We start from the raw sequence: 72089 nt of genomic DNA, 5'->3' as shown, positions 1-72089 counted from the left end.
ATGAGAGATTTAAAGAGATTATTGACAAACAACCCCCTCCCTACCTTTTGGAGGAGAATAAAAGGAAAACAGTTTGGAATGTGAAAAAGTAGTTCTTTGTCTGTTCAAACTACACGATAAAGGTGACAACTGGTTGCACAAATGATACACCAATGGCTAAAAGATGTGGCTGCTTTGTGATGAATTCCTACCAAGAATAGAATACCCAGAAATCCCCAGCCAGCACAAACACTCCATGCTGGTTGGGGAATTCTAGGAGCAGTAGTCCAAAAAGTAAATAAATTCACCACAGCTTCTTGCTCTCCTGACTTGAATTTCTCTTTGAAGGAGGAGCACATGAATTCTGTTTCACAAGATGGACTGGAACCTCTGGAAAAGGCAGAGAAATACTACAGAATGAATAGTTGGCTTTTCTATAGTGTTTAACACAGAGAACAAAAATCACAATGGCTTGAGTAGTTCACTCGGTTACCATATCAAAATGTCTTCAGTTGTAATCCTATGCAGACCTACCTGGGAGGGAGCAATTTGGAAGAGAATGAAGCTCCTTCCACACAGCTGAATAAAATCCCACATTTTCTACTTTGAAATGGAATATATGACAGTGGATATTCTGGGTTATATGGTTGTGTGGAAGGGCCCTGAGACTTAGTTGACTTGCACTGCACATGATGTGTGTGGAGAATATTATCAGGTGAAAGTATGGCATAGGGATTTGAGCACTGGACTATGACTGTGGAGATTATGGTTCAAGTCCCTGCTCAGACAAGTAACACTCGCTCAGCAAGAGAGGAAAGCAAAAGCAAAGCTCCTCTGAACAAATCTTGTGAATAAAACCCTGTGATAGATTGTTCTTGTTGTTATTTACCTTCAAGTCATTTCCAACTTATGGTAACCCTAAGGTAAACCTATAACAGTGTTTTCTGAAGCTGAGAATGTGTGACTTGCCCAGTGGGTTTTCACAGCGGAGCAATTTTGAAACCCTGGAAAATTTTAAATTGCATTTTTAAATGTTGTGAGTCACTTTATCTCAATCAAAGAGATAAGAGCGGGATATAAATAATAAATAAATAGTTGATTTTCACACTAGCCAAAATCCAAAAGGCAAATAAAGACAGCTTTTCATGGCTGAGCGATTTCCAAACCCTGGTCTCCCAAAAATTGGAAATGACTTGAAGGCACACAGCAGCAGCAACAACAATAACAAAGTAATTATTTTCATAAGTGTTTTATGCAAAACAATAAGAAGCGGTGCCTTCTCCTTTTTTTAAAAAAAGTATCAAACAACATAAGCATTTATCTGTTTTTTTACATTTTGATTTTAATTTATTGGTTTTCCAGCAACTTTTTAGTAACTTTTTTGTTCCCTCTGAGGATTGGAAAGTTAAAATTGTCAGAGAAAATGTTACTAGAGGAAGCAGGCGTTGGCTACTTATTGTCATAATTCATGGTTTTCAAATTTCTTTATTATACATTCATGATATTCATGCATTTCATACATGAAACATCTATTTACTAGCCTTTTTTAAAAAGTACATCACAGTAATACAATGAAGAGTCACTTTATACAGGGCAGGAGCACAACAGATGATGTGCCTGCCTCTAAAACCTCTCTAGTCTGTCACCAACCTGGCTGCAATTTGGCAGATCTATTCTACTTTCAAGACAAAGTGAGTAAGAAAAATTATGGTCAGAGCAGCTAGAACTTGTCTCAGCCTTTAACAACTGCAGCAGAAACTAAAGAGCAGTGCTTAATAAGTCACTATATTTTCCCCCAGCAGACGCCCGTTGTACTTGTTCAGAGCTCCTGTTCTTAATACTGAATCCATTAACTATTATTTTATTCATTTCTTTGTCCTTATAAATCCATTAACAAAACAAAGCAATTAAAAACACACACACAATATTTAAAAGCAGCAACTACCATTACTCTCAACATTTAAAGCATTCAAATTAACATTCAAACTAACTAGCATCCCTGTCAGCTGCAGTGAGAGCAGAGACGGGAGTACCCCCAATCTCCACCACAATTCAGAAGAGGCAGATCAATTGGTGATACAAAATAAGACAAATGCAACCACACAGACTCCCAGCCCTATGCCTTCTAGAACAAGAAAACCACAAAGAGTGGCCATCTTTGATTTGGCCACACAGTTAGTAGGTTAGGTTTTGCCCCCCATGAGTTAACAAATTTTGGGGCAAATGTATGCTCAATTGTATACCAAAGAGCTCTCGACATTGCTGCACAAAATGATCTAATGAACATAGCGCAAGCTAGAGCCACTCCATACCTGGCCAAATTTAAATGTAATGTGGGCATGGAACCTTACCTCTCTTTTATACTTCCACTCTATATTAGATTTTTTTTTACCTGGGCTAGATTTGAGCAGCTCGACATTAAGTCCAAGTTGGGACGACATCAGAATATCCCCTACACGAGGAGAACCTGTGGGTGCCGTGAGGTAGATGCAGAAGTGGAGGACTCAGAACATTTTTTCTTAAAATGTCCCTACTACAACAGGATCCGGTCTTACTACTTAGAGCCCCTGCTGGAGAACCATACTTATTCAAAGAATAAGGAGAAATTGCACATCCTTTTTCAGGGTTCAGATAAAAACTCTATTTTAAAATTGACCCTTTTTACCCAAAAAGCGCTGGCCATCCGTGAGAAGATGGAAGCAGAGAGAGGCGACCCTGCTGCCATCAACAAAACTCAAACTTAAAAACCTAATATGGACACGCCACTAGTTTTACCTACCCATGCCCCCCACCCTAACCCTATTTTAAGGAATTAATCAATTTGTAATCTTTTAACCTCTTTATCTTGTAGTTGCTCAATTATTTAGGAGTGGGTCAACAGGCCAGTAGGCCACGATGCCTTGTATTCATATATGGTTTTACTGTATGTGTATGTTTTGTATGTTTTGATATGGTCAAAATTGACTAATCAATAAAGAATTGTTGTTGTACTCAAACAAAAAACTAACTAGGTAAACAATAAAAATTGAGAAGAAATGTGGCGATGTATTAAGTACTATTCCTTATCTTCTGCTGCATCATTATGCAGAAACAAATCAGAAAAGATCGAAAAAAAGTTGATGGCCCTAATCTATGGACAGCAACACTAAGGGCCCTTCCATACAGCCATATAACCCAGAATATCAATGCAGAAAATCCCGCATTATCTGCTTTGAACTGGAAATTTTTGGGGAGATAGTTGCATTGGTCTTTTGTAGAAAAGACAACAATGAGATCTTGGGGTACCTTAACCATTAACAGATTTACATGAGTTGACATGACCCAGAATTCACTTCATGAAATGGATTCATATAAGCCTAAATTGGCAGGTTTATACACACTGGTATGTAGTGAGAATGGTCAATGGAGAAGAATGAAGTGAAAGAGAAACAAAATGCAAAAAGGAATTGTGATAATTGCATAGTAAATAAACACCTATTGTGACAATTAACAAAAGTTAGTTGACACTGAGAAGTTTGACTTTATCAGTTATGTCTTTGGGCCCTTCCACACAGCCCTATTTCCCAGAATATCAAGGAGGAAATCCCACAATATCTGCTTTGAACAGGGTTATCTGAGTCCACACAGATAATGTGGGATTTTCTTCCTTGATATTTTGGGAGATAGGGCTGTATGGAAGAGCCCTTTGAGACATAAAAAGGCAACCTAGTGCTGTCAATATGATTTTGAATATTGTAACAATGTGAAAGAAGTTTTTTTTAGTTCTTTTGAGGCCCCTTCCACACAGCTGAATAAAATCCTGAAATATCTGCTTTGAATTGGAATGTTGGCAGTGTGGACTCAGATAACCCAGTTCAAAGCAGATATTGTGGGATTTTCTGTCTTGATTTTTTGGGATATAGGGCTGTGTTGAAGGGCACTGAGTCCACACTCAGGTAAAATGGGATTTTCTGCTCCTACTTTGCAATGGGGAGGAGAATCAGTTTGGAAATAATTTTTAAAAGCTAATAGAAACAAACATCACCACAAAGGAGCTGTCTTAAGAAGAAATGTTAGCATCATATCACTACTTTTGTGGAAGATACTTATATCAACCAACAACTCGTGGAGAAACAAAACTCACTCTTGCTATGGAAATTTAACTCAAGGATGTTAAGGCAAGGGCTTAAGGTAGGGACGACCTCCAGATTCCCTGCAGTGAATTGCATGACCATAATTTCCCCCTGAAAATCAACCTGTAGGTTTGGAGCCCCTCTAGTGTTATCATGAAAGTATCATCAATCATACCTCAAATTCTACTGACCTTTAGGTCTCCCCTATATTATGTATTTGTTCTAAAGAGCTTGATACTCTATGGCGATTGAGGTTCATGATAAAGATGATTCATTCTGGTGGGGAGAGCAGGGCAAAGGAGCTCAAAGGATTCTAGTCACTGGAGTGTCCTGTTGATGTGACTAGAAGTATGTCCAAAGCTTTATGGTGCATTCTGAAGTGCCTGCTCCTAGCACAGCTTGACCACTCTACTTTCCCTACTAAAATTATTCCCATAGGGTGATGGACAGTAGTAAGGCATTGATTTGGGCTAGGTACAACAGGTCTGTGGCCATCTAGCTCCAGTATATTTTCACCAGTCTAATTAGACAATTACTGCAAGCAGACAAGACCAATTCACAACCAATTCATTTTCCTAAATAAATTATAGCTCAGACTTGGCAAAGAATTTCAGGCATCTCTACTTACCTGAACACTTTAACGGCGGCAATGCAATGTTATCAATATATATATACACACATACAAAAACACATACATAACACACTCTTAAAGGAAAATACTGTTATGACATTATGTCCAACTGCATTGTGTTCCCCTGTCCTTGACTAACTACAAATTAGAAAGTTGCTCTAGTAGTTGCTTGAAGACTAGTATAATGTCATTGTTTGTAAGGCTGCCCTAAGGCATGGAAATGTTAGATCTAAGTACAGACCATACAGTGAGTTAGTTCACATATGCATGAGTATCACTTGATCTCTTGACACATGATGAGTCACAAAACACTGTGTGAAACAACAGAAGTGTTGACTTATCTGCAATTGTATTTCTTTTTTTTTCTTTTTCTGAAAATATGATTTATTCTGCTTTCAGTATTATAAAACACCTTTTGGCTCACTTACAACCTCATATCACTCATTTAAAAAGTGTCCTAGGACACTTTCACTCTGTCTTCTGAATAGAGCCCCACGCTGGCCATGATGTTGTGTGACTTCCGGCAGGTTGCCAGACTTCCTCTACAACACTGGAGCCAGCATGGGTGACGCTTCCCCCGTGTGATAGGGAAAGTGTGTATTTGAAAGGGAGCTGCGCACAAGGTGACAGATTTAACCCACTGCCCCTCTTTTTTCTCTCCAAAGCCAGGTGAAGCAAAATGCTTTGGCTGGCCTTTGTGATGAGGCCCTTAAAGTAATTGTATAAAAATCTTGAACAAATACATATTTGAAGTGATTGTGTCACTAACCTGAAATTATTCGATACAATTACATTTGAAGACACTGCCCATCAGCCACCACAAAGCATAACTAATTATTTCTTAGAACATATTTGGTATTTCCAAAGGAGACAGAAAAATTAAGTATATTTGGAAGCTTTAATGCTCATCCCTACCTTAAGCCCCTGCCCTAACATCCTTAAGTTAAATTTCCATAGCAAGAGTGAGTTTTGTTTCTCCACGAGTTGTTGGTTAATATAAGAATCTTCCACAAAAGTAGTGATATGATACTAACATTTCTTCTTAAGACAGTTCCTTTGTGGTGATGTTTGTTTCTATTAGCTTTTAAAAATTATTTCCAAATTGATTCTCCTCCGCATTGCAAAGTAGGAGCAGTCAAGTCTCAGTTTTATCAAAAGCTTTCCATCTCTCATCAAGAGGAAGATTATAATTTCTAGTATTCAGTTTATCCAGGATGTTTGTTACTGTTCTAATATCACATCACTAGATTGAATCTGAACTGATCAACACAAATAGCCTCTGAGTGTCTGTCTCTCTATGTGTGTGTCTATGGCATTGAATGTTTGCCATGTATATGTACATTGTAATCTGCCTTGAGCCCCCTGTGGAGTGGGAAGGGCAGAATATAAATACTGTAAATAATAAATAAATAAATGACCCTATATTATGAATGTTTTAAAAAAGAAATAACTATTGTTATATTCATTCTCATGTACATATAATTGGTATATATATGTTTATTACCCAACTTTATTCATGTAGACTGAATTAAGTCAAAAGTTGACTTAAGTGTTTAAAAACTATTAGTGATAATGCTCATCCTATCTTCCAATGGTGGTCCAACATGTGGCTGTAAACCTCTAGTGACAAAATGATGAGCTATTCAAAAACTTTTCTTTCTCCTCTTTATATATAAGTTTTACTGGTGCTGAATTGTATCAGTTCCCAGACCTCTTCCTATTCACTTTTATTCTTTTCACAATATACTGTATCAAAACGCCTGCTAGATTTGGCATTAATTGAATTTATCTTCCTTTTCCTACATTTTATATACAGTTTGGCTAAGGATCAGAGGCACCCAAATGGGGGGAAAGTTCCCCTTTAGCAGGTGGTTGCAATTATACACACTTTAGGAAGAATTCCAACCTCCTTCCCTTCCCCCAGTGCCACCCTGCCTCCCCTCCTTTGGTTCCTGGCCTGTACTCCCTTCAATCTTGTCAGCTGTAAAATGGGTCTCTTTTTAACCCATAATGGATCTGCGAGATTAAAGGTGAAGTCATGAATTAGTCAAAGTGACAGCCCAGCACGAAGGTCTGGCAGCAGGGGGTCTCCTTTTGTGTCCGTCCACTCTGACCTCCAGTGCCACTCCACGTCTGTGGGAACCGGACAAGAAGAATGTTGGGGCGGAGTTTAAGAGCACATAAGTGGCAGTTCCTGCGACCGGCCAGAGCGGAGTTGACATTCTTTCCCTGGAAATATTCTGACATCATCTCAGTCATACCTCCTCAACAATCCATTCGTTAGCTCTTTTATGCTTGGCAAGTGAAAAACAATTGATCCTCTGGCAAGGATGCAGAAGGGATGGAAGGCAAATCCTTCTCCCAGCTCACCGTTTTTAAGGACACTGCTTATACATTTACTATCATGCTATTTTAGTAGTGGAAAACTACTGGATTTAGGGAGTAACATCTTCACTTACATTACACAAACATTGGATGAGAGATGCAACCTTCAAAAATGATTTGGTTTTAATAAACTCACCAGTTATACCCTAATCAATAAACAGGAACAGCAGGTATAACAGATTGTTATCTTCAAACCACAACAAGAGAATATAGAAATGCAATCCGCACACTCTGGGCCCTTCCACACAGCCCTATATCCCAGAATATCAAGACAGAAAATCCCACAATATCTGCTTTGAATTGGGTTATCTGAGTCCACACTCAGATAATGTGGGATTTTCTGCCTTGATATTCTAGGATATAGGACTGTGTGTAAGGGCCCTCATTTACTGGGGTTTCCCAATATTATCAGCATTTCTACTACAATTTGAATAACATTTATCCAAAATGCTTGGGACTAGAAGTGATTGGAGTTTTTTTTTCTCCCTTCGGATTTTGGAATACCTATAGTTGCATATATTTACGTAATAAGAAATTTTGGAGATGGGAGCTAAGTCTAAACATTAAATTCATTGATGTTTCATAGACTGAAGATAATTTTAGACACATTGCACATGAAAGAAAGCTTGCATACACTGAACTATCAGAAAGAAAAGGCGCCAGAGTCTCAACCAAGCATGTGAATAATATTAGATATTAGAATATATCAGATTTTGAAATTCTGGATAAGGGATGCTTAACTTGTAGTGCCTTTCATTCTTAGGACCCCTAATTTTTCTGCCATTCCCCTTTTAATTGTAATTGAAAAATAAATGTAGAACACAATCCATAGAACTAACAAAATCTACAAATAAACTAATATTATTAATACAATGTACAGTACACAATTATGCCTGTATATCAAATGATGCATCTGGCTGAATTAAACCTTGACTCTGGAGACCAGGTTAAATACCATTAGACCTTTCTGAACATAGTTTAATGTTGAGTTCTGTTTTTGATGGGGAATAAGTAAAGAGTAGAGACATCAGACTGGCAACAAAGATCCACCTAGTCCAAGCCATGGTATTCCCTGTAGTAACCTACGGATGTGAGAGCTGGACCTTAGGGAAGGCTGAGCGAAGGAAGATCGATGCTTTTGAGCTGTGGTGCTGGAGGAAAGTGCTGAGAGTGCCTTGGACTGCGAGAAGATCCAACCAGTCCATCCTCCAGGAAATAAAGCCCGGCTGCTCACTGGAAGGAAGGATACTAGAGACAAAGTTGAAGTACTTTGGTCACATCATGAGGAGACAGCAAAGCCTAGAGAAAACAATTATGCTGGGGAAAGTGGAAGGCAAAAGGAAGAGGGGCCGACCTAGGGCAAGATGGATGGATGACATCCTTGAAGTGACTGGACTGACCTTGAAGGAGCTGGGGGTGGTGACGGCCGACAGGGAGCTCTGGTCCACGAGGTCACGAAGAGTCGGAGACGACTGAACGAATGAACAACAACAAAAGGCTGGAGTTAAAATTGCAGGACAAAACATTAACAACCTTCAATATGCAGATGATATCACTTTGATGGCTGAAAGTGAGGAGGAGCTGAGGAGCCTTCCAACCAAAAGCTGGGCTGCAGTTAAACATTAAAAAATACAAGATCTCGCAATCAGATTGATTGATAACTGGCAAATAGAGGGAGAAAATGTGAAGGCAGTGAGAGACTTTGTATTTCAAGGCGTGAAGATTACTACAGCCACAGACTGCAGCCAGGAAATCAGAAGACATTTACTTCTTGGGAGGGGAGTAATGACCAACCTCAATAAAATAGTGAAGAGTAGAGACATCACACTGGCAACTTAGATCTGTATAGTTAAAGCAAAGGAATTCCTCCTAGTAACCTATGGATGTGAATGCTGGACGATAAGGAAGGCTGAGCGAAAAAAGATTGACACTTTTGAACTGTGGTGTTGGAGGAAAATTCTGAGAGTGCCTTGGACCACAAGAAGATCAGACCAGCCCATACTCCAGGAAATAATACCCGGCTGCTCACTGAAGAGAAGGATATTAGAGGGCAAGATGAAGTACTTTGGCCACATAATGAGAAGACAGGAAAGCTTGGAGAAGATAATAATCCTGGGGAAAATGGAAGGAAAAGGGACAAGAGGCTGACCAAGGACAAGATGGATGGATGGTATCCTTGAAGTGACTGGCTTGACTCTGAAGGAGCTGGGGTGGTAACGGCCAATAGGGAGCTCTGGCATGGGCTGCTCAGTGAAGTCACAAAGAGTCAGAAGTGACTGAACAAATAAGCAACAACAACAAAGGTTCTATATCCAATGGATGTGACTCACTGAAAGACCTGTCTGTTTGCTTTAAAAACCTCTCTCAGGATGGGAAAGACTGTGTCACCATGCTATCTGGGTGATTTTTGGAATGGTAATTCAAAACATTTTCCAACTTTTCCAAGATCTGCAACCTTTTTCTAGTGGCAAAATGTAATATCTTGTAAAGAGAAGCATCTAGTGGATAAAAATTCTTTTAAGTAGCATTTTCTACTTCTTACTTACAAGATATGGAATTAGTTTTGAATTAGTAAGGCACTACAGGTTATGTGGGAAAGATGAGACCAAATATGCCATCTGTGTCGAGATCTACAGAGTAGATTTTACCTGGCGGTTTATGCACCTTACACAATTATGGTACTATGATTCTGCTTCATCGTGGCAATATTATATAGAATCCTGGGGTTTGAAATCAATTCAAATTCTCAGCCAGAGGGCTCCAGTGTCCTATCAAACTACAAACCTTAGGATTGTATAAGATAGAACCACTGCAGCTAAAGTGTAGTAACAGTAGTGTAATTGCATAGTATGCGTGATCTCCTGGTGTTGCGATATTCCATACTTTTTCATGTTACAGCTCTGGAAGGCCATGGTGCAGAGTGAAATAAGAGAGACACAGAACATCACAATACAGAGACAATTTTCTTTGGTAGCACATTAAAAGAGATAAATGCCCTGTTGCACATGTATAGTGCAGTGTTTCATATAGCCCCAGTAAAGAACTAATGCTAAAAAATAAAAATAAGCATTGTTTGTTACAGTATCAATCTTTTTTTTCTAAAGGCAGGAAACTTTTTTTAAAATGCTCTCTCTATTGCTTTCCCACCTACCAACTGCTTCTGAGACAAAAAAAAAGTCTTCCCCACCTTTTTGTTTAGGATGTCATGCATAGTTTAATAAAAGCATAACAATATATGCCCACATAAGTGTCGGGAATGGATCAGTAGAACATAGGCATAATCTATTTAATATGTTTTTATTAATATTTACATCCCACTTTTCCAATAACATGGCATATGTATGCTCTCTCTTCCTTTCCCTTTTTTCTCACCACATCTAGGCCCCTTCTACACTGCCATATAATCCAGATGATCAAATCAGATAATTCACATTATCAGCTTTCAATCTATATATATAAAAATGCTCAGTGCATAATGAGTACCTTAAAAACAAAAGAACCAATGAACGAAATCACACCAAATTTGGCAACAAAATGTCTCACAACACAAGGAGTGACCATCACTCAAAGAATTATGATTTTGTCATTTGGGAGTTGTAGTTGCTGGGATTTATAGTTCACCTACAATCAAAGAGCATTCTGAACTCCATCAATGATGGAATTGAACCAAACTTGGCACACAGGACTCCCATGACCAACAGAAAATATTGGAAGGGTTTGGTGGGCATTGACCTTGAGTTTGGGAGTTGTAGTTCACCTACATCCAGAGAGCACTGTGGACACAAACAATGATGGATCTGGACCAAACTTGGCACAAGCACTCAATACGCCCAAATATGAACACAGATGGGGTTTGGAGGAAATAGACCTTGACATTTGGGAGTTGTAGTCACTGGGATTCACAGTTCACTTACAATCAAAGAGCATTCTGAACCCCACCAATGACAGAATTGGGGCAAACTTCCCACACAGAACCCCCATGACCAACAGAAAATACTTAAGGCCATCCAATCCAACTCCCTTCACTAGGGTAAGAAAACGTAATCAAAGCCCTTCTGACAAAGAGTCATCCAGCCATAGATATAGATAGATATGATTCATACACACACAGATATAGCATCATCGATTTGAAAGGGACCGCTAAAGAAGGACAATTATATGTTGCATGTTCCAGGGTGGGCAAACCAGACACTCTCCACATCAACACTGACAAAGAAACAGCAAGAATTACTGTTTACCCACAAGCAGAAAGAAATTACATATATTACAAACCAACACTTTCCCATTACTTCATTTTCCAGATCAACAGACTGGGCCACAGCAACACGTGGCAGGGGACCGCTAGTTGGTTTCTATGGGTCTACAGTGCCATCTAATACTGTTTAAAGCAGATAAACTGGATTTTATATGGCAGTGTAGAGGGGGCTCTAGAAGCACCTTGTGATCAGAATGAGTGAGAGAAACCCATTCAGGTTTTCTCTCCTGGGGTGTCTACAGAGAACAAATAGTGTTGCCTGTGGCCAGAGGCGGCCCTAGGTAATTTTTAGTAGTAAGCAAACAGTATTTCCCCGGCCCAACCAATCACTGATATATATTTTCTGTTCGTCTTGGGAGTTCTGTGTGCCATATTTGATTCAATTCCATTGTTGGTGGAGTTCAGAATGCTCTTTGATTGTAGGTGAACTACACATCCCAGTAACTACAACTCGCATATGTTAAGGTCTATTTTCCCCCAAGAGCGCCTCAAGAGCGCCCTGGGCAAAATCAACTATACTGCAAATGCTTACTTTGCGTAATGGATTGAGCCGCCCCTGCTCATGGCCAGCCTGGCCTTCCAACTTTAGGATGACTGCAGAACTCCACTATGAAATGGGTCACATTTTCCAAAGCAGGTTAGGTGGCCTAGAATGACAATTCCTACTTCTCTGACAGTAGAGGGCTAACCTTCATTGGCTCCTATTGTTGTCCTTAACAGTAGCATGCCATGGGTGTACATAGGGCTTATCATCAGAGCTCTCTCCTCCATTATATCCCTAGTAGGGAAAGCTGAGAGTGTGGAAGGAGAGGGTATAGGATGGCAGCCTTCTGGAGTTACAAATCGTATGTTGCTATCTCAGTACTATTTGTGCCTTTAATATATTCTCTCCCTTCTAATAATACACAAGCAGCATAGTCATTATTCTAAATAAGGTACATTAAGAGACCTTGACATCTCACACAGCTATGCTGGAATACACATATAATATTGGTTGTAAAAGATTCCCTCCCTCCCTCTGTCTGCCTAAACACACAAACAGAAAGGAACAAGACATATATAGTGGTGCCATAAACGTGTTTTTGACCAGTGTCTGTCATTTATATTCTGCAGGGCTAATATACATTTCCCATGATTTGCCTCCAGCCAGGTCTGACACCTGTAAAGCTTCAAATGATAATGCCACATTGTGAAGACAAAAGAAAAGTGCATTGAAGATGTTCCTGAATGGCAGGAGGAAAAGGATTCATATTGCTAAGTGTCGCTTAGCAACATGATATGTGAGGAATATCTATGAGAACCTACCAAGAGTCTGGACACTTTTGACTTTTCATCTGAATGTTATACCACAATATACTCCACTTTAATTACAATTAATTTGTTTACAAAGAGGAATGTGGCTACCTATTTTCTCATTGTTTTACCTGTAGTAGGTAGCATGAGGAAAAATTATACTGAGGCAAGCGGAGGGAGACCGAAAAACGAAAAGATCTCATTTATTTGCTTGCAAATGTTTCCTGGGCCAGATCTGTGTAACTTAGAAACACCTGCCTCTTTGCCGTATTGTCCTCTACTCAGTTCTAGGAATAGTGAGGACATCAATTGGTTACTCTTTGCCTGAAGTCTAACCTCCACACTGAACTATAACTCCCAGTATAATAGAGGTGGGCATTTAGACTGCCTTAGATTTGTTGTACAGAGATTATGAGTATTTTTTAAATAATTATTACAAGTAAAACATCTAAAACCTTCAGGTGTTGAACAGACATGAAAATGAGGCCCTGCTGGGGCAAGTAAGGAGGACAACCTACCTTCTTGATCCCTGTCCATCTTGGCTGGTTGTACAGGGAGGAAATACAATTCAATCTCATATACAACAAATTACTAATGCATCTTTCAGGGATGGAAACTTTCCATCCTGTTTAAAAGAAGCAGTAGTTATACAGTTGCTGAAAAAGCCCTCCCTGGATCCCCTGGACCTTAACAACTGCAAATCAATCTCTTTTTTGGGCAAGGTGATTGAGAAGGCAGTTGCCCTCCAACTCCAGGCAGACTTGAATGACATATACTTTCCTGACCCATTTCAAAACAGCTTGATAGCATATGGAGTTGAGACTGCTATAGTTGCCCTAGTGGATGATCTCCATCTCAACACCAACAGGGAGAGTGTGCCTCTGTTGGTACTTCTAGACCTCTCATTGGCCTTCAATACCATTGACCATGGTATTATTCTGGAATGCCTGGGAATTGGAGGCACTGTGCTGCAGTGATTCCAGTCATACCTCTCAGGTAGGTTCCAGATGTTGGTGCTTGGGGATAGCTACTCCTCAAGAAAGGAGCCGTTATGTGGTGTCTCACAAGGTGCCTTTCTATCCCCAATGCTCTTTAACGTTTACATGAAGCCGCTGGAGAGATCATCCATAGGCATAGGGTGAGGCGTTATCAATATGCTGATGACACCCAAATATATTTCTCCATACCTTCAAAAACAGCCTCATCTAAGGATAGTGGATCTCCACTGAATGAATGCATGGAGGAAGTAATGGGCTAAATGAGGAAAAACAAACTGAAACGAAATCCAGACAATATAAAGGTGCTTGCCATCAAGGGTCCTAATCTGGGGATGAAGATGTGTAAACTAGTTCTGGACAGGGTTACACTCCCCCTGAAAGATTGTGGCCACAGCTTGGGAGTACTCCTGGATCCATCCCTCTAAATGTCAGCCCGGGTAGATGCAACAGTCAGGAGTGCTTATGATCAGCTTCAGCTGATCTGCCAGCTGTGCCCCTTCCTGGATTTGGAGGAGTTTAAGATGGTAGCACACACACTGGCAACCTCAAGTCTAGACTTCTACAATGCGCTTTACATTGGGCAACTCTTACACCAAGTTCACAAACTCCAGATGGTTCAAAATACAGCAGCCAGATTGGTTACAAGAACATCTAAGGAATGAGCATATCACTCAACAGGCTGCCAATTACCTTCCGGGCAAAGTACAAGCTGTTGATTTTGATTTTTAAAACCCTTCATGATTTGCGTCCAGGTTAACTAAAGGATTACCTTCTCCCGTACAATCCGCCCCCATACTGAGGTCCTCTGGGGGTGTCTGTTCCAACTAGCCAGAACCTGACTGGCAACTGTCACCCAGAGGATCTTTTCATCAGCTGCCTCAAGATTGTGGAATGACCTGCCAGTACAGCTTCGACAGCTAGATCAGCTGTCTGAATTTTAAAATCATGTAAAGACTTATGTCTTCTGAAAGACCCACACAAACAGTCTTTAAGCATGGATTTTAAACTCATGTCATGTGTTTTGGTCTCTGTCCTGTGTGATTAATTTGTATTTTAAAGAAATGCTTTGATCTGTATATTTTATGGAACTTAATTTTAATTTGTGTGTTTGTAGACTGTTTTTAGCATTTGTGTGTTTTTAACTGTGCTGTGACCTGCCTCAAGCTGTGGGGAAAGGCAGGTAAGAAATAAAATAATAATAATAATAATAATAATAATAATAATAATAATTATTATTATTATTATTATTATTATTATTATTATTTGAAACACAACAAGATGAGTCCACAGAAAACAAGATCACTCTGCTGGTTGTTGTACTGGATCACACGTCAGACACTTCCCAAGTGTCTAGGACTGTGTGATGTGTCGGCGAATAATGCGTGCAGATCCCAGTAGGGTGGCCTTTTGCAGCTGGCAGCTGGTAATTTTGTCAGCGCCAATTGTGTTTAAGTGGAGGCCAAGGTCTTTAGGCACTGCACTCAGTGTGCCGATCACCACCGGGACCACCTTGACTGGCTTGTGCCAGAGTCTTTGCAATTCGATCTTTAAATCCTCATATCATGTCAGCTTTTCCAGATGTTTCTCTTCAATCGGCTGTCACCTGGGATTGTGACATCGATGATCCATACCTTGTATTTTAGCACGATCGTGAGGTCAGGAGTATTATGCTCCAAAACTCTGTCTGTCTGAATTTGGAAGTCCCAGAGGAGTTTGACGTGCTCATTTTCTGTAACTTTTTTGGGCTCATGATCCCACCAGTTCTTTGTCGCAGGCAGATGGTATTTGTGGCACAGGTTCCAATGAATCATCTGAGCAACGGTGTTATGCCTCTGCTTGTAGTCTGTCTGCACGATCTTCTTGCAGCAGCTGAGGATGTGATCTATTATTTCTTCTGCTTCCTTGCAGAGTCTACATTTGGGATCTGTCGTCGACTTTTCAATTCTGGCTTTGATGGCATTTGTTCTAATGGCTTGTTCTTGGGCTGCCAGAATCAGGCCCTCCGTCTCCTTTTTCAAAGTTCCATTTGTGAGCCACAACCACGTTTTTTCCTTTATCAATTTGGCTCTCAATTTTTCCCAGGAACTGTCCATAGAGAGCCTTCTTTTGCCAGTTTTCTCTTCTGCTCTGCATTGTGTTTTTACAGTATTCCCTCTTTGTCTTTTGCACTTTAAGCAGTTTACTACTATTGACTTCCCTCAATGTTGGTTCTTGACTGCCTTTCACATAATCTGCCAGTGTATGTTTCTCTTCTTATATCGTTTGTTTCACTTGCAGAAACCCTCTGCCTCCTGATTTTCTGGGCAGGTAAAGTGTGTCGACATCACTACGCGGGTGTAATAAGTAGTGGATTGTCATCAGTTTTCTTTTTTTTCTGTCCAGATTATCCAGCTCTGCTTGTGTCCAGTTCACAATTCCAGCAGTGTATCTAATGGCGGGGATGGCCCAGGTGTTGATAGCCTTGGTTGTTTTTCACCATTTAATTTGCTCTTCAAAACCTTTCTGACTCTTTGGACATATCTTTGCTGACCACATTTTTCACATGCCCATGCTTGCGACTGTCCAACTGTAGTATGCCCAGATATTTATAGGCTTCAGGCTGATTGCACTTAATGGTTTGTCCGTTTGGCATCTCTATGCCCTCACTGTGTGTAAGTTTCCCTTTCTTTAACCCCCTTTCTTTAACCCCCTTTCTTTAACCCCCTTTCTCCCCCTTCTTTAATGCCACTGTGACACATTATTATTATTATTATTATTATTATTATTATTATTATTATTATTATTAACAAGCCCTTAAGAGAGAATTAATGAGGAGTGAAAATTCTGTTCTAGTCAGCTCTGACAGCAAAAATGAGTGGTTGGAGCTTCAGACCAACAGCTTTCAGCAGCCTGCACAGGAGAGTGTAGTAGCTGCAGAAGGAGAACTCTCAGTAATTGCCACCATGTCCCAGCAGAAGGAGCAAACAGAAGGAAGCTAGCACTTCAGGGAAGGCTGCTGAAGGGTTAACAACTCCTTCTCATGTGCAACTTTGCAAAGAGCAAGCTCAATTACATAGGTTTGCCAGGTTAGCTGAGTAGCACACAATTTACAAGCAATAGCCATGGCCTTAGCATAAAATACTTTTGGGTTCACAGTCTTGTTGCTGGATGGTGTTATCATGAACCTGTTGTGTAACTGGCCTTGTGAATCCTGGACCTGAACTGGACTTAAGTACTTTGGATTCTGTCTTACAATTAGTTATACTATTACTTACTGGCTTGTTTGACCTGGGAACAACGGACACTGACATACTGGTACTGGGAATGTGGATTTAAGCTTGATTCAAGGACTCTCTATGTATGACCTCTGGACTTGCATACTGCCTATCTGTGTTTGAACATGTACAAGGCACATCATGACAAACTCATTCAAACACTATGAAACTACTTGATTATAATATCACAGAGAGAAGAGCTGGTCCTTCAGTACAACTCTATGATATTCTTTAATGAGTCTTCCCATGTTGCAATGGGGGAGTCCATGGATTCGCCCCGAAGCAGGGGAAATCCATGGACCTTTTTGATGAGGCCCTCAAATAATTCAGTTCAAAGCAGATAATGTGGATTATCTGTCTTGATATTCTGGATGAAATAGCTGTGTAGAAGGACCCTAAAACAAAACCTTTTATTATTTCAAAATCAGCAAAAATACATGGTAAAGGCTACTCCTTTCCAAAAAAATTGCTTCCCATCAAAATGTTCCCCAGCTCCATCTTTGCAGAAACCAATTGTATAAACTGGGTTGTCGCGCATGAGTTTGAAGCCAGCCTGTGTCGGAGTGAGCTTCTGGCCATTTGTCTAGTTTGCTGTCGACCTTTGCAGCCCGAAATACAGTTGCATCTGTCAAGTAGGAAATTTAGGTACCGCTTATATGGGGAGGCTAATTTAACTAAGCTACGATGCCATAAAAAAACTCTCCAGCAGTGTGCAAAAGAATGATGAAGTACTCAATTGGTGTCACAAGTGGATAGTGAAGCAACAGCTCCCCCAGTGGCCAGAATCCAAAAAGCATGCCCTCATGAAGCTGGAAAGTTAAATAGCCTCTGTGTCTCTTTCTATATATGTTATGTGTCTATGGCATTGAATGTTTGCCATGTCTGTGTGCATTGTGATCCACCCTGAGTCCCCTGTGGAGTGAGAAGGGCAGAAAATACTGTAACTACTGTAAGTAAATAAATAAATAAATAAATAAACAAACAAACAAACAAAACCCAACTTCACAGCTTTCCACTTGTGGGTATATTAAGATATAACCTGATAGTACAGTCATTGATCTTTTCATCCACACTTTCAGATTTCTCTCAGAGCGATTTGGCAGAAGAATCAGATGTCTTAATTGACCATGTGAAATCATCCCAGTATCCAAACAAATTTCCACATGTTTGCAAGGACATAATGATCCGCCCCTATAAAAGAAAGAAAGGATATTTTATTCATTAATCATGTTTATGTTTAAAACTTCAGGGTGACTAACAAATTCAAATTTGTTGCTATGAATAGATATTGTAAAATCCCAACAGTATGAAAGGGGTCCTCCACATCCAAAAGGAAAGGGCAATCTTTCTTAACCTTGCAGCTTCTAGATTTAAATTGCCACCAGCCCAAGCAAGAATGTCCAATGTTTGGTAGTTCAAAGGACTGTAATGTAAAATAGCTTAAAGGAACACTTTTTAGGACTGAGAGAGGCATACCATAATGCTGTTTTCAACTTATCATGGAAGTCTTCTTTTGCATGAATGTCTTATTTGTATCTTCAGTTCAAGGAAAATATGAAGAAGTTGACTTATTTGGATTATGTTTTTATAACCAGGTCTAACATACAGCACCCATATTTCATTTACTCCCAAATTGTGTTTTTAAAATATGGTTCAGTAATTTGCTTTCTCAGCTCTGTGTGAGACATTTGTTGGGTTTGTACTTTCATAAAAAATGTCCAGGTCACTTTCCAAAATTGACAACAGAAGAAGGTACATCTTTGCAATGGAAACTCATACATTTCACATTCCTACAATTGATTTTATTTAATTAAAAATGTTCACAGATGAATCTCACACTTGAAAAGCATGTACATCCAAAATATGTAATCTAGTGGGATTCTGAAAAACACAATGAAAATGAAGTGAAAACATTTCACTTCCCCCAGAAAATAATGAAAAATACACAATTTGAGACAGTAACACGATTCAAAGTCCAAGCTTTAAGATATTTGCAAGAGGGCTTTCTCTTGGTCCAAACATCATCACAGTCCACTACCTCATCTACTGGTTGGGACACAGGAGACAACCTTCTTAATGGCTACTCCCATGCTGTGGAACTGCCTTCCAAGGGAGGTCCTGTCAACCCAGAACCTCCCTTGAAAGGTTCTTTTCCACTATACACACACATACATATATACATTTTTTTCATATCAGGAGTGACTTGAGAAGCTGCAAGTCACTTCTGGTGTGAGAGAATTGGTCGTCTGCAAGGACATTGGCCAGGGGACACTCTAATGGTTTTGAAGTTTTACCATTCTTGTGGGAGTCTTCTCTCATGTCCCCACATGGGGAGCTGGAGCTGACAGAGGGAGCTCATCCGTGCTCTCCCCAGATTCGAACCTCCAACCTTTCAGTCTTCAGTCCTGTCAGCACAAGGGTTTAACCCACTGTGCCACACACACAGAGACATACATACATACAAATATTTGACTTAATTATACGGTATCAAGTTGCTTATATTCTTTCAGTTAGAGGCAGCATGGTGTAGTGTTTGAGCACTGGATTATGACTCTGAGGTTCAAACTACACTTGACCATGAAAACCCAATGCATTACTTTGGGCAAATCACATGCTCTCATCCTGAGAGGAAAGTAAAGACAAACCCCTCTGAATAAATCTTGCCAAGAAAGCCTCATAATAGTTTCATCTTAGGGTCGCCATAAGTGCAAAACGAATTGAAATCACAAAAACAACAACAATCCTTTTAGTTATTTCAAAATCTCTTTTAAATTGTTTTAAGAATGTGCCTTTTTAAAGAAGAGTGTTTTTTCTTACTTTTGCAAAATATGTTTTTAACTAGATTTTTATTTTAAATGCTGCAAGCTGATTCAAACCCAGTCCATTGCCTGCAAATTAAGGATAAGAACTGAATTGAAGATGCAATAAATTGATATTTTATTGCACGCTAAGCTCAAGAACTAACTTGAAGATGCAATAAATTGATATTTATTTTGCAAACCAAACCACAGCTGCTCCTCTGGACCTCAAACAATACAGATATGAGATGGTTAGGTCACTCAGATCCATCCTACACAAGGTAGCCCAGCATGGACTGCTCATCCAGGCAGAATCCTACAGGCACTTTGTCCATCCTGGAATGCTGGCACAACTCTACAACCTAAGAATTGGTAGGATAAGATTGCAGCGCCTTTGAAACTAAAACAAAGCCCATGAAACCACATCTGTCCCCATTTTTAGCCTCTCACCAGGATACAGAGCAAAGCATTCTGTCCATTAGCATAATTTTGCATACCCATAGGAAGGGAAGCCACTGCCTACCTGATGCTGATACATATGCATGCATTTAAGCCAACTGCCTTATATTTATGGCTTATTTTAGGATGAAATTGTCTTGATTCCTCCTAGTTCACTTGATTAGATTGTGAACTGGGCTGTTAGTACAGGCTGTTGTTAAAATCTTTTCCAAACAATTAACATTTTTGGTTGTCGGAAGAGGAAATGGAAATATCCATTTAATTTGATTCAGTAGTGTTCATTTAGTAAGGCTTTCCATGCATTAACACTGAGAAACTGAGAACAAGTTATCTATATTTAATGTGTGTCAATGTTGATGACCGAGAGATTTCTCCAAGGCTGAAGTCAATTTCAAATAAGATCTCTTCCTCCTCTTCCCTTTCCTCTCCCCCCTCTTCTGCCTTTGCTTCTACTTTTTAAAAAAAAGAGTTTTAAAAGAGCAAACTTTTCAGTGTCATCCCTAATAGCTGCTCATGCCACGCACTACTTTCTTAAAGCTGCTTCTCAAGTCTTGTGATTTGCAGCAGTACACTTCTTATTACAGGATACATTATGCAGAAACCCTCTGCTCTGTGATGGGACACAGCAACCCTGCTGTGAGAATGCCGATCAGCACTTCTTTTAAGGCCTTTTCTCAATTGTCAGCGAAGTATTTTTTTAAGGTTAAAAGGTGTAAAATTATTCTGAAATGCTTTTCTGACCTGTCGCTTATCACGCTACAAAAAGCCATAGTTCATTTTTTCCTCCTATTTTTTCCCTTTTGGAGGTGGTTAATGGAAATATATGAATATATCCAGTTAACAGAAACCGATCAAATTAGAAAGAAGACATCTAGCTTTTGTTTTACTGCATATCTATCTATCTATCTATCTAGCTAGCTAGCTAGCTAGCTAGCTATTGAGAGATCAAGAGAGCAAAAAAGATGTTTATGATTTTAAGGCATATATGTAGCCTTCCTGATTTATTTAACAGCAGATACCCTGCAGTATACATTTATATCTGCATGATGTTATGGTATGATTCTATGACACTCTGAATAATGTAGTCAAATGGATCAACTTTATGAAAAATAACCGCATTATGCAGAACTGTAATGTTAATATACCACATCAGTTCTCAAATGCTACCTGTATTTGGATTGAAACAAAACTGGATAGCAGGAGGTGGGTGGGATGGGGAGGGTGGGGGGAGAAAAGGCCTTCTGTTCCCCAGGTTTGTGGTTGGTCTTCAGAGTTTTCCAAGCTGCTTAACTCTAGATTTCCCAGGCTACATAAATCATTTAAGGTCAATGATCCTATAATTTTTAATCCTAAACCCCAAAGGTTACCACATCCCATTGTCTATAGCTTAGGATTTGCATTGGTAGCTAACTGTTTATACTCCAGTGTAATACTAAAAGATTTTGAAAATCACTTTAGATTAAGTTTCATGGAGTGTTTTAGAAAGTTGTATAATCAGCCCTGTATGAGTCAACTCAACCTTGCAGTAAAGATAGCTACCAGGATATAACAAAAGTATCTGTCAGGCACCAAAGGCCTGATCGGCCCATTAAATGTATGGTCTCTGTGCACAAAGAACTGAGCAAAGCAGAGGGAGGGGGCAGATACAAAGAAGTCAGGCTGGGAGGGGACATAATTCAGAAAAGATGACAAAAACAATACTATGATACATACCTTCATTTTGCACAGAGATAATAAATATGGTAGAATTACTCATCTGATATATACATCTGCATCAAAGTAAAAACATAGCAGTACGCCTAAATATTTTCCATGCACTGTGACAGGACATCCATGTGCTAATGAATGTCAGGATCTCAGGCTCAAACTCTGTATGATTCCAATGAATTTTTCTGAAACCATGGACTTCCTCCATCTTGCCAGCCTCCTGCTCACAGTGAGACGCTTCTGGGTGGGGATAGTAAAAGGGAGATGACATCCAAAAGAGCAATTCATAATAAATTCTGATAGGTAGAAGCTTATCATTACTTTTCTCATAACCAAGATCCCATGGAGAATCCAGAAAAATAGGCAATTTTGTCTTGATCTGTATGAAAAATGGACACTTAGACCAATAAGATTTATCTCGAGAAAAACAGAAACCTTGCTCCTAGTAGAGATGAAAGCTCTAAGACACTACTGATATATCTACAACACTGAACATATCATAAATGCATCTATGTACTTTCTGAAAGTCATAGGAGCTAATGATACTCAAAGGCATGACCTGTGGACTAACGCCAATCTGGAAGCCACTAGCTCCTGGTTCTCAGCAACTTTCCAGAAAAGTAAAAACAGACTGTTCCTGCATTCCTGAATTGTTCATCAATGGTACACAGCCAACTAATGAGAAAGTTGACCATTTATGATGCACAGCTATGAAAAAGATTTGTGGATTCCTGGACTTCATCTGAATTCTTCCCAGGTATGGAAAGCCAATTAAGTGCTGTAACGGTATCCTCACAGGTTAACACTTCAGTATAGGAAGCAAGGTGCAGCTCACATGTATACACTTAATGTGACAAAACATGAACTTTTTTCTGTGTTTACATATTGTTGGAGCTTTCTCAGTTTTGCTTATTTGGCAAAGCAGAACACGTGAAATGCTGTACCATATAGTATGCAAAGTTTCATACACAGCTCCAATGGTTAATTTGCAACAAAACAAATATTCACACCATTCTTGAAAATCGACTGGTAGATGTCCATCACACCATATGCTACAAGATATTGACTAAAGTAACTGATGCTACATGATATTGACTGAAGTAACTTTTTAAAATCTCAAAAAATAATTTTTACAATAAGGTTGGTTTAATAGTAAAGCACATCGAACTGGGAGAGACTTCTGGGAGTGAACCGGGGCCCTTTCCACCCAGCTGAATAAAATCCCACAATTTCTGCTTTGAACTGGGATATATGGCAGTGTGGACTCAGATATCCCAGTTCAAAGCAGATATTGTGGGATTTTCTGCCTTGATATTCTGGGTTATATGGCTGTGTGGAAGGGCCCTGGGAGAGACTTCTGTGTAAACCAGCTCATTAAAATCCATATTGAACTGGATTATATGGCAGTGTATACTCAGATAATTCAGTTCAAAGCAGATATTGTGGGTTATCTGTCTTGATAGTCTGAGTTATATGGCTGTGTGGAAGGGCCCTAAGATTACCCAAACAGCTAGGAGGCCAATGGCCAAAATGCATGCCCCCCCCCCCCCCCCCAGTGTCCTGATTTGGCAGATACATTCCCAATAAATTCTCTATTATCCCATTTTCAGCTTTTCTTTCAATTTCCACTTTTCCTTTTTGTCATTATCTTAATTCAATTACTGCAAACTGAGGTTGAAGTGTGAAAGTAGCTTGCATTCAATCAACTCAGTGGGAGGAAGGGAGAGGAGAGTTGTGGAAACTTGCCCTTTCCTACAAGCTCAGGTAAAATTGCTGCAAAATTGCTCCAGCTGTTCCTAACTTATATAGTCTTTCACATTGATAACTTTTGTCATATTGATCATATTGTTATTGCTTGGTCATTTATATTTTAATCTGTTAAATGTTGGAATGTAAGGCAAATGACAATGGGAGTTGTAGTCAAATTCATCCAGAGGATATCTGGAGGCTGGAGAAAGGTGGTGCAGAGAGTCCTGATAGAGATGAACCAACAGCCTAACTCTGTTTCTCATGATTAAAAAGGGATTATGAACTCCAGCAACCATTTTGCCCTCTCTAGACCTCACTACTCGATACTCTGCAAAAATATCGACATCAAAATGGCTAGCTATACCTCATGAACCATATGTAGGAGTGGTTTTGGACCCCAGTAGTCCCTTTTTTTCCAGAAACAGGGTGTGGTCCCACTTCTGTTTCTGTAAGAGGACTATTCCAAGCATAAAATAGGCTTCGGGGTTGAAATAACTCCTTCCCACCAGGCTTCTGAAAAGACAAGAGGGCATTTTAGTGCTGAACTTTCTGGGAGTATTGGAAGTGAACTGAAGAATCTTGAGAGGAGGGGCAGCACATGGTTCAGAAGTCCACCTCTTGTTTATACAAATTTTAATATGCTTTGCATTGTACCCATAAACTTATTTCATGTTTAATACAACTGAATATTTTCGTTTTAACATATCAGCAGTTCTACAGCATCCTTATTTAAGGAAAAAAAACCCTCTCCAAACAAGTAAACAACTTTATCATTATTCACCTTAGGCTTCTTTGTGCACACCAGTTTTCCTGTTCCTTTACATAATGAGAAAATTAGTATATCAAAACACAATTGCACCACAGATCCAAAACAGATGACAGTTTAAGAGTATAATTTTAGCCAGATGAACTTGAAACAAAGCGTCAGTGGATTCAATGGTATATAAAACTGCCTGGAAGTGAATCCTAAATAGTTAAAATAAATGATGGGAAAAGAAAAGCAAATAAGGAAAATGTTGCAGAGAGCTTTGGTGAGAGTGAGTTTTCAAATCTTGATGAGTATCCTCGCAAATAGTGCTCTGAAAATTAAATGAGGTAACAGCACCCCCTTCTGAGAACAAACACTGAATTCCTGTACTATGGGTATGTGCTTTAAAGTTGCCTGTCGACTTCTGGCCACCCAAAACATTTTATCGATTTCTGAGGCAAGGCATACTCAGAGATAGTGATTGCAAAAACACAGAGCACTGATGCGTATTAAGGGGTTTCTTTCACATACTTTCTTTCATGTGCATTTGTTATGTAACGCTATAGTTTGAAGCTAGTTTCAAACTGCATTACATGGTCAGTGTAAATGAAGCATTGCTGAAATGGTTATCCCACTTTTCACATTCATTCCCCAAAGATCTGAAAGTAGGTCACAGTAAATAAAAATAGTAAATATCTGCCTCCAGCACCAATTTTTCTGTTAGCATAGCAACGCCCAGTCACACATCTACTTCATTCACTGGATTCTGTAAAACTCATAGCAATGTAACATCCGTTCCCACTTTGACCAACCAGAAGCTTCTGAGAAGTAGGAAGCCAAAAAGCACATAATCAGAACAATATGGGGGATCCTCCTTGAAACATTTGGAAGACTCAGCTGCCTTTTCATTCCCCCCTTTCCCATCACATTTTCCTCTGAGTCTGTCTTGAGCCTACTTCCCTTGGCAAACAATCTCACTAGAATTAATAAACCACTTCCCTTTCCTCCTTCTCTTCCTCATGGCCAGTGCTGTTTCTGCTTTTAATCCTTCAGCATCTGGCACTCATTGACATACTACCTCTGAACCTGGAGGTGGCATATGAACATCATGTCTATAGTAGCAAGCTCCAGACCAACTCTTTTATTTTTCATCAAACACATAATTGCTTGACTAAGAAGATGGTCTAATGTACATTTGCCACTGGACCTGATTCCCCCATGGCCTAATCCTTGCAACATGTGCAGTACAATCGTTTCTTACACATGCCATTTAGCATCTTCTCTAAAAATTACATAAATTGCAAATTAAATTGTTAATATATAACTTCTTGTTTAAAAGTTTGAATCCCAACTATGGGTGCATCTACTCTGTAGAATTAATGTGGTTTGACACCGTTTTCACCGCCATGGTTCAGTGCTATGGAATCCTGGGAGATCTTTAGCCTTCCCTGCCAAAGAGTGCTGGTGCCTCACCAAACAACAATTTCCTGCTTCCATAGCATTGAGCCATGGTTTCAAACTTTACTTCTTCAAATTTAATTCTACAATGTAGATGTATCCTAGGTCATATAAGAATTAGGCATTTCAAACATTCCAGTCCCATGAGAACTCTACAAAAATAAAGTCGTGCCAATAATTTTATTGTACACTCATTATTTAATATTTTCAAAGAAAAAGAAAATTCCAGAAATGTGCCAAAGAGGAAAGGACTCTGTTTAGTCATGAATTTATGATGATTTCCAAAGGTGTAGGAGAGTGATACTATATCATAGCTAAAATGACAGAGGTCTATATATGCTAGAGCAGCGTGTCTCAACCTAGGGGTCGGGACCCCTGTGAGGGGTCACGAAAGGGTGTCAAAGGGGTCACCAAAGACCACCAGAAAACACAGTATTTTCTGTAGGTCATGGGAGTTCTGTGTGGGAAGTTTGGACCAATTCTATTGTTGGTGGGGCTCAGAATGCTCTTTGATTTTAGGTGAACAATAAATCTCAGCAACTACAACTCCCAAACGTCAGGGTCTATTTTCCCTGAACAACATTGGTGTTCAGATTTGGGCATATTGAGTATTTGTGCCCAGTTTGGTACAGATCCATCATTATTTGTGTCCACAGTGATCTCTCGATGTAGGTGAACTACAACTCCAAAACTCAAGATCAGTGCCCACCAAACCCTTCTAGTATCTTCTGTTGGACATGGGAGTTATATGTGCCAAGTTTGAATTCCATCGTTGGTGGAGTTCAGAATGCTCTTTGGTTGATTGTAGGTGAACTATAAATCCCAGCAACCACAACTCCCAAATAACAAAATTAACCCCCCCCTCCTGACTCCCCCCAACCCCAGCAGTATTCAAATTTGGACATATCAGGTATTTGTGTCAAATTTTGTCCAGTGAATGAATATTCATCATGCATATCAGATATTTACATTATGATTCGTAACAGTAGCAAAATTAGAGCAAAATTACAGTTATGAAGTAGCAACAAAATAATTTTATGGTTGGGGGTCACCACAACATGAGGAACTGTATTAAGGGGTCACAACATTAGGAAGTTTGAGAAACACTGTGTTAGAGACTTAGCAACTTTATTTTAACTTTTCATGGGTTATAGCTCACTTATAGAATTTAAAATCCAGTGCATGTCAAGGTAGTCTCATTTTCACAAAAACTCATGATTTCATAAATATATTCACCTTTAAGTTGCTACAGGGCTATGTACTTTTAATTAATTTCTGGGATCTTAAAACACAACTGTACATAAGAGAACCATGGTGCAGTGTTTAATAGCTGTTAGTTCCATCATGGATGTCCAATTTTCAAACCTTCGTTATTAATTTCTCTGTGTACAAAAAAATCCCATTGTACAGTAATTTTTTTAAAAAATGCAATGTTTGTGAAGGAGATAAATGCCTACAGCTTCATTCTGAATGCTTAAGTTTCCCCTAGTGAAGAGAAATAAGTACAAATAGCCCAAACAGTATATTCTTTAATGCTCCAGGTAGCAAAAGTCCTAAGGGAATTCACCATCAACTTGACTATCAGGAAGATGACAGAACAACATTCAGTCAATTTCCTTTTATTGATGAGTTAAGTTTTGGGGCACTGTTGCTATGATAACAATTTTAAAGAACGCAACATGTAAGCAATCGCTTCATCTAACAAACGTTAAATACGACGAGACAAAAAAGACTTGATGCCCGTTTCTTTCATGCATAGGCGACATAAATCTCAAGGAAAATTGCACGGATGAAATCTGTGTTGAACATGTGAAGTATCTGGCACATTTGAGCTCTGGAACCCTGAAGATAAGAGTTGGAGAAGAAAAGAACCTCCTGCCTATCAATACCTCCACAGAGCAACCCCTTTTGAGCTTTAGAAATACATTATATTCGCCTCGACACCCCCCTGATACCACTTTTTAGTGTCTTCTCTAAACACATGTGCATCATTTTCTATTCTTTCTTAAGCAATATTTTGCAGAAAGGGCTAGTTGCTTTCACTGAATTATTCAAGCAGGTTTGTTAACCGAGGACACAATTTGCTAAAATATTGATTCACTGTCTCATGGTACATTTCCTGCTGTAAATACAGGGCACAGTTCATTGCCCCCATGAACACAACTATAAATAAGGAGAGAATTGGCTGAGGGCTCCAGCCCAGTTTTATCCATCTCCCCTCCCAGCATCTTCTAAATTCTGACACGGCACTCTAGAATCACATATACTCCCCACGTATGGATTTAGCAGTATCCAAGGTCCCGTTCCTCAAGTTACTTGTGTTCCGTCTGTAGCATCTTCCCCATAAGGATATGTATTCTGCATGAGCTTCATTTTGAGAATGACAGTCTATGCACTGGGGTATAAAGTGTACTGCCTCAGACAAATATGTCCAACTACTACCATAGAAGAACTGATGCATATGGAAAATCCCAGCAGGACTCTGACACATATGTCACCAAAAAAAAAAAAAAAAAAGGAGGACAAAAGGAGATGCCGGTCTGAATAAAATTTACATCTGCTGATTTCTTAAATGTATAACTGCAAATTTAAATGTAATTATTATCATTTAAATATAATTGCAATGCATCTCATCAGCATGGGGCAGAATGGAACCAGTAACCTGTGTATCTGTTTAGCTTCCTCTTCAGTGCTAACAGTGGACTAGTAAGTGAGGTGGGAACTTGAGGCAATTCTTTTGAGGTGTTGTGAAAGGAAAGGAAATTGCTAATTTGTGAGTGTATCCGCAACCTCAGTTGTCTCCCTTCTAATGGAGGCCTTTAAATTAGAACTGAACTTAGATAGTCCTTTTTAGAGAGGTCACTTCAAACACAAGGCTCTCCTTTGACAACCCTCCAGGGAGCTGTCCTCTCTTGCATAGTTGGTGGAGGCATCAAACCAGTGTTTGTCACAGGGTATATACTGTCTTGCAAATTTACTACCAATCCAAGATACCCTGTAAGCATGTATTGTCAATGCCCACTTTCAGAAACAAATGTTAATTTTAAATATGTTCGACTGTTATATACTATAATGTCTACATTTTATAATGATTATTTTGTATGTTTTATGTGTTGGTAATTGCAATGCTTTACCTATGCTAGAAACTGCCCTGAGTCCCCTTGTGGAGATAGAGCAGGAAACAAACAAATAAATAATAATAATAATAATAATAATAATAATAATTATTATTATTATTATTATTATAGTGTATTCATACCTTACTTTCTTTGCAGTGGCTCCAGTCCTTTCTTGAGGGACGGTCCCAGAAGGTGTTACTGGGTGACACCTGCTCGGCCCCACAGCCGTTATCATGTGGAGTCCCTCAGGGTTCAATTCTGTCCCCAATGTTGTTTAACATCTACATGAAGCCGCTGGGGGAGATCATTCGGAGTTTTGGACTGAGATGCTATCTCTATGCAGATGATGTCCAGATCTGTCACTCCTTCTCACCTGTCACCAAGGAGGCTGTCCAGACCTTGAATCGGTGTCTAGCTGCTGTGTCGGACTGGATGAGAGCTAACAAATTGAAACTGAATCCAGAGAAGACAGAGGTCCTACTGGTCAGTCGTAAGGCTGAACAGGGTATAGGGTTACAGCCTGTGTTGGATGAGGTTACACTCCCCCTGAAGACCTAGGTTTGCAGCTTGGGAGTGATCATGGACTCATCGCTGAGCCTGGAACCCCAGGTCTCAGCGGTGGCCGGGAGAGCTTTTACGCAATTAAAACTTGTGCACCAGTTGCACCCGTACCTCGGGAAGTCTGATCTGGCCACTGCAACGCACTCTACGTGGGGTTGCCCTTGAAGACTGTTTGGAAACTTCAATTGGTCCAGCGAGCGGCAGCCAGACTGCTCACCAGGGCGACATACAGGGAGCAACCCACCCCCCTGCTGTGTCAGCTCCACTGGCTGCCGGTTCAATTCCGAGCACAATTCAAGGTGCTGGTTTTGACCTACAAAACCCTTTACGGTTCCGGTCCAGTGTATCTGTCCGAACGTATCTCCCTCTACATCCCACCCCGGAACTTGAGATCATCCGGGGAGGCCCTGCTCTCGACCCCACTGCTATCACAAGCGAGGCTGGTGGGGACGAGGAGCAGGGCCTTCTCGGTGGTGGCCCCTCACTTGTGGAACTCACTCCTGGGGGAAATTAGGGCGTCAACATCCCTCCTCACCTTCAGGAGAAAGGTTAAGACGTGGTTGTGGGACCAGGCCTTTGGGCAACCTGACAATTAGAAATGGAAACCAGATGAATAGGACTAAAAGGACTGACAATTATGGAATGGGAATTTAAAGTATGAGATTGTAAAACGCTGACCTTCAAGGAGGTTTGTATGGAATTTTCATTGCTTTTATTGGTTTTATGGTTGTTTTTACCTATTATAATTATTGTCTTATGGTAATTGCTGTTATTGATAGAATTGTTGTTATTAATTGATGTATTTGTCTTTTGCTGTATGTGATGGGGGCATCGAATTGTGCCTCACTTTTGTAAGCCGCCCTGAGTCCCCCCCCCCCCCCGGGGTGAGAAGGGCGGGGTAGAAGCAACCGGAATAAAAAAAATTACTTTGTATAGTCATAAAATGTGGGTTTCTATTAACTGCCATCAAGTCAATTTCAAATTATGGTGACACTATGACTGAGAGACTTCCAAGTTACTCTATAACAGCCCTTCTTAGAGCAGGCAGACTCAGTGCCCAGGCCTCCTTGATTGAGTCTGTCCATCTTCTTTTCCCATTACTTCTCTTTAGCAAATATTACCAATTTGGCTAAATTACATTGCTAAAATTGAGGTGTGTGTTAGATTCGATGGCACATTAGAATTGCACACTTAAATCCATCTGTGCTGTTGGGCAAGAGATCTCACCTGGGAATGAAGGAGGGAGAGGGAGTGGTGGCCGCAAAAAGGCTGTTGGAAAGCTGATGGTGTCTGCAAAAAAGCTGGTGGGAAGGCCAGATGGAGAGGTGTGGTTTTCCACCAGCCTTTTCACAGCCGTCACCACCTCACATTACATTCAGCAGATGATTTTCTTTTTCTGTAATGCATGCCTTTAAAATTGAGGTGCACATTACATTCAATACACCTTATACTTGAGTAAATATGGCATTTCCTTTTCCAGGAAGTCTTATCTTCTCAAGATGGTCCAAAGTACATCTAGCCATATTGGCTTCAGGTTTTGTTTACTTCGCCAGTGTCATGTTTCAAGTGATTTTATTTTCTTCCTATGAATTTTCACAACCATACATAGAAATTGGAACTGCATGAACAATCCTAACTTTAGTATTCAATTATATATATTTACACTTTAGGATCTTGTTTAGTCCCTTTATAGCTGCCTTCCAAGTCCTACTAGTAGTATTCTGATTTCTTGACTGCAGTCTCCATTCTACTTGTCCACAAGCATCTCTCCTGAAAATAAAAATACTACAATAATACATAACAATACTATATATTAGCTAAGAATAATCCACCTTTGATAGCAAATCCCAGAATTTCACAGAATGCAGCCATATTAAGCTGTTCCTATGCTCACTGCACACATCTTATTTCTAAGGCAAAAAAAAAATGAACGAACAATACAATATTTAAAATGAAGGACAATTTTCACCAACATAAACTTACAATATTTTAGTGAGAAGAGTGGGGCTGCTCTTGGTTGATGGGATAGCCAAGTTAATAGAATTGTTGTTTTTGTGTGCCTTTGAGTAGTTTCAGACTTAGGTCTAAGTCTAAAGTTTAGGGTTGGGGATGGATAATTTACCTTGGAGGGCCGCATCCAGCCCACAGGCCTTAGTTTCGAGAGGCCCTGGTGTAATGCGAAAGGTCCCTTGGTCAATGCCTGAGTATTTGTACCCCTTAGCCATTACTTTTAGAAAATTATAGGTTTGGCTAAAAGTGGAAGGAGTCATGGAGTTCGCTGATGTTATTAAGAGAGCATATACTGGATACATCCATCCCTCACCATAAAATCCAAGCACTTTTCTTTCTGGCTACTTTTGGATTGATATTCCGATGCAAGATAGGTTTAAAAAGGGAATATTAAAGGCAATATATAGTAAAGAGGTTTCAAAGAAATTTGTGATGACAGAATGTCAAATTACCTGCTGAAGATGAGGGGAAACTTCTTCCCTTCTTCCCTATCTCTACTTATGTATCTATGCAAGGGCATGCCATAATCCATCCCAAAAACACTTATGCCACATTTATCGCTCCTGAGTCTAATTACTCACAAACCAATCCAGTAAACATCCTTCACAGCATGGGTCACTCTTTATGCAAAATTATAGGGTTCAGAATATTTACTAATTGAGCAAGCTGATTGGCTGCATATCTGTAAGTGTCTTCTAATATATTTAATTGCAATGTTTTTGCATCTGTGTAGTCTGAGACCCTCTCAAAGTCAGCACTTATTCCCTTTTCACAATTATAAATGTCAGTGACAATAGTAGAGAGGCTTTCCCCATCTCTACTATTGTGAAAGACGTTAAAGATTAATTTTGCTTGGCAGAAGGAACAGAGAGCAAACTGGGCTTTTTGATTGCTTTTACTTCCATTATTTAAAATTATGGGATTCAGAAGATGGTAACAGTGAACATCAGTGATAGTCAAAAAGGCCTCTTGATTTAAAACCTATTTTATTCATTTAGTACATTTATTTCCTGACCTTTCACTGAGATGTTCAGCTGCGGCGGCTTACATGGTTTTCCCCACTCCCCCACTTTTATCATGTTTTCAGTCCCATGAGGTACGGTATATCAGTTGGAGAAATTGTGATTGACCCAAGGTCATCCTATAGGCTTTTTGGTCTACTGGGATTTTGAACTCATGTCTTCACAGTCTTAATCCAAAAGGCGAATCAATGGCTTTCTAGATGTTATTGGACTCTTCCTATTTGGCCCTCCCAACAAAGTCCAATGATTCAAGTTAGGTAGTATGGGAAATATTTGATTTAGCTGATAAGTACACTGGCAAAAAGTGGATGTAGTTTTGTGATCATTGTGCCATCGCGCCTGGGGCTATAACTCTTAGTGAAAGAGGCATGGACGTGACATCTTTCCCCCAGGGGATTGCTTCTTGCCCTCCTTTAGGAAAACTGGAACTCCCAAGGACCAAAAACACTGTAGATAACTCAAAATAGGTTTTCTTGTTCACAGAGAGTTATCCCTCTAAGGCAATAAGCTGGAAGTTTCAAAGGGGTAAAGGAAAATATACATTACAGTCTCTGGTTGTCTTGGGTCCAAGGAGTTTTGCAGCTGAGAAGCTTTTCCAGATCCCTCTTTCTCAATGGCTGTGAATATCAGAATAATCACAACCCCAATTCCAATGGCCTATATTTTGAAGGCACAAAGCCTTCCTCTGGTGCCAAAGAACTGGTTTGAAGGTGCTTGAGACTTCTCAACATCTTCCAGGTTGATCTGAACATGAAGCATAAGTCTCAAGGGTAAGAACCTCAGAATTGGTGCTGAGAGGTAACTTAATCAAGGGCTTCAGAGCCAAGTCTCTCTCTCATGTCCATCTGATAGAAAGTTTATGGTGGAATGGAAAAGGAAACACTGTCCTGCCTTCTAGGAAGAGGTGGGGTCAAACAATTGAGCAGGAGGAGCAATTCAACTGGTGCAAACATTAATTGACAGCTATAAAAACCAATCAATCCAACTATCCATTTACAGGGCCAAAAGGCAAAATCAGGCATGATACAACAGTTCAAATCCTGCAACTTACAGTTCTGCATATAGGTGGCGCCACTCGCACCATCACAATCATGGTGATTCATATTCAAAATTCTGGAAATATAGGGCTGTAATTCCACGTTAACTGCCATTGCTACATCCTTTGGTCAGAGGCATCACTGGTTGAGAACTCTGAGTATGCCTCCATAAACTGCAAATCTCAGGATTCCATACAGAGTGAAAGTTAAAATAGAATCATACCGCTTTAATTGTGTAGTGGCTGTGTGTATGTGATAAGTGTATGTGTCCATTCAGTAAGCTTCAGTAATCTATGTATGGGAAAATATTACTTTTTGGATTATACCTCCCCAAACATGCTCTCAGATACACACATCTCAAGTAGCATGGCCTGGTGTGTGTGTGATAATGGCATGTTTTAATCTAGGTTTTTTTTAAAAAAAAAACTTTTGTGTCTTGTAGATTTGTAATCATGTCTTTTTAAACTTTTGAAAACCACTTTGAGTTCCAATCTAGTAGTAATAGTAGTAACAACAACACCAAAACAACAATAGTATCCTGGCTGTAAGATTCTAGGAGCTGAGTCCAAAAGTGTAATGTTTCCAAGCACTGGTCATCCTGCAAAGTGCAAAAGAGAGTTATGCCATTCATCACCACTCAAGATAGGTATGCATAGAACTTTTGTATCCCCTTAACAATGTTCTACATATGGAACAGAACACAATAATTAAACAAATTGGGAACGCCAAATGCTTAGGAAAATCCTGAATGGTATTCCCATCTTAATCGCCCTGCACAAATATTCTAGTTTACTCCCTTTGTTATTAGAATCTGGATTTTTGTTTTTAAAATGCAAATAGCATATGGTGAGAAGTCTTTTTCCCTGTAAAAACAATGAAAGAAATATTTATTTTAAAGCATTGACCTAAAGTTCTAGTTTTGCCCTTCCAAAATTAACTTGTCAGGAGCATCCTCTGTGGCTGTATTAGTTCCTTCTTCTCTACACTGCAGCATTTTTTTTTATTTTGGTCAGATGCCAAAGCCTGTCAATTAACAGTAAGCCTATCCCTTATGAACAGAAGCAGGGACTGTGATCATGTTCAACTAAGATCAAGGATTAGTAAATCAGCATGGCTCCAGATTGCAGACACTATTTAAATCCCATAGGCCTTACAAGCCAACACAGCATATTATGTTCTGGCTGGATGTGGAGAACAGAATCTCCCAGTTACAGGGAGCTTGCTCTTTACCTTTCCAGGGCAGTCAATTACATGACAACTTAAAACGAGCACTGATTTTATCGCAACCATGGCCTGATCGAATGCCAGCAAGCTACCATCAACATCCAACCACTGGCCGTGTAGCTTATCAAGGACTTTCTATCAAATTAAACTTATTTCATTACACCCCCCCAATAAATTATAGAAAAGGGGATATATTGTTGTTGTTTTTTAAAAAAACAATGAAACTTAAATATTGCAGTGGGATCAAAACAAAGGTTTCAATTCCACATTGGATAAAATGTAGTCTTTCACGCCAGATTAAATTAAAGTGTCTCCCCCAAGTTATTGTAGGCAGTAAGCAGGAATCAACTCTCCAAGCCTCTATCTTTTTCTTTCGGAATATATCATCAACAAAGGGAAGTTCATTTAACACACACACGAACATATGTACACACATATGATGGGATACTACATGTGTGCTCAGCTCCCCACATGCAGTTCCATTTCCTTTTACCCTCTGATCTTCTTGATTACACTAGGTGAGAAAATTTGGGAAAAAATCCATTCATGGTTTGAAAGTGTTATTCCTATTTAATTGTGTGGTACTTATTTTGAAAGTAGTTATTATACTCCAGTAACTTCGTTTTTGTGGTTGCAACAAACTATATTGAATTGATTGAGACTTGATGAGATATTCATTGAAAAACTATAGCTAAATGTAATGCAGGATGTCTCGCAAAAACAAAGTTTTTGCAGTTTAATAAACTTTCCCCATGGTTTTTAAATGATAGAACCAATTAGGAATGACATTTATAACCCAGGAACAAAAATCATGTTACATAGTGTTATTGGAGAACTTACTGGCTCACTTTGGTCATGGACCTAAGAAATGAAGGTGCACTCTCAAACGACCAACACTCTCCATTTTTCCCCCAGGAGCTCAGACAAGCTCTGTGTCATAAACCCCAACATCTCACAGATGAAAATGACCAAGCAACATCAGCATGTGGTCAAGATGGCAAACGCTAGCAACAGGAGAGGACAGACAAGGTAGAAAAAGCTGCAGCAGTTTGCTTTTGCCTAAGCTTGTTGGAAAGAGTAAGGTTTCTTCCATTTTTCTCTCTGCTGAGCTAACATTTTGCACTTTGAACTCACTTTGCAGCAGTTGAACTAAGGACGAAAAGGAAAAATGGAAAGAGAACAGGCATTGAAAATGGAATGAGAGGGAGCATACCATCAGGACTGTCCCTGACAAGTTGGGATAATGGGAGGGTATGTATGTTCTCATGGGCTGGATGATGATGATGATGACTACTGTTATGTTTATGATGATGATGACGATGATGTTTATTTATACTCCTCTTTCTCAATCTACAAAAGAGACTCAAAACGCCTTACAGTAAAACCAAATGAAATACAATTTAAAACCTAAAATATACAAAAATTAAAACAGAATTAAATATCAATGGTATCAAAAAGTAATCCGTTAAAATCCTTAGAAATTGATTAAAAACATATTCAAAGCTAAAAGCATAGCATCCTTCATCTTAAAAAATCCTCTTCTTTAAAAGTCTGCCTGAATAAAAAGGTTTTCGCCTTTTTATTCAGGCAGGGAATGGGCAGGATTACCTTCCCATTACCTTCTCCATCAGTAATCCAGTCCATCAGTAACCAGTAATCCAGTTCCATGAGTTCATGGAACTGATCAGACATTTTTCTGCCTTCTCTCTTTTCTCCACCTCCCCACCACTCCACCATCAAGGTTAAGAAGTTAAGATCTTCCAGGGGGGCCCTACTCTCGATCCCACCTCCTTTGTAGATGCAACTGGTGGGAACGAAAGGCAGGGCCTTCTCAGTGGTGGCCCCTCAACTATGGAACTCCCTTCCCAGTGAAATTAGATCAGCTTCCTCTCTCCTGACCTTCAGGAAGAAAGTGAAGACATGGATGTGGGACCAAGCCTTTGGACAATAATCTCCAATGCAATGAGTGACTATGAGATAGTGCAATTCAAGACTGGAATGTGTCCTGGAATATGCCTTTGGATTGCATGGTTTTAATTAATTGATTTTAAGATTGTGATGTTTTAGTTATTTGGTTTTAATGTATATGTTTTGTTTTATCCTATATATGTGTATGTGGCATCAAATTATGTCTTTTTGGTAAGCTGCCCTGAGTCCCCTTTGGGGTGAGAAGGGTGGGATATAAAGGCAGTAAATAAATAAATAAATAATCAAAGTACGTAGTACTTGTCTGTAAGTAATGTGAATGCATCAGGTGGAAATCTCTCTAGAACCACTCTGCCATCATAGCATTAACAATGATGCAGTCATATAATAAATGTCTAATTAAAAGTAATATAACACACCCAAATCTTCACTCTGCTTAGTGTTAGGTCTGCCAGCCACATGTAACACTTTCCTGTAAAGATAACTCTGGAACAATGTGCTGATGACCAGGGCTTGACTTATTAGTCATAAATAACCTACACATGTTAATATATTAAAATGAGAGAGGGAGGGAGACGGGGGGAAAGAAGGAAAGTAGCAGTACCTTTAAAACTAACAGTTTTTTATTTTTTAGTATGAGTTTTCATGTATATACGATACCCACTTCTTTGAAAGCAGAGACTCACACATCAACATGTTTGAAAACTATTTTAATACATATGTACTGAAGCTAAACTTTATGCTTGTGAGAGTTTGTAGCTAGCTCATTTTTCCTATCTGGTGGGTTCTTAATCATCCTGTTGCTCTCTTGAAATAACCAGCATTATATGACTCTGTAATTCTATATATACAGATAGCAAATAATCCACATCTTCAATCTGGCATTGGAATTGGGGGAAATAGGCTGGGTATGAATCCACTTATTTTATATCCTGTCTTCCTCAAAGGGGGAAAATAACTTATGCTGTCTTTTTGTGTTACTTCTTCAAGTGCTGGTCTCTTTTCATGTCTGATCAAGTGACAAGGGAGGGAGCCAAGACATTTGTTGCCAGGTAGAATACAAGTTAAAGATGGTCCAGGGGGATTTCACTCTGCTGCCTGAATGCCAGACCAAAAATAAATGATATTATCAGGAAGCGGCCACAGAAGGGAAAGCTCTTTGCTGAGATAGAAACAGCCTTTATTAACCTTTCTTTAAAACAACCTGAGACTAAAGTCAAAGAACAATGAGTGAGGTTGACTTGCATTGCTGTTATGCCCCCCACCTGTCAAATTCAATTAGGGTGCATACATCTTTTGGCTGTGGTGTGTCCTGTCATAGTTAGAAAGGCAGTGCTGACAAAGAAATCCTTCTTTATAAATAAAGGACATCAGTTACACATAAACTATCGATTTAATGCAGTTTGACACCATTTTTACTGCCACAATTCAATGCGATGGAATCCTGGTATTTGTGGTTCAGTGAGGCACAAACACTATTTGGAAGAGAAGACTAAGGAACCTATAAAATTACAACTCCCAGCATTCTGTAGCCTTGACCCATAACCTTTATAGTAATGTCAAATTGCTATAGTAGATGTACCCATAGTCCAATCAAAGTGCAGCACATGTCAATACAATTGATTTCATATGCAATTAAGCAACAAACAAACAAAAACACGTGCTCAATTAAAAAAAACATCAAGGGTACTTCCACACTACCCTTTGTCCCAGGATCTGATCCCAGATTATCTGCTTTAAACTGGAACATTTGACTCCCTACTGCCAGGTAGCCTGGAATAAACAGATAATCTGTGGCTTGTATATTGTGACTTTGAGGCCGCCCAGACTGCTTGGTGGGTCTGATACACTGTTCAGATGGAGCACTGAGGTTATCATCCTCTCCTCCCACTCTCCCTCCCCCTTTTCTGGTCTCATGGGTACTTCTGCCATTGTCAGAACCATGCAATCAGAAAAAAAGAGGGGTATTGCCCCCTCTTCCTCATGCTAGTCATGAGGATACACTGCTCTGATGTCAGCAGAAGTATCTGCCATAGTTTCATGCAGCTCCATGGCTAGCTAGAAGCAAGAGAAGCACAGAAGAGGTACATTTTATGTTACTCCAGAGGAGCAGCTACACCTCCAGCCATATGAACAGTGGCCCCAGATGTACACACATGCCAGATGTGGGGTTGCTACAAGGTATGTGCACTACAGTGCCCAGTATGGATGTGCCCTTAATTAGAAAGAAATAGTCTTTGGAGCGAAGGAAGATAGATGCTTTTGAGCTGTGATGCTGGAGGAAAGTGCTGAGAATGCCTTGGACTGCGAGAAGATCCAACCAGTCCATCCTCCAAGAAATAAAGCCCGACTGCTCATTGGAGGGAAGGATACTAGAGACAAAGTTGAAGTACTTTGGCCACATCATGAGGAGACAGCAAAGCCTGGAGAAGACAATTATGCTGGGGAAAGTGGAAGGTAAAAGGAAGAGGGGCCGACCAAGGGCAAGATGGATGGATGGCATCCTTGAAGTGACTGGACTGACCTTGAAGGAGCTGGGGGTGGTGACGGCCGACAGGGAGCTCTGGCGTGGGCTGGTCCATGAGGTCACGAAGAGTCGGAGACGACTGAATGAATGAACAACAACAAAGTCTTTGATTATTTAGGAAGAACATTTCACCATTTACTATTGTTCTTAAAGAGCTCTGTCCTACACTTTGTAATGTAATTTGCAGAACTAATTAATGGCCAGTTGGGATGCAAAAGCAAAAAAAAAATAAATCTGTAAAATAATTATAGTTTTCATGGTGAAGTTTCAGTGACTCCCAAAACATTTCTGTAATTAGGTAAATATGGTCTGAATTTTTAAAAGAATGGTTTCGTAGGCACAGTTTCAATAAATACGAATAAGCATTCTTTTCATTTCTGATTCTGATATTTATGTATGACCATTGTATGTGTGTGTAACTGTAACTGTGCAGTTTAGAATACAGAATAATGTAATTACTCATTCCTGAATAGAACGATAATTACTGTCACTGAAACCCACACAACATACAGATCTTTTTGTTCATTTGAAAAATGATAAATATAGCATTTTGCATCTTGAAGCATCCTTCTCCTTCTGAATTCCTTCCTTCTTCTGCTCCTCTTGAGTTATGTATCATTTGGGATGAATTATGAAGGGTATCACAAATCAGTAAAAAGAAACTAGACAAGATTATTTTTGGATTTGCAAAAACAAAAAGTCTGCATATCTCTTGAGGTTTAATACTGAGAGTTGCTGTTATTTTAAACTACAAATTATAACCAGCCAATTTGTTTTTAAGAATGCCTTGCTGTGCATTGTGTCTTGAGGCTGCAATTGCCTATAGTTGGAGGGAGAGAAGATGGGAGGAAGACATAGCAGATTTTCTCTGAGGACCTCATCACATGAAACTCCTTGATGTGGGGGACAGCAGGGGGATCTGCAGGGCAGTGAGGCAAATCATGGAGTCACGGGGCAGATTGATTGCCCAGTGCCCTGCATTGCCCGCTTGCCCATCACATGCCAAAAGCGTATTTTTCCCATCATGTCTCTGCCCTGTCCCCATGATTTTCTCTCTGAACACAGGTAGTCTCCTGCATTCAGATTTCCCCCTCGTAGAACACTTTGCCAACGCAGCAAGCACAGAGCCCCACAGGAAGGAGCTGTGTGTCATGTGATAAGATCCAGCTAGCTCTGTGCTTCTGCATCAGCGAAGTGTTCTACGATGGGTAATTTTCCAAATGTGATGAAGTCCTGAGTAGAGAAGGATGAAGCAGGAATTGGTTGGGTAAACTGAAAATGCCTGAAAGTACACTTTGATAGGTTTATTATTCAAATGCCATATATTGATTTTCCTTTAATTCTGCAAAAGTACTATTATGTCTTGATATAATTAATTATCAGACTTTTTATTTAAATCAAGAACATCAGTCTTCTATCAAAGTTAACGGCGGAAAGTTTTCACAATCTTTTCTACAAGATAAAAGGTGAATTAAAACCTACAAAAGTAATACCAATTTCAGAATATTTTCTATCAAATGGTAAAACTTACTTACTTAGGCAATCTCTCATTGTCTGATAGTCTTCCAACATCAGTATACTGGTGGTGGGTCTGTAGGTGACTGTGGAGCCCTATTCTTGATCTGCATCTTCTCCTGCAGTGAGGGCATTGGTTTCCAAGTGGAAGGCAGTCCTGGTTGGGGTTGGCTTAACATGCCTTCCTCCTGGCACGTTTCTCTCTATCACCCTCCAGTCATGCCTCTTCAAATTCTACAGCACTGCTGGTCACAGCTGACCTCCAGTTGGAGCGCTCAAGGCCCAGGGCTTCCCAGTTCTCAGTGTCTATGCCAGAGTTTTTAAGGTTGGCTTTGAGCCCATCTTTAAATCTCTTTTCCTGCCCACCAACATTCCGTTTTCCATTCTTGAGTTTGGAGTAGAGCGACTGCTTTGGGAGACGGTGGTCAGGCATCTGGACAACATGGCCGGTCCAGTGGAGTTGATGGTGGAGGACCATTGCTTCGATGCTGGTGGTCTTTGCTTCTTCCAGCATTCTGACATTTGTCCGCTTGTTTTCCCAAGAGATTTGCAGGATTTTTCAGAGGCATCGCTGACGGAACCAAGGGCTGTAGTACATATTTCAGAGGAAGAGATGGGCAAAACAATCTCTGAGGATGCCTTGCCTAATGAAATCCTATGAAATCCACTTGACACACAAACACATATCAACAGAACTGTGCTCTGTAAAATAACATCATTTATGGTTTTGTTAGAATTTGCCAGAAATTCTTGTTGTTTCAGTAATCTTTGTAATAAAATTCAGATTCCAAAATGTTAAGTGATTCTCCATCACCATACATGACATTCCACTAGTAAGCACCCTCTTCCACTGCTGAAGTCTGTGATATATATATATACTTGTATATAAGTCAAGGGCAGGTTTGAGAGCTAAAATAGTGGATTTTAGTATAATCTGTGGATAAATTGAGGATACAATTTAAGGGCATGTAAAAAAAAACCCCATTTTTCTTCTCCTTTTAAAAATGCATAGAGGGAACATACTTAAGAAGAAATAAAGGAGAGGACGTGTTTATTTGAGGGCTATAATTGAGGGATGCAAATTGGTGATCTTAAAATGCCTTCAAACACAGATAAGAAAAGGACTAGCAATGAGTAAAAAAAAATGAGAATGTTGCCTGAAAAAGAAGCAGGAGAGAGGAGAAGAGTAAGGAAGACAACTTGTCTCTGTTAGGGACCTAGCACTTGAGGCAGAAGCACTCCTGTTTCATTACCTCTCTAGACACTTCCAGACAGTAAAAACGCATGATGATGCAGGTTTTTTTGTCCCCACATCTCTTCCCAAAACCTGAGCTTTTTGGGGAGGGGTGGGTGTCTAATGCCCTCCCAGTAATTGGGTGGGGGGGGGAGTGATTTTGCTCTGGGTTGTTGTATTTTATTAAGTTTTTATTTTAATGTATGTTGTTTTATAGTTTTTTAAAAAAATATTTTACGTCTTCTGTCCCATGGGTAAGCCGCCCCGAGTCCCTTTGGGGAGATGGTGTCGGGATATAAAATAAAATAATTATTATAAGAGCTCAGTATAACTTCACTAAATAATTAAGCAGTTGTATCAGCCAATCTCTCCATCACCCTCTTACACACAAATACACATTTATTTATTATGTATTTACCGTATTTATATACCGCATTTCTCAGCACAAAGGCAACTCAAGGTGATTACAGTCAGCACAATTTTATGCCTCCAATAACATAAAATACAATTAAAACATTAGCATATAAAATATAAAACCATACAAACCCAATAAAAACATACATCCTCAGCGTCTCCTTACTAAAATCATTTTCCAGTCGCATCATCCAATTGTTCCGTAGGTCTATCTTTGCCTGTTACACTGTATTTGCAAATGCTTGCTCAAAAAGCCAAGTTTTAACTTTTTTGCGAAATGTCAAGAAGGAGGGGGATGATCTAATATCCCTAGGAAGGGCATTCCACAGTTGAGAGGCCACCACTGAGAAGTCCTTGTCTCTTCTCCCTGCCAAACGCATCTGTGAGGAAGGCAGGATTGAGAGCAGGGCCTCCCCAGACAATCTTAGAGTCTTTAATGTCTTTACTCAGTTTTCAGGAAATCATTGTATTCCACAGGAAAGATGCTATCTATCAGAGCCTGGAGGAATACCTGAATGTATATCCTTCTGGGAATCAAAATAATCCAGAAATTGTAATATTGTAACTATTTGTTTAAGATATAAAAATGAGTCACTTTGTGAAAATAAACACTTTTTTGACATGAATGTGTATTTCCTACAAGCACTTTAGAAGAGAGTATATTAAATACAGCATTTTTCTTTTATATATTTTATATGATTGATGGTCTATAACCTTTTAACACTGCTTCAGAATAAATGCCTTTCACAAGAAGTTCATCTTACTAGTACAAATTGAAGCACATTGTCTGCAAGTTTTCATTTTGAAATTATTGTGCTGCTTTGCTTCTCATCATGCTTCAAAATGTGAAGTCCAAAATATTAATGGTTCTGATTGTCAATCTTGCCTTCACAGAGATGTGTGTGTGAAGACAAAATAGACAACTCATTTTGTTGACTCAATAGAAACATATTATCACAGCAAGATTGTAATTCAGGTGTACAATACCTGCTTTTTCTAGAGTACAACAATGAAACTGCCATGTACTGTGTGTCACAGCAGGTAACTAATATCAACAAAGTACTGAAAAACTATGTGCAAATAACATAGTATAGGTCTAACCTCAAGCGACAAAAGCAAAGAAATTAAAAAGCAAGGCCTAAGTTTGTCTCCTTAACCCACTCGGCTGGGTTTATACTCGGTATCATGAATGACACTGATTTCTTATCCCAATAGCATAGTGTATATATACACAAAGGAATATTTTAATGTGGCAAACATTTGATCCCAAACAAATTTTGGAAAAATTCCCATCAATTTACATGAAATTAGTTTTCTGTGTATATAGGACTTACCACAAACATTTTTCTATGTATGCACAAATTGAAAAAGTAAGATTTTAGGTCAGAACTCTCAAAATAGCCACAACAGATGCACAGACATGGTTTATGCTATGCTTGTTTGTTTGTTTGTTTATTAACAGTACTTATAGTCTGCCCTTCTCACCCTGAAGGAAACTCATGGCAGATCACATAACACATTTAAAGCAAACATTCAATGCCAATTATACAATGATAAAACAGACAACAAATAAAGGTATATACAGCCTTCTTCTCATCATTCGGCATCTTTGGAGGCTGTGCTCGGTTCCAGCCAGAGGGGCTGCTGTCGCTCCATCTCCTTGCTGAAGAGCTTGCTTTGTTCATAAACTTTTCCCCTAATGCTGTGCCTAAATACCTCCCTGCTTAATGCGGTTCCTATTCATCTGCTCACATTGCTGTTTTCCATCTGCTAGATGGGCAAGGAGCTGGGCTGAATGTCAGGAGCTAACCCTGACCCAATTTCAAACTGTCAACCTTTCAGTTGGCAAGATTTACTGTAGCTGCAGCTGGTGATTAACCTGCTGTGCTAAAGCTGGCCCTATGTTCATCAGTATGAAATTAAAAGAGATTAACCTGATCTTTCTCATCTTTACAACGCCTGTATTGGAGTCGTGTAGGTCCACAGCTATCTTTTTGGTTTCATTTTCACCAGCATGTCCACTTCAGGCTGTTTTTCTATCATAATGTTGCAGCTTCCCCGCCATTGCCCATAGCATTTTTATTTGAAAGCTTTATCTATTTTTTTTAAATAGTGGGAAAATCATCAATGTCTCATAGGAGATAGCCTAAGAATTTGGGATTTTTAACTCTGCTTTGACAATTTTCTGTGGACACCTTTCAGGAATCTGACAGGATTTTTTATAACTGGAAAATAAAATCTATGTGTATATACTAGAGTCCCGTGCAAAGTGTTTTCTTTTATTTTTGGCATGTCTAGGGTTTTTTAAAATATTATAATACCCTGGAGTTTTCTATGGTGATACTATTGGAAGAGATACAAAAAAGCAATATGACTGGAGCTATTATTACATGTTCTTTGTCTAATAATGGCAGTAAACTAGAAATACTGTAATTTGAGTTGAATTTGGACCGGTGTGTGACAATTCTCTGGTACATTCATGTACCTCTCTGGATTTTTGCTTTCACTTTAGCTGAAAATTATAGATAAAAGTATATATTAAATAATAATTTGTTTTAATGGTTTCATTGCTTTTAATATTTTAATAACTATTTCAATAATTGTTATATGTGTTTATATAATTGACACATAATGTTTTATACAAGATGTCAGATAACTGGTAGGTTATCTTATCATTTAATTTTTGTTCAAACTTGTCATAGCTGTTTGTTTTCTTTTGATATCTGATTAGCTTGTTTTAGTATTTTATTTATGGATGTGTTTTGGCACTGAATGTTTGCCATTTTTTGTTGGAATCTGCCCTGAGTCCCCTTGGGGAGAGAGGGCGGAACATGAATAAAGTTTTGTTATTATTATTAACTATATATTTTAATATTTGTTTAATTTGATGTTAATCTCTGTGGTGGCCCCTCGGCTGTGGATCTCCCTCCCTTATGAGATTAGATCTGCCCCATCCCTTCTGATCTTCCAGAAGAAACTCAAATCCTGGCTGTGTGATCAAGCGTTCACAGAATAAACTGATTTACTGATGAAGATAAGGTTTTAGTGGACCGCAATGGACTGATTTGGATGACAATTTGAACCAGCCAACTGTTTTAATGTATATTTATAACTGTTTTTAATGTATGCTAATTGTATTTTATGTTATGTTATATTGTGTCGGCATTGAATAGTTGCCTGTTGGAAGCCGTCCTGAGTTACTTTTTGGAGGTTGAGAAGGACAGGGTATAAATGTTCTAATTAATTAATTAATGTTTATATGCATTAGGTTTTGACACATTGTTATAGTTTTTAGTGTTAGCTGCTTTGAGTCTCCTTTGGTAGAGAAAAAGCAGGGTATACATATAATAATAATAATAATAATAATAATAATAATAATAAGTAGTAGTAGTAGTAGTAGTAGTAGTAGTAGTAATGCTTGCTTGCTTGCTTTCCCATCCAAAAGACTGTTTTCTTAAACATCTCCACAGTTGAACTGGGAAGTTATATTAAATTAATCCATGTTCCAGACCAGGATCTGGTTTGCAGTGAAGTATTGAAAGTGTGGGGCTTGAGTGGCAGCTCCTTTAGTGTGTCGCAAACTTTTCCTCCCCTTGTCTTCCAGGCACTCCAAACATCTGGGCTCTCAGACCTGTCCTGGCAGAAGTGCCCCACCAAAGATGTCAGGGCTCTTTTGTTGACTTCCTATTAGTAGCCACTTAATGGATGGGAGCCAAACACAGCTTTGCCTAAGCGCTTATCAATAGACAGCAAACATTCTTCTTTCAATGGGCAAAGGGTCAAACTGTTTCACTTGCCTATAAAGCTCTGGCAGATAATTGCTGGTGATTAGCAATTTTAATTACCAGGTGTTACGGTTTGTATTTTGTAGATTTTCTTTTCTGTTACTGTAATTGGACAGGTTGCTAATAGGTACTGCTTATCATGGCCTTGATTGTATGATATATATATATGAAATAGCAATTATGCACTCTCTTACAGATAAGCAAAAGAGAATAAATGAAAGAGCTAGTGTCCACTGGGATCAAATTAGTTGTTTATAAAAACAACAATTTTTTAAAATTCACTTTAAAAATGAACATATGTCTTGTTAAAAAGAATCTATGGTACAATTTTTGAAACTGCTTTTAATCCTCTTGTAAACACTTGTATGCACTATTGTTATCCAAGAGAGGCAACGGTTTTGAAATCTTTCTGTGCTACATTGGTCATGTTGGAACTAAGCTTGTCAAACATGTTCTACCTCATTGGTTTTGCATGCAGACTTTTAGGAGGGTTTTCATAGGATCACAAAACCAACAACACAATTAGCAGTGAACTAATCTCTTTCCTGAAGCAGCCACTAAAGGGCTTCAAAATAAAACAGCACAAAAGACTCTGAACTCCCCGAACAGCGGATGCAGCTATAATACTTGAGAAAATAAAACAGGCACATTTTATTTTAAATATAATCTCAGTTTTTTTCACACTATGTAGCAAATTCAGCTTTTGTAGTTTCCATTGTATTGCTCAGGGAGCTTGTGATGCAAGATAATGCAGCTAATCTAATTTGGATGTGAATAGTAAATTTTGAAGTTATCTCTAGTGGTTTTTAAAGAGTGGCTTCTCTCGGTCAGGGAAATAAAGGGAGTCATAGGAGGTGTGATAACTATTCGGTTCTGCTTGTTCTTTTTTCTAAAAGAAATACAAATCCACAACTTATTTATACTTTTTCGTCAAAGTCATGCCCTATAAAAGTGTTTCAGGAAATGATGTCTTGTGACCAAAATGACTTTGTGTATACAGTGAAACTCTGGAGTGAACTAGAAGTGTGAGGAGCATGTGTGGTTCTTTTTGTTATGTGCATTCAGGCCAACCCCAGTTTATGACAATCTCACCATAGGATTTTCTGAATAATATTTATTTTAGAGAAGATTTGAACTGTCTTCTTCTAAGGCCATGATTTGCTCAGATTTCCACATAGTATTTCCATTACTGAATGGAGATTCAGACCTTAGTCTCCTGGAGCTACCAAAACCACTACAGCATACTGTTTCCTCACAGATCCCATTATGACTCTTATTTTCCCATACTATCCCACATTATGATGGCATTATTTCTAGGCACAATATAACATGAGCCTGTCCTAAAACATTCAGCGTTTGTGTAGTTTTAGATGTTCAATGTATTACAATAACTATTACAATAATGTTCTATTGCAATTATTTATATTCCATCTTGTGCATGTGCATGTACCTTCAAGTGACCTATCAACTTACAATAACCCCAGGAATCTTATAGGATTTTCTCAGGCAAGGAATGCTCAGAGGTAATTTTGTCAATCACTTCCTCTGAAATATAGCCTACAGCATCTGGTATTCATTGGTGGCTTTTAATCCAAGCACAAATCTGCTTGTATTTATATTAAGATATTCACATGTGCACATATACCTTCTGCTGGATGTCCCCCGTCCACTCTCCATTTTGTTCTGATTCAGAGGAAGCTTGTGAGGACACCAGGGGAAGGAATCCCAGGACCCACAGGACATGTTTTTAGAACCCACATTTCCATGCTGTCTGGAAGCACCCTGAAAGGCCCCTTCTACATTGCCATATAATCCAGATTATCAAAGCAGATAATCCACATTATCTGCTCTGATCTGGATTATATGAGCCTACACTGCCACATAATCCAGTTCAAAGCAGATAATCTGGATTTTATATGGCAATGTAGAAGGGGCCCAAGAAAGCCAATGTCTTCTTGCTAGCCTTTGCCAAGCTAGTACTTTATGACACTAGTTGCAGCACTAAACCTCAGTGAAACATCGACAGACACTCATGAGAGCAAAAAGCAATGGCATTTCTGTCATCTGATTTTCCCTCTTTAGTCTAGTGACATCATTTTATTTTATGTTGATTGGAGTTATTTTGAAGTCTATTATTCATATCATCTGCTCTGCTAAGATTGAAAGGAAGCAGCGGGCAATTCCCATCCCAGTGAAAACCTGTGGCAAACCTATTGATTTTCATAAGTGTGCTCTGCAAAAGCAAGGTTGAGGAGAGGAAAATGAAAACTACAGATTCCCCTCATCTGCGTCGTCTTTGCCTCTGCTTATGGTTGTTATTGTCTTACATGTAGAGGAGGCAGGCTGGTAAAACAAAATGTCAGATCCAGTTTCTCTTGCCCAGAATGTAATCACAATAAATAAATAAATAAATAAATAAATAAATAAATAAATAAATACAAGCACAGTTTGCTTTCAATAACTCAGTCTGAAAGTGCAAGTATAGATATTTTGTGATCAAGACAAATGCATTGCATTGAATGTTTGCCTTTTTATTTGATTGGAATCCGCCCTGAGTCTCCTTGAGGAGATAGGTTGGAATATAAATGAAGTTTTATATTATTATTATAGTTTTTTGCTATTTATTTTGTTCTAAATAGCACACAAGACTGGTGTGCATCATCTAAATTCACACTAACCAATTGATATAGCAGCATATCTAAGCAGTTCACATTAAATAAAGACGCACTATAAAACTGATAATATTTTGAAGGAGGGAAAGATTCAGAACATTCCAACAAAGCTAAAGAATAATTAACATCCAGGGAGTACCAGTAGGGACATTTTCAGAAGGTTTTTGAAGCTGAACTTTGTTTGTGCTTCTTGAACCACCCTGAGATGGGAATGATGAATGATGCTTTCCTGACCTTCCTGACAGCATTCAGTTGCTTACAGCTGATGAGGACTCCAATGAATATCACAATGTTTGACTGGGAATATATAAAGGAAAGTACTCTCCTAGAAATCTTGATCCTGGGTGTTTAGGGTTTTGTGTGCAACCACGTGACCTTGAATATATGTTCTTCATCATTAGGTAAACAGGTAAAGCTCGCATTGTGAAAGGGACTCACTTGTGCAGACTTGACATCCTTGGCCTTCTTTCTTTATGATGCCATGAAATACTTAAAGGTTCAGCCTACCATTAGGCAAAGTGAGGAAATTCCTTCAGACAGCAGATGTTGGGTCTGTCGGGGGCACATTTTAACCTCCTTCCCTCAAAAGGATGCCATCCCATCACCAATATGAAAGCAAAATTCAGCTGCTGAGTATGTGGAGGAAGCATTATTTTGTCCCTTACCTGCAATGCCATAATGACTGAGGTTGACCATGTGTACTTGACTAGTGTTTTTCACTGGAGTTTTAAAATGACATGACACTCTTTTAAATTATAGGTGGCAACTTATGGCCATCCAGACAGTAAATTCAAACTTCATAATCAATTTGGTAACTAGGGGAGGTTCCACACAGGGCTTTAACCCGAGCACAATATGGTTTCTTAAACCCGATTGGGCCTGGGTTGAAGTCCAGACAGTTCCCTCCAACATTTGCGCTTTCTGAGGAGGGGTGTGTGCAGAGGCCCTCTTGGACCTTCTGACAGGACACCCAGAGACACAAAACAAAACCCCCAAGAAAAGCCTTTTAAAAGAAAATAACTGACTGCCATTCCCCCTTCTCTGGAGCTCTCCTGACAAGCAAAAATGATGCACCAGGAGAGGAGGGTCCAGGGACTATTTTCCTCTCTCCTCCCCCCCCCCCTTCTTCTGGTGCATCATTTCTATGTGCCAGGAGAGCTCCGGAGAAGGGGGAATGGCAGCTGGGCAAGTTATCTTCTTTTTAAAGGCTTTTTGTGAGGGGGCGGGGTTGTTGGGATCCAGGAAGCCAAGAAACCTGAGACAGCTGTGTGGATGGGCACCAGAACTTGTGGGACTCGATCCCCGGGCCCAATGCACACACTGCCCACAGCTGGAAAGACCTGAATCTTCTGAAAGACCTGGGTCTTTCCAGCTGTCAAATTACTTCGGCACAAAGCAGGATTTTCCTGCTATTCCGAAGGAATTTGTTTTTATGTGGGGTGTCATTTGAACACCCCATATGAAAACTTGGGAGGGTGTGCATTATGGCAGCTGGATGAGCCCTAGGCCTTCTGGAAGTCACACATTGTCCACTTCTGACAGATGACTGCATAGGCATATATATATAGGCATAAAAAGTAAAATGGGTGGCATATGTCTTGACAACAGTTCAAGGAGCCTAGTTCACTGCCATATAATTCAGTTTAACTGAACTGCTTAAAAAAATCCAATGCAATTGTATGCTGCATCAGTAGAAGTATAGCAGAGCAGTTGAAAATAGAGCAAGCTTGTTTTCTGCTGCTCAATGGTTAGAACACAGAACAATGGAAAAGAGATTTCACCTGAACATTAGGAAGAACAAGAACATTCTGACAACAAGAGCTGCTCAAAAAGTGGGCAAAACTGCCTTGGAGTGTAGTAGAGTCTCCTTCTCTGGAGGTTTTTAAAGAGACTGGTTGGCCATATGTCAGGAGAGCTTTAATTTTGTATTCCTGTGTGGCAGGGATTGGACTGGATGACCCTTGTGGACTCTTCCAGTTATATGGTTCTAGTAATTAAATGCGATGAGGGATCAGGAATTTGGAAGTTGTCATCCAAAACAGTACTTTTTCCAAATCCTGAGACACTAACCTGTGCCAGTATGTCAAATTCTATGTATAAACCATGTTCATCACACTTATGATATGTATCTCTTCTTAGCTGTAGAGCAAGCTAATGACTTTAAAATGATGGCACAAGACTCATTAGCGATATTAGCTAATGTAACTAGGAAACTTTTCACATTATGGATTTATAGCACCTCAATTGCACTGCAGCTACATTTGCTTCATTCTTTAGAATCCTGTGGTTTATGGTTTATAGTTCAAAGAGACACTAGTACCCTCTGTTTAAGAATTATAAATGCCCCTCCCTAAACTGAAAATTTCAGGATTCTGTAGGGCAGAACCATGGACCTTAGAGAGAAAGCATAGCACTATGGTAGTGAGATGTGAAACGGAAGACCTATATTTGCATGCGTCATAGCTAGGGCTAGAACTCGGAGTAGATCAGCCTGATTCATAAGAAAAGGGATGGGAAAGATTCACTGATGAAAAAGTGTGAGATCTTCCAGAGATTTGGCTTCCCATCTCCAGACAGAACTTCTAGATATACAAAAAAGTTTGTGTGTATGTGTGCATGTGTGCGCACGCATTTAATGAAATGCATATATTGTAAAATGTGGTACCGACTGCCTTGTTTGGCTGAGGATGCTCAATAAGTTCAATAAAGTATGGGAAACTGGCACAGAAAAAATACTTGTGCAATTTGCACTTTTGTCAGAATTGCGGTTGCTCATGGAACGGGAATACTAGAATAACTAGCTTTGAGAAAAACCTGCAGAGTAGTGAGATTGTTTCACTCCCTAAATGTACCTTTTGAATAACAGCTGCTACAAGGAGAGTCACTGCTTTTGGGTCCCACCTGGGAGCTTTCTACATTCATTCACTGAGCTGCCCAGAAATTCTGGGTCTTTGTATTGATTCAGCGGGATTCTCCTGAATCAATTCCGGTGTCTATATGATTCTACATTGGGATTTTGTTGTTTGAGGGTGGCATAAACAACCCGTTGGCATTCTGAACCCATGATAGCCTTGTAGAGTCTTATAGAGAATTTACCATGTAAGCTGCAATAAATGGATATAAGACTTTGTATGTGCAGAGATGGGAAATGGACCAAATAGGTGAAAAAAAGATTCATAAGAGAGAACTGATCCTGAGAAAAAGGAATAAAAAAAATCTATCAGCTGAGGATGTGAGGCCCACAAAATACAAGCTGCTAGCAAATGTCCACATAATAGAAAGGAGAATCTCAGAACACGGGCCAGTCAATTCTCCCTGAAGGATATAAAGCTGAACCAATGCAGTTACAAGCAATTTTCTAAAATACGGCCAATACAGCAACAAATGGGTAAACAGTCTATTTTGGCCAGGTGGAAGAGGGGAGCCCAATGTCATTTACAGAGAAGGGATGAAGGAAATGTTGTGTAGATCCACAGCACTGTCAATCAATTGAGATGACTGGATAGCTCCAGGTTGTATTTTCAAAAATGCTTTTCTCTAGTTTAAATAGAGAGAGGAAAAAAGGTAATAAAATCAGATTATCTAATGCATGCATAATTACATATGAATTTTTCTACTTTATTTGAAAGATATTGGGGGGGGGGGGGTCTCTATGTCTCTCTATCTTTTCAGCTCCTGAAGTAATTACATGTTCCAGACTCCCCATGGATACCTATTACCTTATCCATGGATGCTCAAACCCTGTGGTATACATTGGCATCGTGAAATAGTGTCCATTATATACACTGGCAAAAGGAAAGCTTGCTTTTTGTTCTTTCAAAAATGTTTTCAAGTTGAGGGTGGTGGAACCCATGGATCCAGAGCGACAATTGTAATGGGTAAATCATTACAATCTCTTCATATTTATTCATGTATATAGGTTATTCTGTCTTAATTCTTTAAAAGTGGGAGTTATTAAGTGGATAGAATAATTGAGAGGATGATAGCATAAGAAATTCTAGTAAAGATGTCTTAAACCTAGTGGATTTGCTAAGGAGGAGAATCTCTTGTAGACAAGGAAGCATAATGAATCTCAATATACAGTGAAATGTGGCTTAGGACAGAACTGGCCCTATCATTAGCAAAAGTGAGATAATTGTCTCAGTCAGCAAATGCACAAATGTCAAGGCTGCAGATGTCAAACAACAGCCTATCCTGGACCCTATAACCTACTCTGCTGCCTCAGATGTTTTAGTGGGTACTCCCCAACTAGCAGTATATTGAGGAAGATTCAGTACTAGTCCTCAACTGCAACTTTGGATTCTGTTACAAAAAAGTAAGTGAAAAGAGGCAAGGAAATGTTAAAAACTCCATTACTTCCACAGTCCACCCAGAAATATTTTTTCCTATTCCATATTTGACTTACGCAGGATAGTCATCATCCACATGTGACATTTAGTTTGGTTATCCCATCCACCATCTCAGGCTAAAACACATTTTATGAGACGACTAGCTCCTCACCAACTTGATTTTTTCCTTGTTTCTCTACATTATTAAAAAAACCAAAGATTATATTGTAATCATTTTCAGCTCGGAGAAGATGAAGAAAAAATATGATAGCCATCTTTAAATATCTAAAGGGATGCCATGCAGAAGATGCAGCAAGCTGGCTTTCCACTGCTCCAAATATTAGGATGTAAACCAGTGGTTCTCAACCTGTGGGTCCCCAGATGTTTTGACCTTCAACTCAAAGAAATCCTAATAACTGGTAAACTGGCTGGGATTTCTGGGAGTTGTAGGCCAAAACACCTGGGGACCCACAGATTGATAACCACTGATGTAAACCAATGTATTCAAATTACAGGAGGTGACATTCCACATAAACATTAGGAAGCATCTTCTGACAGTAAGAACTTATCACTGATGGAACAGACTACCTTCAAAATATTAAGCTATCTGGTGTTTCTTTTGGGGTGTTTTGTTTGTTTGTTACAGTTTTTAAAGAGAGGTGGAAATCTCTTAGAAGTCTTTCTTTCATCTTCAGAATTTTTCTTGGATCCTCAAAATAAACGGACATGCCTCACCTTTTTCATGATTGGAAACTATATTCAATCTTTCCCAACCCAGAAGGGCCCAAGAACCACTTTGGTATCAGCTAGTTTGGAAGTGGTCTTGGTACCAGCTACAGTATTTCTAATATTGATTTCTAGGTATATATGGATCATCGGAGCATAATTGTACATATTATTTTTAAGACTTCTGCCAGTATTATATTTGCTTAAGCCAAATTGAATCAATGGGATGTTTGTAAAGGTAGCTGTTTACTGAACTGTGGCATTGGTGTATAATGATTTTCCCCCCACACTCCCTTCCTCGCTCAACCTGTCTTGGTGTTATGTAATCCCGCAGCTCATGTACTTGTTTATATACTTAATTATTTATCTGCATGCCTTTCTTGTTCTCTTGCATACAGAAATTAACCTCTCTGGTGATCCAGTGTCATAGAGAGATAGTGTAAAGTGAACCATATTGTTATAAGGCTACACATTCCTTTGCATTAATTATTTATACCCTCTTGCACATTTGCATATGACTTAAAACTCAGCGAATGTTTTAAATAATTAGGCTTTACATTGGGATAGAATTACCCATTCTTTTGCGTAGATTCTCCGTGGATACAAATGTAAGTCTGAATCGGTCTGTGCATACAAGCACTCACACACCACATGGACATACTGTGCATTTAATATCTTTACATTGTTAGAGTATGTAAGATAATAAACAGATCTATTCAAACCTTAGAGATGCCTCAATTGAAAGGCCTGAAAAAAGGCTCAGTGACCTTGCTTAATTAGCCATGTAATGAAACAGAACTGCAAGAGCAATTCCCACAAACCACTGCACTGCATCACATCAACCTCTGCTTGTCAAAAATGACATGAATAGGACATCAACAGGCATGTTTCAGAAATCAGCTCTCTGATCCTGATGGGCTTTACTTTTAATATATGCCAATGCTAATTTTATGTCTATGGCAGCAAATAAATGCTAGGGCAGAAAGAGACACGCTGACTGCTGCTTCTGTGCAACTGTATGACACAGAGGTACAATCTAGCTCCCCAGGATCATTTACTCCCACATCTTGCTGCCTTTCAGTAGTGTATGAAAGCTGTGCAACATAACTCAGCTGCACAAACATTGTGGGTAGATAGAAGGTGCACAAACATACCAGATCTAAGCTGGATTCCATCCAGTATTTGGAGCTGCGGTAGCACAAAAGATAGTGGCTGCCATCACTCGTGTGGCAGACTGTGAGCCCATGTGAAAAGAGATACCACTGGAGACAACACAGATTGCAAAATTATATTTGCAATGATGACTTCTAGAATTCTCCAGCTAGTTTAGGTGGCAATCCTGTTCCTCAACAAGGGATTCCTAAAGAGTGACAAGGGCTGCCTCCTTTTGGGCAATTTGAGTAGTAGATTCCCATGTCAGTTTGGCATGGAAGTAGTTAACACTAGAAACACTCACATATGTAGGGATCTTTCTATTTGATAGACTCATCCTGATATTCTCCAGACATATTAGATTGCAACCCCAGTAATCCCCAGCCAACATGCAGGTTGATTGGTGATGAAGGAAGATGTAGTCCAGGATGTCTGTTGAGACCAGGTTCTGGAAGACTATGGTAGGCCTTCAAAATATGCAGGATGGAGAATACAATGGTCTAAAAACAAATGTTAAAATAAAAAATTTGAACAGTTTTGATCATGTTTCAAGATTTGTACAGCTTTGATAACCAAACCATATATAAATCAAAGGATAGATCATTTAGCAAGTACTACAAGGAAGAAGAGGGAGAAGCAGCCATATACCAAGTCAGGTCATTGGCTCATCTATGACAGTAGCCAATTTTGGGTCTCCTTTGGCAGAGTGAAGTGGGGAATACATACATACATACATACATACATACATACATACATATAAATAATAGGGTCTAGAACGGAATTTGTCTACAGCATCTACTTTGAACTGTTGGTTATTGTATTTGTGACCTTTAAAAAGCAAAACAAGGGCAATGTGTTGAAATTAAAGCCTCTCTTTCAATATAATAATAATAATAATATAAAAATACTATGGGATGTTTGAATCCAGACTGACAAAGTTTTGGAACACAACACACCCATCACGATTGTGGAAAAGAAAAAAGTTTGGATTATTGATGTCGCCATACCAGATGACAGCAGCATTGAGGAAAAACAACAGGAAAAACTCAGCCGTTATCAGGACCTCAAAATCAAACTGCAAAAGCTCTAGCATAAACCAGTACAGGTGGTCCCAGTGGTAATCGGCACACTGGGTGCCATGCCAAAAGATCTCAGCCAGCATTTGGAAACAATAAACATTGACAAAATCACGATCTGTCAACTGCAAAAGGCCACCTTACTTGGATCTGCACGCATCATTTGAAAATACATCACACAGTCCTAGACACTTGGGAAGTGTTTGACTTGTGATTTTGTGATATGAAATCTAGCATATAGATCTCGTTTGCTGTGACATAATGTGTTTTTGTGTCAGTAAAATAATAATATATTTATATTTTTATATACCGCCATATCTCCCCAAAAGGACTCAAGTATCAAATATTTTTAAATACTAACTGTATGTCTGAAAAAAAAAACAGGTTTCCTCCATTTTGGGAGTAAGGAGTAGGGGATGACACAGTCTTCTAGGTGGGCAGTTGCCTGATAAGTATATATTTTGATATCCCAAAATGAGTGCTCATTATAGGGCATTGTGAACCTGAAGCTGATCAAGATATTCTGCTGAAGTCATAAGGTCCTCGGGGGTATTCTCAGCCTGATTTGAAGAATTAATTTACCTTAGAAAACTCCACACTGAATATTGTGTCCCTTGAAAATTCATAGAACGACCATTTTATCATGTCTTAATTCCCTATAGGTTATATCTCCCCTACTACAAAAGAAAAGTAATACGAAAAAATCATTGGCAGTAAAAAGAGAGAAATGTTGTCTTTTTCTGATCGCAAGTCCCAAGTGCCAAAGACAAAAGTTTGGAAATGTCAGAGTTATTTATGCCATCTTTTTATTTCCCCAGCCAACTCCTCCTTGCTGGGTTTTTTTTTCTTCCCTTTTCCCATTGCTAAGGATGGAGGATGACGCCCTCCTCTGGCTAAGTAACCATTTTTCATCAATCATCAGACCCAGTATAGACCTCCCTTTGAACGCTGAGGCGGGGAGCTCCAGGCAATTACTTGTGATTGATAGCGCTAAATATGAAACCACATGTACCTCATCCATGAAGCATGGAATCAGAGGCATATTGTTAGTGGGGGGAGATGAATGGAACTTGAGATAACCTTGGCAAATTAGGCATATGTTAGCATTAAGCTTTGTCAGTAAGCAGGCTATAAATTACAGACATATTGCAACTCCTAAACTCTTCTAATGAATTGAATGACAGTAGTAATTTCATGTCAAATGTAACAGTTTAGTGCTTTTTGGGATTTAGCTGCATTTCTGTATTGTGCAACAAGGCAAATTATATTAAAATAGTCAAAGTTGGGGCTTCAGTTTGGGAGGAGGGAAATGGCATAAACATTAAAATTACAAAGTTTGCATTTCATATACTCTTTAGCAAACACTGGATATAGTAACTAAGAGTTGCTTTTCTGAGGAGTTAATTTTTAAAAAATGGTAACAGTAGAAGGATGTTCTTCTTGTGCATTCTGCCATTATTTTCCTCCTTGTATGATCAAGCTAAATATATTTAAGTAATATGACACAGCATGTAGTGCATTTCTAGACTATTACAGAACACCTCAGGTGGCATTATGAGGCACAAGGCTAGAGGCTGTGTGGCTTTAATCACCAGAGAAGTGCAGTAATCGCTTTGAAATGCATGGCCTGTGGTGTCTTATTGCTATTATGAAATGGAATTTATAAATAAAAATAAGAAGGAAAAGTCAGGCTTCTGCATTTCTTGTCTGTTATTGACAGAATTATGACTCTAGTAATAGCTAAGCCAGGTTTCAGAGGCCATTTTCCAATTTATTCTATATTTCAGACAGACTTCCATTTGGAAAAGAGCTGACAAATGTATGTTCAGAGAAAGGGGGAGTTAAAACAAAAACAGGCAAAATAAGTATGATCAACCATTATTTTAAAAAGGTATTGCTATGGTTAATATTTTTTACATTTGTAATCCATATTTAAATAGCTCTAACAACAGTGAAACCCAGAAATTGTACTGATTACATAGGCTTGCAAAATTGAGGGTAATATTGTTTTTTTAAAATATATATATATATATATATATATATATATATATATATATATATATATATATATATTGTTCTATAGTGATTTGGTACTCTAAATCCAAAAATGACCTAAAATTTGCTCCATCATGTACAGTTTTATCACACCTTGCCTTGATGCTTCGATGTTGTAAGAAGTGACTGAATGGAATTAGATTTGGAACTAGAAATTAAATTTGTGAAAGAATCACATTTTTATTTTGTTTTTTAATTCACCCTCCCTATACACACACACACACACACACACACACACACATACACACATACACATCTGTAACATTGAAAAAAAAAACACTTTTATTGCAGTCCCATGTTAGTATTCTGCAAATAAAGGATTTAATCTGGGCATACTATTATTTGGCTCATCTTCATGACAAATGAATAGTGGATAGTGGTGAATGGACTTCATGATATCCACACAATACACAGCATCCATTCATCCTAAAGTTTTCCAAGGTAGATAAATGAATCCTTGCAGCTACTGTCCTATGTAGTGCTGACACCCACCAGCAGCCAACCAACTCAGCAGCTGGACATGTAGAATCCTGAGGTGCTGATCCGAAGTACCCAACTTAGAATCAGCATCAATATATGTGGGCCATGTAGATGTTCCCTAGCTCTTGATCCAAACCATAATTTATACTTTTTCTTAGAAAGTTAGCTTTTAAAATGTAGGTTGGGGCCAGACTTGGTCATATTTAGAGTAAATTATTATAGTAGAAATCAGTAGGCCCTAACAGTTTTTATGTGGACACATTTAAACAGTGGACTATTTGCAAAAGTACAATACAACCCTATATCCAGGGGAATACATTCTCTGAATTCATGTGGATTTGTGAAACAATAGATAACACTATGTAACACGATTTTGTTCCAGGGTTATAAATGTCATTTCCTAATTGGTTCTATCATAAAAACATGGGGAAGGTTTATTAAACTGCAAAAACTTTGTTTTCATGGGATATCCTGCAACACATTTTGCTATAGATTTTCAATTAATATCTCATCAAGTCTTAACAAATGCAACATAGTTTGTGGCAGCCACAAAAACGAAGTTTCTGGAGTATAACCACTACTTTCAAGGTAAGTACCACATAATTAAACAGGCATGATAATTCAAACCAGGAACAGATTTTTTTTCAATTTTTGTTACATAGTGTAATAATGAACTCTATTGTTTTCAACGAGACAAACTTTGTAGCTTGTACAGGCACCCTTAAAGTATATTTTGTCGAGAGAATCAGAATGGTTCACTAGTTCAGGCATTAGTCTCCATGTATGCTGAGGATTTTTTTTTCAGGAATATAGGATCAGCACCATGGTCAGCTCACTGTGGAACAAGTTGGAGTCAAACTAGATGGTTAAGAACAATCATCTTAAAAGGTTGCTCCAGTAGAAGTAGTGTTCTTCACTAGTGAAGCATGTGAGTTAGTGTCTCAGACCCTTCCCACTCGGAAGATGTCTTGAAGACAATACTTTATTTTTCAAATGAAGGAGCCAGGAACTCTCTTGGTAGCCCTTCGTAAGAGAGTTCTATCTAATGCTGAGCAGACATAGCCCTTCATAAGAATTTTGCCACCACCTCAAGTGAAGATGTCCTTCAGTCACCAAAAGTTTAGCACTACAAAAACTTTAAACTTCTGAAATGGAGGTGTAGTAATTTATGTGAAAGATTTGTTTATTATTTATTTATTTATGGTATTTCTATGCCACCTTTCTCAGCCCAAAGGTGACTCAAGGTAGCTTACAGATTGGCAGCAATTTGATGCCATGATGGTCATAAACACAATTAAAACATTTAACACACATTATAAAACCATGTAAAAATCATTTTAAAAAACATATAAATCAAGTAGTCACCAGTAATTTCCTGTTAACTCAATTTCCAAAAGCATTGTCAAAGCCGTTCCATGTCCACTCTTTCCTGGTTCTATATTCATCTATTACACTGCATTATCAAAAGCCATTTTTAAAACTTTTTTTCAGAATGTCAGGAGGGAGGGGGCTGATCTAATATCCCTAGGGAAGGAGTTCCACAACCGAGGGCCCACTACTGAGAAGGCCCTGTCTCTTGTCCCTGCCAGGCGCATTTGTGATGGAGGAAGGATTGAGAGCAGGTTGATTGTTATCTTATTATTCTTATTTTGGGGGCCTTTTTAAAGCTCCACTACATATAGTAGTAATAGGACCCTTCATGAAGTCCACATTTCCAACATTTGTACATTGTTTTATAATTTATGGGATATTAAATGTCATCTAAGATACTTTGATTCCAAAGAAAATGTTTGAAGGTCAAAATGGTAGATATGTAGAAATAAATGGAAATTCAAGGTATGAAAATATTGATAGTAGGAATATGTGTACCAAGTTAAAACAAGGCAAAAATCTATGAAAAATTGAAAAGATTTCAAATTATAGCCAAGATAGATTGTTACGTAAGTATTATGCAGAACAATAACAAATTAAAAAGCTACAAGAAAAGATTGATAAATATTTATAAAACAGTATCTCCCAAGTATTTTACTGCAAAAACAACTACAAAATCCCCAGATCCCACTGGAAGAAATTTTAGATGCAATTGGAAAAGCAAAGACTAATAAAGTTCCAGGTCCAGGTGGTTTATCAGCAAAATATGACAAATGTGTCAAGAAAGAATTGTGTATACCATTGCAACAAACCTTTCATTTGATTCTAAAGGGGGGCGGGGACAGAATATGGGAGGAGGCAACAATAATATGAATACCAAAATGAAGTTAAGACCTAGCAAGAGTAAGCAATTATAGACCTATCTCCTTCTTTAATAATGATTATAAATTATTTAGTTCCATTTTAGCAGAAAAACTGAAAAGGTTCTTTGAGAAGGGATTCATTAAGATCAACATTTCTTTCTACCTAATTGAGAAATAGCATGATGGAAATCATAAACATCATAGAATATTTAGAGCACCATAATTAAAAGCAAGCAGTGTTGATCTTCCTGCATGCTGAAAAAGCATTTGATTCTTTAAAATGGTTGACCAAAATAGAAGTTAATTTGAGGTCCTATCATGTGTTAATGATGACCATTTAATTGGTAAAATGTATGAGTCCTCATTGAAATGTATGAGTCCCCAGTAGTAAATAACTTGCTGGTTATAAGGAGAATAAAACATCATTTAATGATAAAGAAATCGATAAAAGGAAAGCAGGAAATCCTCTTTTGAAACTGATTTATGTAAGCATGTTTGTATTTAGAGTAAGGATGTTTCTTTGTAGAGAAATTGTGTAGTCAGTTATGCAGCTGTTATTTAAGCATAATTATGTGTATGTATATAATATATAAGGAGCCCCCAGTGGCATAGCGGGTTAAACTGCTGAGCTGCTGAACTTGCTGACCGGAAGGTCAGCAGTTCAAATCCAGGGAGCAGGGTGAGCTCCCGCTGTTAGCCTCAGCTTCTGCCAACCTAGCGGTTCGCAAACATGCAAATGTGAGTAGATAAATAGGAACCGCTCTGACAGGAAGGTAACGGTGCTCCATGCAGTCATGCTGGCCCCAAGACCTTGGAGTTGTCTACATATAACACCAGCTCTTTGGCTTAGAAATGGAGATGAGCACCCTCCCCCCCAGAGTCAGACTTGACTAGACTTATTGTGAAGGGGAAACCTTTACCTTTATATAATACTAGCTGTCCCCTGACATGTGTTGCTGTGGCCCTGTCTATGTATATGTGTTTGTGTATGTATATATCTTTGTATATATGTACATATGTGGTTTTCCACATGCGTTGTAATGTTTTGGGTTGGGGGGGGGGGTTAAGTCTCTTCTGCAGTGTTTTTCAGTGTTTTTATGAGTGATGGACACTCATTGGCCTGATAGGTGTCTTGTGTCCAAATTTGGTGTCAATTCGTCCAGTGGTTTTTAGTTAATCCCACAAACGAACATCACATTTTTATTTATATAGATATGTATGTATTATTTTCTTAATTTTTTATTTTTAAAATTTGAATTAAAAAACAAAAAAACTTCTATGTATTTTTTATAAAGGACATTTAAATAAAAGAGCCAGATTACTAAGTGAATGCAAACACAGCACATAATTTTCGACGCCTCTCTGCAGTACTAGAAAAGGCAATGAAAGCATATACACCTGTGTGGAAGTTTCATAGGAGGAGTCCTTATAGAGAGTGAACAGCACAGTGATTTCCTTGGGAAAATCAGATATAAGAAATATTGGTTTTAAGAACTCATCTCTAAGTCAAGATCACAAATAATAATTCAGCTATGGTTGTGATTCTTATTTGCAGGCAAATTATGGTTTGTGCAAATAATAGCTTGACAAATCTGGGGAAAACAGCAAATCTATGGAACATGGAGATGGCCAATCCCTTCCCTTCATGTGTGGAACAAGGAAGATAGGAAAAATGGAGCTTATGAACACAAGGACAGCTTGTTCTAATAACAACCAATGAAGTCCGGCCATTTTATCTGAATGAAGCTATAGTCTTCATTCCAGCCTCCACACCCTTCCAACACCCACAAATCCAAAGATTTGATGACTGCCTTGCAATTGCTGGCATCCTGCCTCACCACTACCATATGCCCAGAAGCAGCAATGGGAAGGCAAAGGCACTTATCAGTGTTGCCAGACTGCAGTGGCTCAGAAAAGCACTGCTTTAATTGAAATCCCTGAAATGCAGGACGATATGCCTCTGGGATACCTTAGGGAGATGGAGATTGAACTGCACAGTTTGCTGTATTTCAGAGTTCAGTAGACTCCTCCCTGATGCCAGCACAACACCTAGGGATGCAATAAGATATGACAGGGATAGGAGAAGTACATTGAGGGGGGTGGGATCCCTTTAAGGACAACTCCCACAATCTGCCAGCCAGGCAATGGCCATTCTAGCTGGGTATTTTGAGGCCTTGTAGTCCCCTAAAGTAAGTTTTACCAGCTGTATGCATGCTAAATGAATCAATGCAAAGTATGGCTATGTTCTAGAAGCCTTCTCTCCTGACATTTCACCTGCATCTGTGGCAGGCAACCTCAGAGATTGTGAAGAATATTGGGTTTATATAACTGTGGAAAGTCCAGGGTGGAGATATATAAACCCAATTTTATATATCAGTGGAAAGTCCAGAGTGAGAGATTTAAACCCAATTTTCCTGGTTTCCAACAGACCTCACAACTCTGAGGATGCCTACAACAGATGCAGGTGAAATGTCAGAACATGGCCATACAGCCCAAAAAACCTACAACAACCCAGTGATTCCGGCCATGAAAGCCTTCAACAATAAATCAATGCAAAATATGGCAGGTAGCAGTATGATTTTATGTCATGCCAGTTCCTGTTGAAAAAAATCAGATGAAATCCCTAAATGGAGTGATTCATGCAAAACAATTTTAATAGTATAATATTCTTTCTTGTGCCTGGTTAACTTAGCCATATGGACAAAATTCACCTGGTATGGTCCTCAGCTATGCTGTATCAATACGGTGTTGTTTACAAGATTCTCAAAATAACATAATGAACCTACACATATTTATGAAAGAATGAATCTCAGATATGTTCTGATATGGTTTTATAATACAGACAAGATAAGAAATGAACATCTGATTATTTTAAATTAGCTACAAGCGAAGAAAGAGTATATAGAAGAAGGCAACCATAAATCATGTAATACCTCCTAAAACATGTGTGATTACCACAAGCTTTTCAGCATTTCTCTTATATTTAAAATAGATTTATCTTCTTAAATTAGTGCCAGATATTGGGGGATAGGGTAGACTAGCTGAATATACAAATCCATTTGTATTCAGGCATATTAAGCCAAAGGTGGGAGTCTTGTGGCCTTCCAGATGACTTCCGGCATTCCTCTCCACTAACTATGCTGGGTGGGGCTAATGGAATTGAGACCAGAAACATCTGGAGAGCTATATGATTCCCACCTGTGTAGTAAGTCTGATGTTTCCATAAAGAACATTAGGAAAAAATAATAATGACAGACAATAGGTTTGTTGCTAATTGCAGTCAAGTTAGGGCTAACATATGGACACCCTCTGAATGGCAGACTTCCAAGAGGCTGTCTTTCTAGCTGCCTTGCAAGCTCGGGGCTGTGGGTTCGATGATTAAATCAATCCATCTGTAAATATGGTGTGTGTCCCCTCTTTTTATTGCCATCATTACCAAACATAACAATTATTTCTAATTAATAATATAGCATCACAATAAAGCCCTCAGATTGCTAATTTTGGCTTCTAGACCCAGTTCAGATTTGGTTTGATCTAGGATCCATTGGGGAGGGGGGGGGGGCAGTCCATGGAATCTAAAAGCTGTCTGTCATCCAGCAAGTCATTGCAACTGTTTCCTGTCCTGTTAGCTTTCTTCACTGTTCAGGTTTCAAACCATAGATAGAAATTGGGAATACTATGGCATGGATGATCCTGACTTTGGTATTTAATGATATATCTTTAGATTTTGGGATCTTGTCTTGTTCCTTCATAGCTACCTTTCCAAGTCCCAGTCTTTTGATTTCTTGGCAATCGGCAATTCATATAATTTTAAAGTGGATTATTAAAAAAATTGAACTAGTTAAATATTTCTATGCATCCATTTATGTTGGAGCCAATGCATATAAATATTTAACTAATTATTTTTAATAATCCACTTTAAAATTATATGAATTGTCAATTGTTATCATTTTTGTTTTCTTCATGTAGGTGTAACCCTACATCATAGAAGATCACAGATGATTTTGAACTTTCTTCCATGATGATAAATATATGGATTAAAATACTTGATGAAGTCTATTGGAACGAGTAACACTTCACTGAATATCAAAGTTAACTATTATCATGGATCATAGAATAAGGGTACTAAGTAAAAAAAGGAAGTCAGGAAAGCCACGTTGCAATGACTACACTTATATATGGGGAGCTAACTCCATATATATTGTTGTTATGTTTTTTAAGTCAGCTCCAGTTTATTGTGAGCTTCTTATAGAGTTTTCATCACAAGATTAATTCAGAGGTGGCCTTCCTCTGAGGTTAAGAGAGTATGACTTGCCCAAGGTTGCTTAGTAGCTTTCCTTTATTGAGTGAGGATTCACATCCTGTCTCCCAGAATTGTAATCCAATGCTCAAATCACTATTCCACACCAGTTCTTTGATTCCATTTTAGATAAGCAGAGATCCGCTTTGAATGTATCCTTGCTGGCTTGCTTTTCAGTGGACCAAATTTGTTACATAATGATTTTAAAACAGAAGTGATGTTTAACATTATGTTTTCTCAATGGAAATGAAAAATAAAGGAATGTAATTGAGGAAGTATACAACAGTGGTTAATATGCTGTTATTTGCAAAGAGATATTGTGACTTATAATCTACTATTATGGGTTTATGTTGTTCATGTTTAATCAGGCATGTGAATGTATTCAGGTGTTAAAACAGTCTATTAGCTCAAAAACTGCACTATTATTTACTGAGCTGTTTGCGATAACATTGTTGGCTCCCCCCCCCCCCCAACCAATTCAATAGTCTCTATTTAATTGTACCTTTAAGATTTTGCCCTTTCAAAAAGCATTTGCACAAGGAAAACAGGCTTGATGAGACATATACAAATTAAACAGCATTGCATTGATTCTCTCCCCCTCCCCAGATTACAAGTTAATTTTCTCTTTTCAGTGAGAGAAAAGTCAAATGTTAACAAGGTCATGCTATGGTGGATTATAATGGCTTAATGAATTGAGCAGTAAATACTGATGCAAAGGCATGGACACTCACCATAGCAGAACCTGGTTCCTGTAAAGCACAACTTGGTTTCCTAGAGTGATTATGGAAAATTAGCATCCAATATACCTAGTTTAAGAACCAGATACTAGACACCCAGAAATACGGTTCTCCAGAGGTTTTTCAATGGCATCCCTTATGAGTCGCCCTTATGGGCTGAGAATGGCGGTTAATAAGTGCATCAAATAATAAATAAATAAATCAAATAAATAAATCCCTTCTCAACCATGGCCAGCACAGCCAATGGGAAACTAGGGACCTCATCACATGGGGATTTTTGCCCGTGCTAGGACACTGCTGAGACTCAGCCAGGATACTTAGGCGATCCCTCGTTGGACGAGTAAGATGGTCTTCCATTATGGATTTCCTTGTGGGTCCGTATGTGGCTGTGGAGCCCTATTCTTGCTCTGCATCTTCTTCCGCAGTGAGGGCATTGGTTTCCAGGTGGAAGGCGGTCCCGGTCGGGGTTGGCTTGACGCGCCTTCCTCCTGGCACGTTTCACTCTTTCACCCTCCACTCGTGCCTCCTCAGATTCTGCAGCACTGCTGGTCACAGCTGTCCTCCAGCTGGAGCGCTCAAGGGCCAGGGCTTCCCAGTTCTCAGTGTCTATGCCAGAGTTTTTAAGGTTGGCTTTGAGCCCATCTTTAAATCTCTTTTCCTGTCCACCAACATTCCGTTTTCCGTTCTTAAGTTCGGAGTAGAGCAACTGCTTTGGGAGACGGTGGTCAGGCATCCGGACAACGTGGCCGGCCCAGCGGAGTTGATGTTGGAGGACCATCGCTTCAATGCTGGTGGTCTTTGCTTCTTCCAGCACACTGACGTTTGTCCGCTTGTCTTCCAGGAGATTTGTAGGATTTTCCGGAGGCAGCGCTGATGGAATCGTTACAGGAGTTGCATGTGACGTCTGTAGACAGTCCACGTCTCACAGGCATATAGCAGGGTTGGGAGGACAATAGCTTTATAGACAAGCACCTTGGTCTCCCTACGGATGTCCCGGTCCTCAAACACTCTCTGCTTCATTCTGGAAAATGCTGGGCTTGCAGAGCTCAGGCGGTGTTGTATTTCGGCGTCGATGTTGACTTTGGTGGAGAGGTGGCTGCCAAGGTAGCGGAAATGATCAACGTTTTCTAATGTTACACCATTAAGCTGTATCACTGGCATTGGAGAGGGGCTGGCTGGTGCCTGCTGGAAAAGCACCTTGGTTTTTTCAATGTTCAATGACAGGCCGAGCTTCTCGTATGCTTCTGCGAAGGTGTTTAGAGTGGCTTGTAGATCTTCTTCTGAATGCGCACAGACGACATTGTCATCAGCATACTGGAGTTCTATAACAGATGTTGTTGTGACCTTGGTTTTGGCTTTCAGTCTGCTGAGGTTGAATAGCTTGCCATCTGTCCGATAGATTATTTCCACTCCGGTGGGAAGCTTCCCATCAACAAGGTGAAGTATCATAGTGATGAAGATGGAGAATAGAGTTGGGGCAATAACACATCCCTGTTTGACACCGGATTCCACTTTAAATGGGTCACTTTGGGAGCCATTGCTGTCCAAGACTGTTGCCATCATGTCATCATGGAGGAGCTGCAGGATGTTCACAAATTTGCTTGGGCACCCGATTTTGTGGAGGATGTTCCAGAGAGCGCTGCGATTCACTGTGTCGAATGCCTTTGCAAGGTCGATGAATGCCATGTACAGAGGTTGGTTTTGTTCCCTGCATTTTTCTTGGAGCTGTCGTGCAGTGAAGATCATGTCCACTGTTCCTCTGGAGGGGCAGAAGCCATTCTGAGATTCTGGGAGGGTGTCTTCTGAGAGGGGCAGAAGGCGGTTTGCAAGGATTCTTGCGAGGATTTTCCCAGTGGAAGTTAGAAGGGAGATACCTCGATAGTTTCCGCAGTCTGTTCTTTCCCCTTTTTTGAAGAGGGTGATGATGGTGGCGTCCTTGAAATCTGCTGGGATTTTCTCGGTCACCCACACTTTTTCTATGAGCTGGTGGAGTTGGTGTGTCAGCTCAGGTCCTCCCTCTTTAAAGATTTCAGCAGGGATCCCATCTGGTCCACTGGCTTTGTTATTCTTCTGTTGGCTGATGGCATTGCTGACTTCTTCCAAACTGGGCAGTGCTGCAAGCTCATCCCTGGTTTGTTGTTGTGGGATTTGTGAGAGGACCTCTTCGGCCACATTGGAGCTGTGGTTCAGGAGGCTTTGGTAGTGTTCTTTCCAACGTAGTGCAATTGAGTTTTGGTCCTTCAGGAGTTTGGTTCCATCTGATGAGCATAGAGGCTGTATGCCATGGTTTCTTGGTCCGTAGATGACCTTTGTGGCTTTGGAAAATCCCTGAGCATTATGGGTATCTGCCAGGTGTTGGATTTCTTCAGACTGAGACTCAGCCAGGATAGAGACTTCTGGAGCCCATCACATGACGCAGGGCTACTTCCCGCAGGGCTCCATCCCGGCTCCGTGCATGTTGTGTCTCAGCAGTGCGTTAAGAGGTAGCCCTTGGAACACAGATAGTCATCCATGTTCTCCTAAGCTGGATACAGCACAGGATCATGTTGGGGACAGATGGTAAACCGCATGTGATGGTAAGGGGCCGATGCGGGGCACTACCCAACAGTTTCCCCCACTGCCACAAGGATTTGCTCCACTGCCCCATGGATTCTCTTGCTGTCCTCTGGCTTAAGGACCTCCATGTGATGAGGTCCAAAGAGTCGTAGCCCAACAACATCTGGAAGGGCCACAGCTACCTATTCCATATTACATGCAAACAGTGTCCCACTTCTCAAAATAACAAAGCTGTTACTAGGAAAGAACCATTTACAGTGCCACAGCAGTTAGACTCTAACTCACAAAGTATTAGTTAGTATTAAGGTAAAGAATTTCTACTTCTCTCTCCAGTCCAAAACACTATTGGCGGCTAATATAAGATTACCTAAATCTTATATATTTAGGAAGTTAAACTGGATCACCCCCTCAATGGACTGGATCAGGCCTGGTTAGTACTTGGGTGAGAAATTGCCAACAAATACCAGATGCTATAGACAGAGGCATCACTAGGGTTGGTGTTACCCAGTGCAGTAAGTCACCATGTCATCCATAAAGATATCCTCCCATACCAAACCTTATGACAGTATTGTATCTAAAATTTGGCAAAATCAGCTACTGTGGGAAAAAGCAACTTGTAGCACCTGGAGAAGAAGCCATATGATTTAAAGCAGGGGTCCTCAAACTTTTTAAAAAGAGGGCCAGGTCACAGTCCCTCAAACTGTTGGAGGGCCGGATTATAATTTGGAGAAGAAAAAAACCATGAATGAATTCCTATGCACACTGCACATCTTATTTGGAGTTTGAAAACCACTTAAAAACAATATAATGATTAAAATGAAGAGCAATTTTAACAAATATAAATTTATTAGTATTTCAATGGGAAATGTGGGCCTGCTTTTGGCTGATGAGATAGGATTGTTGTTGTTGCTATGTGCTTTCAAGTCGTTTCAGACTTAGGTTGATCCTGAGCGAGGGCCGGGTAAATGACCTTAGAGGGCCGTATCCGGCCCCCGGGCCATAGTTTGAGGACCCCTGATTTAAAGTGTCATTGGAAATTGAGAATCATGACAGCTCTAGCCAGAGCATATGAGCATTAGAAAGTTCAAAAAGTAAATTGAGAGTTTTAGCCATATAGGTATATTAATATGGTACATGTGAGCTGGGATTTGTGTGGTTATTTCTAACTACAAGGATATTATTTTTATTAAAAATAATGAATCTGCTGAAACACTGCACAAAAAAGTATAGACAGAGAGGGTAACACCCAGTCATCTGATGGTGTTACCCAGTGCAATTCACACACACCCCAGTGATGCCACTACTGTAGGCTATGTTTTAAAAGAAAAAAACAGGCAAAACCACCTCTGAGTAATTCCCTGCCTTAAAAAATCCTATGAAATTCATGGGATTGCCAAAAGTGATTTGAACACACATATATGCACAATATGAGATTAACCAAAGCCAGATAATCTCTGCATGCAGATTTACAATGTAAAGAACCAGACACAAAAGGAAATAAAGTGGAAAGTGGAGGAGGCAATGACCAGATATAATTGAATTATTCCCAGAGATGTGGGGCATATCCACACTGACCATGTAATGCACTGACCATTTAATGCAGTTTGAAGACAGCTTGGAAGTATGTTGTTTATATGATGCACACCATTAATGCACACAGCAGCACACTTTAAGGGCTTTATAGCAAGCTAACCCAAATACAATGAATGGAATGGTCCAGCTTCCCATCTCTCCCTCTGTGATAACATGGTGGAATCAGTGGATAAGGTTTTCAAAATTAACTCTGAAAACACAGGAGTCATGAAACTTACCTGGAACAGGGAAATAGCAGGCAGAGTCGTCACATGACTTCTTCCATCCAATGATTTTTGTCTTGTTTTTCATTCTGTTTCTTACCCAGAATATTCCATTCATCCACTTATTCATACATTTAAACCACTGGGATAACAAAAGCATGAGGGAGATGATTCAATTTTAGTTTTATTGGAAGTAAGGATCTTTTCTATGTAAATGAATTTTTGAAAAAGCAATTCTAATTCTATTTATATCTTACTAAAGTTGCAGAAAATGAACACATCAAGCTACTCTGGGACTTCCAAATTCAGACTGACAGAGTTTTGGAGCACAATACTCCTGACCTCACGATCAATCGTGTTAAAAAACTAAGCATGGATCATCGATGTTGCAATCCCAGGTGACAGCAGGATTGAAGAGAAACAACTGGAAAAGCTGACACAATATGAGGATTTAAATATCAAACTGCAAAGCCTCTGGCACAAACCAGTAAAGCTGGTCCCAGTGGTGATCGGCACATTGGGTGCAGTGCCTAAAGACCTTGGCCTGCACTTAAACACAATAGGCGCTGACAAAATTACCATCTGTCAGCTGCAAAAGGCCATCCTACTGGGATCTGCATATATTATTCACTGATACATCACACAGCCCTAGACACTTGGGAAGTGTGATCCAATACAATAGCCAGCAGAGTGACCTTGTTTGCTGTGTACTAATCTTTTTGTGTTTCAAATAATAATAATCTGTACTTATATCCCACTTTTCTCCCTTACAGGACCCAAAGTGACTTACAGTATATTAAAATCATGTAAACAACAATCCAAATACATTGATAATAAGTATATAATAAATAAACATAGCAGAAATCTTGTGAGCCAATGGACGGAGAGATAAATGTGGGCTTTGAGCCATGAATTCATCAGCTACGCAATCCACAATCTCACAAATTTCAAATGGAAATCACTCAATTTTTCATCAGACGATAAACAAATCTTTAAATGATTCAAGTTGTATGTAGACTGGAGACTATGCATCAAACCTAGAAATATAATCTTTCTGCAAATCTATGCGTCACTGTAGCATTCTTTATATTTATCCTATTGTTTTCTAAAACTGATAATAAAGGAAACAGTGAAAGTGGCAAATAATCAAGAGAACCAGCAGTAATTTAAAAAAGCGGAGAAGCAGCTCCTATATTGCAATAGGGTGTGATATATGTTGCTTACACACATACAAAAACCCATAGTATTAGATCATGACAAAGAAGAGAAAACTGGTAGTATACCCTATAGTTAATGTGACAGGATGTCCTTAATGTGTTCTTAATGACTCAGAGTCTTTTGGCTCATTTCTCTCAACCATTTGACAATGTCATTTGTTTTATACATGGCTGTGTAGCCTAAGATCAACTCCATGCCCGAATGGATGCCAATTGTAAATCATGGATCTTTGTGAGTGGAAAGATTGAGATAGGAGATATATAGATTAAATACAGGGTTTTGTCGAAGGCTTTCATGGCCGGAATCACTCAGTTCTTGTGGGTTTTTTCGGGCTATATGGCCATGTTCTAGAGGCATTTCTCCTGACGTTTCGCCTGCATCTATGGCAAGCATCCTCAGAGGTCTGCTGGAGCTGGGAAAAAGGGGTTTATATATCTGTGGAATGACCAGGGTGAGACAAAAGGCTTTTGTGAGTTGGGCTAGGTGTGAATCTTTTCAACTGACCACCTTGATTAGCATACAATGGGCTGACAGTGCCTGGAGCAAACTCTTCTTGAAA

The 72089-nt window shown here is 39.2% G+C and overlaps 1 long non-coding RNA gene across 1 annotated transcript; it reads left to right on the top strand.

Annotated features, from left to right (window-relative positions):
- The first annotated feature begins 35722 nt into the window (after positions 1-35722).
- Positions 35723-70739, top strand: LOC132769974 (uncharacterized). The gene is made up of 3 exons (XR_009630958.2): positions 35723-35828; positions 35941-36050; positions 70575-70739. It is a non-coding gene; the product is annotated as an uncharacterized lncRNA (long non-coding RNA).
- The last annotated feature ends 1350 nt before the right edge of the window (positions 70740-72089 follow it).

The sequence above is a fragment of the Anolis sagrei genome, chromosome 3 (genome assembly GCF_037176765.1).
Source record: "Anolis sagrei isolate rAnoSag1 chromosome 3, rAnoSag1.mat, whole genome shotgun sequence".
In the NCBI taxonomy this organism is placed as follows: Eukaryota; Metazoa; Chordata; class Lepidosauria; order Squamata; family Dactyloidae; genus Anolis; species Anolis sagrei.
The sequence above is the reverse complement of the archived record's forward strand: the minus strand, read 5'-3'. Positions and strand labels throughout refer to the sequence as shown.